The sequence below is a fragment of the Bidens hawaiensis genome, unplaced genomic scaffold (assembly GCF_021521415.1).
Source record: "Bidens hawaiensis isolate Kalapana, Puna unplaced genomic scaffold, B.hawaiensis_p1.1 tig00010809_1, whole genome shotgun sequence".
Taxonomy (NCBI): domain Eukaryota; kingdom Viridiplantae; phylum Streptophyta; class Magnoliopsida; order Asterales; family Asteraceae; genus Bidens; species Bidens hawaiensis.
The window spans coordinates 344,756-416,844 of NW_027491831.1; the positions used below are offsets into that span (position 1 = coordinate 344,756).

A 72,089-nucleotide genomic window follows, 5' to 3' on the forward strand; every position below is an offset into this window, starting at 1 on the left:
ATAAGATTATTTTAATATAAATAAAATATAAACAAAGGGAGTAATCTGGATCATGTTATATTATTTTAATATAAATAAAATATTAGCAAAGGGTGCAATCTGAATAACATCGGAGACCAAAATGGCACCCAACGCTCCAGGGGTAGTGTTTGAAGCACCATGAACCTTTATCACGCTCACCACGCACGGTCTCATGGCTATATGTAAAAGGATTCAAGGATATTTTAGTACTAAATAATAAAATAATTGGTTCAATTCCACATGGCCTAATTAATGATTTGTAGTTCTTTTTGAACATCAATTCTTTCTACAACTGATAACTAATCTTTCACTTGCACTTGAAGCACTAGATTATGCATATCAATGATTTGTAATTACCAAAAAGGAAGGATTAATTGGTTTCTATGTAATTATTTTTATAACTTCAATTGTCACTCAAAACACCAAAAAACTTATCCAAAACACTAGAAATAGAATGGAGCTGTGCCCAACCAAACCACCAAAAATCCTAACAATATCAACAAAAACAAGACAAACAACACTAACAAAAAACAAACAGTTACATTTTAAAAGCGCCCCAACCCTCTCATTGTAACGAATCCTGTTTAGCCTTATGTTTGATCTTTATGAAACTTGAACTCTTTATCAGGTTTCATTTTCATTTAACTTAAATATTATATTCCCACTTGCCCACCATCTCTTTGTCTACAAAACATGCATTTGGCTTTGAAATCAGTCTCTTACCTCTCCATCTCTTAATTTGTAGTCCAACAATATCTACAAACATGATTCGTGAGCTTAGACATGTCCTCTTATTTGTAGGGTTGATACAGATTACAACATTAATTGTAGCTGCCAGCGAACCACAAGTTCCTTGTTACTTCGTATTTGGAGACTCGTTTGTGGATGCCGGCAATTGCAATGCAAATAGGTTTTATAGAGCCAATTATCCACCTTACGGGATTGATTTTCCAGACGGTGCGACTGGTAGATATACCAACGCTCGAACCTTTGCGGACATCATTGGTCAGTTTCCTTTTATATTTAGATTCTACCCCTATATAAATATATTTTACAATATAGTATGTAAAGCTGAAGTTTATTAATGCATTTTAAACAATTAAGTGCATCTTTGTGATTTCAGGTGAACTTGTAGGCTTTCCTAAGTTCATTCCACCTTTTGTTAACCGAACTACAGAAGATATCAAAACAGGTGTTAACTACGCTTGTGGTATGGATGGAATCTATCCCCACTGGGGTAATTTGGTAATCACAAGCCTGTTGATTATCTTTTGAACAAATATTTTCTTCTGATGTTTATGTTTGTATGTTTTACACTTTTGTATTATTTCAAGTTGTTGGGAAGGACCAGCCTCGGGACTCAAGTAGGCGAACATGAAAGAGATATTACAAGACTTCCAGATTTGCAAATTAACAACACCACACGTACCTATGAACAAGAATACTTGAAAAAGTGCATTTACTTGGTAAATATAGGAACCTATGACTTAATGTATCATGTTTTCGGTTTCAGAACATCGGTAGCCGTAGATTCGTATGGCAGAGACCTAGAGGTAAACAAACTTTCACATTTACTTTGCTTATGTCACTCTAAATAATTTCATGATCTGTAATTAATCTTTTATTGAGAGTTGTAATTGTGAAATTAAGACACTCTTTTCTTTTTGATAGAGGCTGTATTCTATGGGAGCTAGGAAGGTTGCTGTGTTTGGTCTGAGTAAAATAGGGTGCAGCCCCGAGTTTAGGAATAGAAACAACGGTAATTGCATAGAGCGGACTAATGAACAGGTTTCGGATTTTAATGATGAGCTTAAGAATAAAGTTGGTACCCTCAACTCTCGGTACTCGGATGCAAGATTCACTTTCATCAGCGTTGCTAATATATCACAGTCACAAGAAGGTAACACGCGAGTGCAAATCATAAATCAGTTTACATAGACTAACCAAGATTTGTTAGACTATGGTCCAAATTGCTAGAAATTAGGACTCGTAACCAAGTTGCTTTGACTCCAAGTAATATTCTAGCTGACAGCTAGTGGACTAAGAAATTTTTAATTAATAGGATAACTAACCAACTTGTTAATATTCAACCCTTCTACTGACCCAAGTTTCAGTTCGGTAATTACTCAACATATATCTTGTATGATATTTATTTAAATTGAACATTTGGATTTTACAGATGCACCGGTACCTGCTTATCCTTGTTGCGAAATAAATAGACAAGGAATGTGTGTTCCGAACTCATCCCCTTGTGTTGATCGGAGTTCGTCTTTTTTCTATGATGGTCTTCATCCCACTGAAATTATCAACAAGATTATAGCAACAAGGGCATACAATGCAGATGATGAAATGTATGCATACCCGTACAATATTAGTCGTTTGGCTCAGGATTAAAGTTAAACGACACGTCACATCCTTTTACGATTCTATGTATATGCGTTAAAAATAAGCTATTCCAATATGTGAAGATAATAAGATCTTAGATATAATGTGTGTATGTTTACATCCATTGATAATAAGAATAAATCATTGACCACTTTACTTCAATCTATTGCAACCGAGGTTTTTAGTTCTTTGTTTTGTTTTTTATTTTGGTGCTTTTGCGTCAGTTCACAAAAGTTGAAGATATAATTTAATTAGGCTAACAATTCGATTGAACAAATAAAAGAAGATTATGAAAAGAACGAATTATATGAGTTTACTAATTACGAAGAGGTCCATGTGGTATGTGTTTCAATATTGGATTGGCTTCTTAAGTATAATATTACTAATTGAGTCCTAATAGTTTATGTTAGTGTAACGTAAAAGGTCCCCAATATTATATGGAGTTAAGTTTGTTAATTTCTTAAGTTCTCCATGTGCCAAGCACATGTGAGGGCATGATGCCATGTCACCCGAGAATTTGAAATTACTTGTTGTTAATCAAAAGGCGCTTGGTTACTTAAACATGTGTTTGGACAAGAAAATTACTCAAAGTGTGAAGGAGGATTTGAAATTAATTGTCGTTAATCAAAAGGCGCTTGTTTACTTAACCATGTATTTGGACAAAAAAATTACTCAAAGTGTGAAGGAGTGTAATACAACTAAGGATCTTTGGGATGCACTTGTGGAGAAGATTGAAGGTAACCTTGATATGAGGGAAAGTAGAAAAGAGATGTTGAACGGGGAATTCAATATGTTCAACGACATTCAAGGTGAAAGCATTGAGTCGATTATTGACCGCTTCGAAGCTTTAAATACCAATATGAGAAGTGTTGGTATCATTTGTGAAGTCGGGGAAATCAACAAGAAATTGCTTAACTCAATTCCTTATACATGGAATGGAAATGTTACTACCTAAAAGAGAACGAGGAACATGTATGAGACTTTGCTCAATCATCAGATCATTCGAAATGGAAGATGCGTTTCGTATGAGGCAACCCTGTGAGTTCTCTCAATCAAGCTAGAGTGTTGACCGGGACCAAAGCGGGAACTTCTTTGTTGTCACAAGCTCGTCCAAGTGTTCACAATGCTAATGGCATCAAGAGAAGTAAGTCGGGAATTCAAGATGGGGAAATCAAGCACTCATTTCATCTACTAGCTTAAATGATTCATCCACTTAAAATGCTATCCAAAACATGGTGAATCAAGTCGTTAATCAAGCTTTGAATGCCCATGGTTTGGCAACTCCACTCAACAATACAAACCCGCAGAGCCCTCTAGTTGATGATTGCCACATCACTTTGTTTCATGACTTCATGGCCTATCATGAAGAACTATTGAAGGGAAATCTAATGCCAACAAATTTCACTCAAGGTGATCTTTCTTAAATTAATCAACATGATCTTGAAGAGATGGACATCTATTATCAAATGGCCATGGTTGTTCACAAGGCAACAAACTTCATCAAGAAGTATCGAAAAATCAACTTCAAAGGATGGACAAAAACAACAAGACCAAGTTTGATAAGGAGAAGCTTCGATGTTACAAATGCAATGAGCCATGACACTTTGCCAGAGAGTGTACAAATACAGCCGTAACAAAGCTCATGAATGAGTTAAAGATTGTTGATGATGGAGAGGTTAGTAAGAACTCGGGAACAAAGAATATTAATCAAGGTTCCTCAAGTGTCAGTGGAAGGGAAATGCTTATTTAGTTTAGTGAACCTAACTGGGAAGCTCAACTAAGTGAGTTGATGGTACCAATCAACTTTGCGTGGAAGGCATTTCTTTGAGGAGAACGCTCAAGTGGAAAATGGAGTGAAGAATGTTGTGGATGCAAAGAGAAGATTGTTGTTAGTGATGAATTGAAAAATGGTGATGGAAGCTCAAGTGGAACTAACCATGCTCAACATGTCATCCCTAAGGTAAGCTTACATTGATAAAGTAGAATCGTTTAGAACACATAATACTAAGTTATTATTCCATATTGATGACTTGTTATATTATAAAAATAAATTTTCTGAATCTAAGAAGTTGTTTAACGACAAGTCCAAGTCTTACAAAGTTATAATGGTTGAACTAAATGTCCAATTGCTTGATGCCACATCTAGTCTTGATTTCTATAATAATAGGGTAAATGAGCTTAACAAAGAGGTAAAAGAACTTAAATTGAAATTTCTTGTTAAAATATTTAGTGTTGATAAATTTAAAATTACCTCTTGAATAATTGGTGGGATTATTGAATCTCAATAGCAAAAGAGTAGGATTGGGTCAAAACATTATGCTATACCTCCACCATTTAATAACAATTCACACATTTTTCAAGATTTGAATGCAGTGATTATAGAGAAAACGAAATGATTTATGTCGTTGGTCGTTGTGATAGTTTTCAATTTCAAACCCGAAACTTGACCCGTTTTAAAATTTTGGATTATCATGAAATATCAATTTATATTTCATTTATGTATAAGGTGTTTTCTGCAATTTAACAAAATTAATATCTATTTACATAACTATTATATATGTAAACATATATATATATACACGCACACACACACTAGTTTATCTCCCGTATTACGACGTTGTTTTACATTATTCATTTTTAATATTTATATATTCAAATTTTGTTTGTTGTATGAAACTTAATAATATATTTAAAATTTGATGATGAAAGGGTTTAATAAATAAATGAGATGTTATAACCCAGTTTAAAAGCTATTTGATTTTGATGAGCCCATGATCCGCTTATTTTTTACTATAAAACTGTTTCTTCATTTTAAATAATATTTTTTTAAAATCGAATACTAATTTTTAGTATATCCCTTTTTTATAAGATTTTCATATCAAATATTTGGTGATATTAATTTTTAATTCAATGATATGTTATAACCCGTGTAAAGGCTATTTGAGTTTGGTGAGATCCATACTTGTGAATTCAAGTAAAATACATGATAATGTTTTACTTTATTCATTTACTTAACAAAGGTTAAGTAAAACTTATGGATAAAACACCGAAACTCAATTTCAAGATAACTTACCTTTTAAATCATCATTTTAATTACTTAAGTCTTATTTTACTTTAAACTCAAAACTTTGTTTATTTATTTTCACTTGTCTTTTATTTTACTTTAAGTTTTCCCAATTCATCCAACTTACTTTATAACCTTTAAATATAGTATTAGTCCGCAAACTCGTTGATGTGCTAAAAGTAGTTTAATTATTATTAACTAAAAATAAGCTAATCTAGACACTAAGTAATAATTTTAGACTCTTAACTTAACTAAAACTACTAACCGGCAAGTGAACCGGTCGACTCTAGTACAGCTTAATAAGTCCGGATATCGAACCCACGAGACTCTTTAAATTACGTAACTAGCTAAATTAGACTCAACTACACACACGACTATTAATTTATATTTATTAAGGGGGTTTATACTAATACTATTAATTAAACTAATATTAAAATCTAATTAATAAAAGACAAGAGAAAAACAAAAAGAATATTTTTTTATGAGTTTAAATCAGATGACGATGAAAAACCACACATGCTAGAATCTCCAAAGTTTCAGTTATCAATTAATTGGAAAATGCTTGTTATGGAACCTGGATCATAAAATAGTCACTTAAAAGAAAACCCGAACAAGACCCTCGACCCTTCTCAAGAAGACACCTATGGATTTCTTTTAAGTTCTTAAAAACGCCAATTTTAATATTAGACTTCCTTACGGTTATCTAAATAATTATGATATAGCACCTTTATAGTGAAATCTTATCTTACAGCGCGGAAATCAAAGGTAATTTGACGAACTTAATTGACTCGCTAAACAATATTTATTAATCAAACCTAGACGTACTCCTTACGAAAAACTAAATCTAGCAATCTCAATCAACAAAGATCTAGCAATAACCTATCACCTTACAGCTTTCTAGGTTAACAGCACACTTTTATTTGTTTGACTAATAATATTATTCCTATGATCTTATTCGAATTCAATCATAAACTAGTCAAAAACACACAGTAGATGACCTAACAAAATCCTATCATATGAAACAATCACCAAGAATTTTGTGGAATAATAAAACTAGAACAACCAAAACCAAGTACACATACGCATCAATCAAATAAACCAAACAATTTACTGAATCATAAAACCATAACGAAAAGCAAATTCCAAATAAAATAAAACTTCAAACAATGGTTCATCACAAGCCTAGGTAGTCTAAGGGTTTAGCCAATAACCATACTCAAGAACAAAATAAAATAAAATTGTTCAAATAATAAATTCATGATGAAAATAATAGATTCGAACCAATAATAATGATGTTTGGTTGAGTAGGTGTTGAACCCAAACGTTCTTTGCTCGAAACCAGATGTCTTCTCTCATTGCGACTTACGAAACCCTCTGTTGCCTATTCTTCTTCGTGCGTTGACCAGGCCTCAAGGGCAACCCCTTTGTCGAACTCCTCCCTTCTCTCTGTTTAATCATAATATTTTTATTCATATATATGGTGGCCACATGAATTGTAAATTGAGTTCAAGTGATAGGCCTCATAATATTTATATTCATATATACAGCCCATTAATCTTCACTCTCAATTAAGCTTGCAATGGCACGGGTCTATGATGCCTTCTAAGAACTTTGAATATTTGACCAATCTTCACTTTGTCATGTTTTCACTTAAACCTCATAATTTAACATAAAAATAATCGATGTTAATATAATATCTTACTGACATATACTTATGTGATGGTTTGAATTAAAGCTCAACAAAATAAGTAATCTGGTAGCCCAAGTGTTTGATATCACAAATTGTTCGAACAACTTTTATTTTAGTTTGTGTTATTTATTTTTTCATTCTTATAATTTAATTTAAATTCACATTAATACAAAATATGTCATTTTAGCTCGTTGTCTTAAAATTAGTAAACATATTTCGTTTCAGCTCGTTGCCTTATGAAACCTTTAAAATTCAAATGTAAGCCAAATAAAAGTAATATTCAATAAAAACATAGCTCAATTATTTAATAGTGTAGGAAATATTTATATAATAATATGTATATATTTGACCTTATCACTCGTCGTGCCCTTTCCCAAGCTATCTTTTGGACAAGTTCATCTTCAAGCCACTTAATCCAAGTGAGTAAATTTCATCCGCCGTTTTCAATTTTATACTTGGGGGGGGGGGGGGGGGGGACAATGCATACGTATTAAAAACAAGAATGATTTAAGATACTAGATCCTCAAACCACAAACTCTAGGGTGTATGATAGTTTGAATAATTGCCTTATTGTGTGTTATATGCCTCATATCTTTACGTGCACAAGTGTTTATTTTGATGTTGTTGTGGAGCCTCAATAAGTATGATCATACGCACCATGACTACTTTAGCCTTGTGCTATAATAAGGCCTCATTATCTGAGTAGGTATACCTACAAGAAAGGATCCTCATTTATTTATGATTTATATACCGCAATTGTTGCTTTTATTTATGGTTTCATATACGAGTTGTGAATTTTGCCTCATATTATATATACTCAAAACTATGAAATTGCACACCAACATTCGTGTTGACAAGATATATTTTTATGCATTGTTAAAGGTTTGATTATTGGTTGATTGAAATTTGAAGACGTGATTTTATTTTAAGACCATTTAGGTTATTAGAAGAATGAACAATTTTTTTCTTGTACGTTTTGAGTTATTTTGTATGGACAAGGTGTTTTACTTTTGATGATTGAATGAAATGAATGAGTTGTTTAAATATTGTCACTTTAATAGTGTCTTGTGTTCTTAAGCAATTCGTCGTGCCTCGGCATGTTCTGTCGCCTTTGATCGGGGTGTGACACAAACTGACTTCAGAAGGGTGTTATAGTCACATTTGCGAACCTAGATCTAAAAGAAATTAGATTTTAATCCATGTTTAAAAAATTTGTAAATGTTATGTTCAAGATACAATTCGCATTATCAATTGGAATCCAAATTGCATCCGCAATTGATATTCAATTCTCAAATTATCCTATTCACGAATACATAATTTTCGCAATCGCAAATGAATAGTGCCAATTCGCATCCTAGAACCAATTTGCAAATGAACAATACTACATTGCGAATGCGAATCCTTTTCATTGCGATTCCAAATTTTTGAAATGTTATTTTTTTTAATTTTTAATCTTATTTTAATTAATTTCTTAATAAGTATGTATTTGCTTGAAGATGACTCATAATATATATGCTCCCTTCGAAATCCCTACAAATCCACACCACAAACTATTCATCTCAATGATAAGGGGATTAAGAGAATGTCCACATGCCTATGCTATTAGTGCCAATCCAACCCACCTGGTGGGTTGAAGAATTCTAGGCATACTCAAAGAATAATACTGACAAGAAAGGAGAGCCAATGATTACAAAAAAAGTTTTAGACAAAAGGATCACCAAAATTTAAGATGATGATAGGGAGAACTGCATATCAAAAACTCTCCAAATTCATTAACCAAGAGGTTCAATAAGGACGATGTTGTGCCCACTGTTAACACAGTGGGATATGATACTCAGTTAGGAACGTTTGACAAGAAGTACTTGCCACCCTACTCGAAGTATATGGTGCACATCGTTGCCCAATGTCTAACTGATCTAAAAGGAGGTTTCGATAGCCTTCGACTAGACTAGGTCAGAATTATGGCATGTTTGATTGAAAACGTGGATTACAGCTATTCAAGATTTCTTTTCAATATTATGCATACACAGTCTAGTCAGAAGGAGAAGTGGTTTTTAAATCCCAAATTCGTGCAACTATTTCTAGATGACAAGATTCCCAGACCTGTATATGAAATTGAAGTTGTTGAAGATGGTGAAAACATTGCTCCAACAGAACCGCATCATGTTGAGGTTTTCAAGGATTGGATATTTGATTCAGTGCTAAGACCAGGCAGCATAACGAGCTACACGTATTCTCACTCCAAACCACGGCGTAAGTTTGGAAGATTTATAGGAATCGAACCTCCAAGGTAGGAATATGAGCCAGAAAATGTTGATGAACCAGCTCAGACAGATTCAGAAGATACCTAGTCAGAAGCAAGTGAGTCTCTGATGGTCGCTAAGCAAACAAAGGCAAAGAGAAAACCTCCTAACACCTAAGCATCCCCTCAAAATAATAAAGAAGGAAGACCCTTCTTCTAGGCATACAAAAAATAAAGTTCAACGTGAAGACAAAGAAAATATCTTAGGTCTCACAGGCATCTGAAACCTCATCTCCCTCTCAAACATCACATCCTCCCCAAACCTCTATCATACTTCCTGATCCTCACACTGCTTCTCCCGAATCGATGAAGTAGATAAAATCCAGCAAAACCAAACCAAACCCACTTTTTCTGATTTACCATTTGCCACACCTCCAATCTCACCTTTTAGACACTTATCACCAACCTCACCTATAAGACGACTTACCTCTCCACCAACATCCACTCATCCACAAACCCGTACCATTACTCCACCCAACCAAACCACTCCTCAGATACTCAGACCATAAACCCAGCTTACCCAGACCACAACACCATTTATCCAAACCACTACACAATTCACCATAACCACCTCCCAGCCTACCATAACTGCCTCCTAGCCTACCCTAACTATTATTCAACCTGGCCAAACCATCACCCTACATATCCAAACCATTAAACTACCTATCCAAATCACAACCCAACCAACCCTGTCTGACACTTCACATCAATCCACCCACTTAAAAATCCGTAACCCAAAACCTTTGTATGTGAGCCCTATAATCAAGTTTTCACGCATTACAGATCCATTGATTAAAAGAATAACGCCTCCTGACGAATCAAACACAAAGAGGTATGAGCGTGAGTTGAAAATGATACATCATGCCAAGACTCAGAAACAAAAGATAGAGAGCCTATAAACTAAAAGGAAGTCTGACAAGGCAAGAATCGCTCAGCTTGAAACTCAAGTGGAAATTCTGTTGCGTCGACCAGCTGGGAACTAATGATAACAAGAAAGACTTGATGACTCATGCCGATGAAAATGAGAGTATGCAATTCTTGGAGAATGCTCATAGCAGATTTTGGATTATCAAAATTTGGCTTGTGATGATCAAAATTTGGATTGTGACATTCAAAATACCATTATTGATGATTTGAAAACATAAATTGAAAATCTCAAGTAATCTAATTTAAATAAAAAAAAATATCAACAAGGATATATGCTGGAGAAACATAAGGCTGCAAGTGAGCTTATCAAGATTGGTGGTGGCGATGTGAAGGAGTTGAAGAAGAAGCTAAGTTGTTCAGAAGTTGGGAGAGCATCATTGGTAACAGTTCCTCAGATGATGATGAGGGAGATTGGCACAACCATTCAACAAAAGGTTGTGACACGAGAAGATGGTGGTGGTAGATGAAGAAGATGATGAGGATGATGGTGATGATGATGATGATGATGATGATGATGATGATGGGGGTGGTGGTGGTGGCGGCGGTGGCGGTGGTGGTAATAAAGGCGGTGATAGTTCAAAAAAGGGTGTTGATTATGAATCTGAAGCGTAGAGATGGAATGAAGAGTTGGAAGTTGAGAAGCGTCTTGAAGAAGAAAGACTAATGGAGCAAAACATTGATGAACAATTTAAAGGGATAAATGATGAGATGTCTTTAGGTCCACATCTCGTATCACTGGCATCAATAAGTCAATGCATGAAGTTGACCCATGAAATTGGTGAAGACATTATTGGCAGTGCTGGCCCAACACAAATTCTTGATGAGTCTAAAGGTGGTGGTCAAGTTGTTGATTCTTTTGCTCCAATTGATTTCATTAGGTTTACAAAGAGAAAGTGGATCTCTATAAAGAACCATGGAGCTTCAGATATAGAATTGATCCACTTCATGATGCAAGCACTATTATCTTCAAGAAATGGTGTTGTGCACATGGGACTTGGGCCATCAGAAAAAATAATGGAGATATCACTTACTTACAGCATGGTGAACTGCACAATATTTGTGAGATCGACATATATCACTTCTCAAGACTTGACTGTGAAATCGATTCAGGATCCTGTCTAGCCGACTGGGAATGATAAGATAAGAAAGGATGCCAAGGCTAATAACAAGTTTGTTGGGTTTGAGGTCAACAAAGGGAAGAAGTATAAGCATCCTACTACTATCCATAAGCATACTATGATACGAAGAAAGTACTTGAAGCACAAAATGCCTGGTAGTGGGCTTATTGTGTATCATATTAATGGTTTTGAACAAACTCCATAGATGACTTCACGCTTTAGGGTTTCGATAACTTCATAGGTGAAGCCATTGTGCATTGTGGTGGTGAGAAAGAGTTTTGTTTCTTTGATGAGCATGAACTTCTTTGCTTTGGTGAACAAGATATTATGAAGCTCTACCACTCGCCGATGTGAGATCTGTAAGATGAAGCAAATGTTACACCAACATTGTCAAAGCATTCAACAAGATTGTCCATTTCATCGTCGAGAATCGGTTGTTTGAGGAAGATGTCTCGTATGACTACGAGGATAATTGATGGGTTATAGACGAGAGTTGCTATCTATACATGAGCGTAAAGGTAGATTGTTAGGCCTTATTTTGTTATAATATTATGCAACGTTTGTGTATTAGATATCTCGTTATTGTAATATTATTATAGCTCTCGTTTAACTCACTGTATTGGGTTTGAGGCCATTTGTTTTGTAAAGTCCGTTGGGAAAGCTCACTTAGGCCCATATTAATTGAAAATTAAGAGAGCATGGGTTCCTCTATAAGGGTCACTGTTCACCCATGCTCCACTAGCCATCTTTTACAACCTTCATCCTTGCATCCTTTTGTTCTTACTTTTTTTACAAACGATCCTAGATCCGAGTGTTATTAGTGATTTCCACTCACTATCAACATGGATTGATCTAAAACAAGTTATGAGATCCATCCGGGAACCTAAAAAAACATCGAAATATTCATTTTAACCAATGAATTTGTCTAAATACCATTGATATTTTTAAATATCATTTGAATTTTATTGTTATTAATAAATAAACTATTCTTTATTTTGCCACAAACTTCCACATGACACACCCATGCATTGCGGCATAGTAGATTCAATATGCTACAACAGAATCTCTTAAAGGCCGCAATTTAACTTGAGATTCCAACTTGGTAGTTGTTGGTGTGTAAATCAAATATATAATACCTATTAAATCATCAAAGTTCCGGCCATTGTGAAACCTTCCTGTAGCCCGGAGCTGAAATCAAGTCGTGAGGAAGGTAAATGGGCAAAGGTAACTAAACGATTATCGTTGACATTATCGACTAAAGGCCCGGATATGAAATATGGCTATACAAATGTATGCGCTAGCATGCTTGGATTGAATCCGTAGCTTAAACTTAACTTTCTGTTTTCATTTCATTAATAATACATAAATACATTTATCAAAACAATCACAGTACACAAATAATCAAACACAATTGCGCGCGAAGGTATACATACTAAAGTAGTTGATATTAGAGATCTCAAACCAATATTTTGCCATCTCAAAAAATTCTTGTATTCTGACCCGTAGGTATGGCGAAACGCAGTAAGTTTAAAGCCGAGCCAGTTGACGGATATCCATCGGATAAGCATCGGATGATGACTGAGCATTGTAAGATCTCCTGCCAACGATTACATTCGCAGCTTCAGTAGGGTGAAAGGCGTCCCAAAATAGATGTTGATCTCTGTTTCGGCAAGGTGTTTGAGCAGGAAGACAAGTGATTTGCCCGTTATTCTTTCCCACTCCGCAACATCCGGCATTTGTCACTGTGAAACCTGCACATTTCATTGATCAGAACAATGTTAGTATCTTGAAAAATGTGAGGGTTTCAACAGTAAGCACAAGTTTTTTTTTTGGGAGCTTTACTCAATATGATTTTATCTACAGATTTGGTAAACCATACTGATACAACTGCTACAACTTTTCTTGTTCAGTACTGATTGGTTCATTAAATCTATAGCAATCAAGTTTTTTTTATTGAAGTGGTCAAAATATATATTTTTTAACGGTTAACGAATCTTTCAAATTAAACGGAGATACTGGTTGAATTCATTACATTGGGATACACTCGTCTTCTGATCCGGAAAAAACCCAGTCTAAGGCCAACACCCGTGAACACTCGTCCGAAAACACGACAGTGCCGTAAGATAAAACTCGTCCAGTTCAAGGATCCAACTAATAAACACCACCTACTTGTCTAGTCTCCCATCATCACCTAGTGCCGCTGAAAACTAAATGATGAGGCCATGAATCAAACAAGCGTCACATGAATCCGTGTCTCTTCCACACCACTCCACCATCGAATATCTAGAAACTATTGTTTATCCCTTTTGTCAATAATCTTTTAGCTCTCCCAATGATATCAGACAAGCATAGCGGATTAAAATTTATGCGTGGTTGATCTTGCACTACTAAAAAGGCATTTTTATAATATAATCTGATTTACTTATAAAACAATTTATATAACATTTTCGTGAGCTAAAAAAAAAACAGCAAACACATAATCTTGGTTTAATAACAAAAGTCAAACCTCGAATCATCATCACCGACTTGTATTTATGGCTAAATATCCAGCCCATATATGTTACCGTTGACTTGTTCAACTATGACAACAAATTAATGGACATTAATGCGTTTGACTTCAAAGATTACCAACATCGATTATAACATAAAGTTAAGAAAAGGATAATAAAACGATAAAGAATTAAGGAGACCCACCCAACAACATGTTGGAGGAAGAAACTCACGAAAAATAGCCAAAGAATATTAGGCTAGCTGTAATGAGCGAAAATTGTGGGCGATTTGGACGAAATTTGGAGGGAACAAACCCCCCCAGGTTATAAAGGGGCGAGAAGGGGGAGGGGCGATGAATATTTCTCGCATGTGCATGTTTGAATAATATTATTATTATATTCTTTTGTGTGTGATATATATATATATATATATATATATATATATATATATATATATATATATATATATATAATTGATTTATTTTGAGAACCACTTTGAGTTTTAAGAACACGAAAGAACTCAGCGTAACAATTTTTTTTTAAATTTTTTTTGCACGCGTGTACTACGTAAGTGTAAGTAACGTAAAAATATTACAGTATTTTTTACACACCGAATCGACTTATTACATAGGTGTAACTAACATTTAAACTTGTGTAATCATCAAAAATCTTTATTCTCTCTTCTACTTCATTTTTTAATCAGATTTATTTTCAACCACATATTTCATACTCATTTAATTAAATATGCGATCCATGTTAAGCTTTTAAAGTTCTTACAACTCATTAAGGTTCTCAAAATATCTCTCCCATATATATATATGTGTGTGTGTGTGTGTGTGTGTGAGTGTGTGTACATATATATATTAGGCTACAACACCACTATGTACACCCCTAAAACAAAACCCACCATTTGCTAAACGAGGGTCACATGATACAAAACGCCTCATTTTGTAACTCCTCCACTATACGTAGCCTTAAAACATTGGTCTGCATTTTCTTGAAACTTGTGCTTCATGGATGAAGTGTGACACTCTAACGAAACACATAATCTTACACAACAAAATAGAAAAAAAAAACAAAAAGATTTCACATACGGACACATTGGTTTGAAGTCCCATAGTGAAGGTGAATGGCTGATTAGCCAGTGGGACTCTGTCAAAAACCATGATGTTATTATTCAATTTACAAAGGCATTACCACCTTATTGAATTATAATCCTGATTCATTAAAGATAAATCAAGGGGTGGCTAGGTCGATTTTAAGGAGATGATAAGAAGATAAAATCAAATCTATTATTATTTAAGTTTTATTTATTTAAAGTTTATGTTTGTCTTTTATTGGTTTCTCACTTCTAGTCAAATTGTGTTTGTTAGGTTTATAAATAGTTTTTGAGTTTTGAAGTTAATAATAAGTTGAAGGTTAAAAAAAACAAATTTGTTTCTTCCGTCCGAGTTCCGATTAAAAAATCATCACATTCTGTTTATTTTAACTTGGAGACACAAGCTATCAAACTCCATTTCCTTGATCATTATTTCTTGTTTTTTCCACCGATTTCCATTCCATGTTCAAGTTTCAAGAACACATTATAAATCCAATTAATTTCTCCAACAATTGGTATCAAGAGCGTAGGCGATCTACGATCTTTGAGAACAACAAGAACGGTGTGGGGCGAATAACAACATCTGACCGATAGGAACAATTCTGCCATAAGGAGTATGACTCACGTTTTCTGATCAATCAACGAACACGGTGACTATGGGAGACACGGTACCAGGCGCGAACCAAGTAGTGCAAGTAAGGGAACCAAGTTCAACTTTGTTACAATGTCCGAAGTTAACAAAAACAAACTACAACATGTGGATTGTAATTAAGGAATCGATCCTTGATGCTCAAGGATTATGTGAAGTGGTGTCCGGAGACGCCCTAGAAGAGAGAAAAACAAGATTGTAAGGGCTATTATTTTTCAAGCCTTACCGGAAAACGTGTTGATACAAGTTGCAAGAACCCGTGATGCTCAGGAGATTTGGGAATCACTATGGGTTAGATTTCTCGGAGCTGATGGTGTGCAACAAGCTCTCTTACGATCATTAAAGCGAGATTTTAATCAATTGAAGATGGGAGAAAAAGAATCTATTGAAGACTTTGCCGAGAAGATAACGGAATACGCCTCGCAATTTGATTGTTTGGGTAGTCCAATGGAAGAACCTGAACTCGTGAAAAAACTACTCGATAGTGTCCCGGACAGTGTTATTGCTATTGTAGCAGCTATCGAACAATGAGCCGATCTTAACACTATGGTTTTTCAAGATTGTATAACACGGTTAAAGGATTTTGAAGAGTGAAACTAAGGCAAGGAAGCATCGGCCAAGATGGGAAAGCTATTGTATGCCAAAAAAGATAATCAATGAAGAAGGGACACCGATCATGAACGAAGAAATTATGCTCGGGGTCGTGGCTCCTTGGGTTATAACCAACGAGGTCGTGGAAGATGCCGTGGGTGGTGGTTCGAGTAGAGAACGAGGTCGGTTTAATCAAAACTATGACTGATGTGCGTAAAGTGGTATATAAAATTTTAGCAAATAATGACCAAGCATAACGAGTAATAAAAAACTAGAGTACCCTAAACCAAACCACTAGCAACAGGCAAGTGAACCTATCGGGTGTAGAATAGCTAAGGGAAGACCGGGAATATCGAACCCTAGAGACACTAATTTAAATAACGATACTAGTTCTAAATGCTAATTTAAAGTAATACATAAGAAAATATATATTTTTGGATTTTTATTTATTTTATTTTAAAAGCTAATAATTAATTATAGTAAATACTTAAATAAATAAAAGTAAACTAGAAAATTAAATTACCGAATAAAAACTTTAGCAAATTCAAATATGGGAGCAAGAGTTATCTTGGCAAGGAATCCAAATTGTGACGACTCGGACTTTTATCGGTTATGGGAAAATGTTATGGGAACCGGGAATCTAAAGATATGAAAATCTAGGAAACTTAATGGATCCTTAATCACTCTCAAGGTGTCACCAAAAAAAGAAATCTTAGAGATCATATAAAAACACCGGCTTATTAGTTCACCTGTCAGTTCACCAATTATGATTAATTACCCTATAAAACAGCTAACCCGTCGGTTTCACTATCTCAATGCACCAAAGTACACGGGGTGGTTTTGAACAGTTTAAAGGACACGGGTAAACAGTTAAATTAAGGCAAAAACAGGCAAACCTCCTGTCAAATAATTTAACATAAAACCCTAACAACGCAGACAAACCCGACAACTTATCACCCACCGGATATCTAAATAGGTAAGAATATAAACTTCTAAAATTATGCCAAAAATCTGTTTCTATAGTAAATGAGCTCAATAAACCATAAACAAGTTGCAAACACACAGTAAACAACCCTAACATGCAACCTATAATCAAAAGACTATCAATCAAGTAACATGTGAAACATTTATTCAGACACAAATCAAAAGTAAATACGCATGAGACACATCCAATAAAACTAATCAAAACTTTTAATTAATCAAAATCCTATAAACAAAACCCGAAAACCGACAATTCCAAAGCAATCAACAAAACATCATCACAAGCCTAGATAACTAAAAAAGTTTAGCCAACAATCATACTCAAAACAATAAAATATACAAGTTTAACAATTGAGTTCATAACAGAATAATATGATCAAAACCAAATAATAATGATTGAAGGTTAAAGAAAAACAACCCTTTCTTTCTCTCTCTCTCTCTCTCTCTCTCTCTGTCTCTCGTGACTCCAAAGTCAAACAATAATAGTAATGTTGTTGTTGCTCTGCTTTATGCCTCTGTTGTCCACCCAAACAAACAATAATAGTAATAATATTCTTTGACTTATGGATCCCTCTCCACACGAGTTTGTTCTTGACCACTTGCTCCAAAAAACCCCACGTATTTTATAATAATATTATTAGTTATATGCTGCGCTCCATCTTGCGGCTCATGTAATTCTCTATTAATAACCCTTGTAGCCGACATCAGTTAATTGTTCTTCAAGTTTTCAAGCCCACAACTTTAATTACCTCTTTTTCTTGACTTTTAAGTGACCGGCCCATCAACCAATATTCAACTCCATAAGTAACCCACTTCGTTTTTAGCACATTAAATCTCTTTTCTATTTAATTCCCTGTTAACCATTTAAAGAATAATAAAAAGTGAATTAATTATTAGGAGATCACAATTAAAATATTCTTTCTTTGGAACTTCACGCCATTCCTCAACAATGAAAGAATTAATTCATTTTAATGACCATTAAATACTTTCAAACAATCTCTTTATATTTATTCAATATTTATTGTCAGATTGTTAAATTCATAATTAGTTTTAATGATGTATAAAATAAATTTACCGATAACTAGTCAATATTGTTGAGTTTATTTACTTCTTTTAAATCCTAGTCTCTTAAAATGCTAAAAACCCACATATGAACCAACTAATAATATTATTCAATAAAAACTTGGCTCAAAAGTATTTAAAAGTGTAGGAAATATGTATAATAATATGTATATAATTTAGACCACATCAAATATTCCCACACTTAAACTTTTCTCGTCCTCGAAAAATATATAATGCAATTGAATCATAATTCAAAGTCGTTATTCAAAACATATAGGTTATCTTTTTAGCTTAGATAAACGCAAAAACCGCGATTGCCGATATTGTTGTCCACTTAAACCCAGCCACCAGCCTATCATGCCCCCAATTGCATTAAGCGTTTTAGGTCCAAAAATCAAGGCTACACCTACCCCGTCTCAGACAAAGAGAGCTAGAAGAACTAGAGTCGAAGCAAACTGGCTCGACAAATCACCATAAGCCAAGGACTCGTTGATGGTACTAATTAGATGCACTCGGTGAAATTTGATGGATGAATAGTCATGTGGAGGTCGTACGAGCTATTCCTAAATATTATTGGACTTTGTCCTATAAATTCCTAATTTGATATTTATTGACTAAGAACCTTCGAGCCCCAATAATGTATCGTCAGAGTCACTATCCCTTTGGTAACACGTAAACTCTAAGTCCCGTCTAGTATGTGCATCTTTGGCCTATTTTACTAACTTTAAAGAATGTTTCTTTGGCATTTATAATACATAACTTTCTTCACAAGCATTTTACTTTTCTTGAACAACTTTTGAGAGTACACAAACATAACTTTCAATACATACTTTTCTTTTTCTTTCTTTCTTTTTTTTTTGCTTTTTTTTTTCTCTCGTTTTTTTTTCTTCTTTTTTTTATATCTCCCTAAATATATAACTATTTTCTAAGCTCGTAAAAATATGGACATGTTGTGGTGTGCTGGTTTGAGTGCATCTAAGTATAACCATCTCAAAGTTTTTAGATTATGGTAATCCTCCCTAAGCATCGAAATTCGGTTTCACCGTTTTTCAAATTATTAAATATATAAAATCTGCTAGAGAGAACTATCAAAGCTAGTTGGGCCTACCGACACATCCCAAATTAAGTGCGCCATCTTTTATTTAATCTCATATATAATAGTAGTTTTAAAAGATCAACCTTGAACAATAATATCATTTTCCATTATGCGCAAAATAAATTTTCGGGACATTTTTTTTTGTTTTTCAAATTTTTTTATATGACTTTTTTTTTCGTTTTCTTTATTTTTAATTTTTTTTATAAAAAACTAAAAACGTCAGTTTCCCATCCCCACACTTAAATTTCGTATTGTCCTCAATGGGAGACAAGAAAAACACAAAAATAAAGTAGAAATAAAATAAAACAAAGCATAAAGAAAATGGAACAGACTCCCCTGGTAATATGGCAATGATGTGCGTATGTCATGTTCCAACAAAACGACCGTATAGCATTTCATTCGCGGTCGCAGCTTTTGGGTACCCTTTACAATCAAATAAGCTCAGAACCCCCCTGGTCCGAATGGAGATTGAGCACGAACGAAAGTATCAAAACCTGCAAATAAAGCTCAAAGCACCCAAAGCAGACATCAAACAGACTCTAAAAACTTAAACATACTCAAAATATAAAAATTAAGGGAAAATAAATAAAAAGTATACAAACTCTACAATCGGGTATTTCCCGAGACCTATCCCTATCAAGCAATCAAAGTAGGGACGTCGAGGAGAAATACATCTTCCTCTACCGAATCAGCCGGCCCACCGATATAATGCTTTAACCTATGGCCGTTCACCTTCCACGCTCTCCCCTCATGATCCACTAACTCAACAGCACCGTGCGGGAATGCAGCTTTCACCGTGTATGGACCAACCCATCTCGATCTAAGCTTACCTGGAAATAACTACACACGGGAATTATAAACCAACACACGATCCCCACATTTGAACTCTTTCACTTTCCTCAACTTTAGATCGTGCAACGCCTTCATACGCTCCTTATAACTCCATGATCTCGCATACGCCTCACTCAACTCCTCTACCTCATGAATTTGGAGATACCGGTTTTTCGCAGCTTGGGTCAGGTTAAGATTAACGGCTCTCAACGCCCAATATGCTCTATGCTCTAACTCAACCAGTAGATGACATGCTTTCCCGTAAACCATCCTAAAGGGTGTGGTCCCAATAGGCGTTTTAAAATATGTACGGAAAGCCCAAAGTGCGTCATCCAACTTGTCGGACCAGTCCTTTCGGTACTTGCCGACAGTTTTCTCTAGAATTCGCTTCACGCCTCGGTTTGCATTCTCCACTTGCCCGCTCGTCTGTGGATGCTAGGCGGTGGACAATCGATGGGTGACCCCATATCGTGCCAACACCTTCTCCATCTGGGTATTACAGAAATGTGTGCCCTTATCACTGATCAAGGCCTTGGGAGTACCAAACCGACAGAACAACCTCTTCAAGAATCCCACTACAACTCGGCCGTCATTAGTGGGCAAGGCTTGAGCCTCAACCCACTTGGAAACGTAATCGATAGCCACGAGAATGTATCAGTTCCCTCGAGAAGAAGGGAACGGACCCATGAAATTAATGCCCCAAACGTCGAAAACCTCACAAACCTAAATAGGGTTTTGGGGCATCTCATTACGGGATGAGATGTTACCAGTGCGCTGACATGCGTCACACTGTCTGACAAAATCGTGTGAGTCTTTGAAAATCGATAGCCAATAAAAGCCGGAATCTAAAGCTTTCCTAGCGGTGGAAGACGAACCATGGTGACCTCCAGTTAAACCCTCATGACAATGCCTAAGAATCTCACGACCCTCTTCCCTACTCACACACCTCCTCAACACTCGATCGGCGCCTACATGAAACAAATATGGCGAATCCCATATGTAGTGGCTGGCGTCTGCGAAAAACTTCCTCCTCTGCTGATAACTCATGCCCTTAACCACTACTCCTTCGGCCAGATAATTCGCAATGTCGGAGAACCATGGCAGACCCTTCTCTTTAGCACTCACGTATAAAACTGGCTCTCTCTCAAATCTCACCCTCACCATCATCAACAACTTGTGGGGGAATTTATCCCTGATGGCATCCTCTCTAATCTCCTCTCTCTTCGGATCCTCCAGACGTGATAAGTGATCTGCAGCTACATTCCCCGCTCCCTTTTTATCTCTAATCTAAATATCGAACTCGGAAAGCAAGAGAATCCATCGTATCAGGTGAGGCCTGGCATCTTTCTTGGTGAACAGGTATCGCAATGCCGCATGATCAGTATAAACGATGGTTTTGGACAACACAGGATAAGAACGAAATTTGTCTAACGCGAAAACCACTGCTAGAAGCTCCTTCTCAGTAGTCGTGTAATTCTCCTGAGCGTCATTGAGGGTCTTACTCGCGTAATAGATAGGATGGAAGTGCTTGTCCTTCCGCTGTCCTAAAACAGCCCCGACTGCAAAATCACTAGCGTCGCACATGAGCTCGAATGGTAAGCTCCAGTCGGGTGCTACTATGATAGGGGTGTTAACCAACTGCCCCTTAAGAAACACAAACGCTTTCAGACAATTAGCATCAAAGTCGAATGCGATGTCCTTCTCTAGAAGGCGAGTCATGGGTCGGGTGATCTTAGAAAAATCTCTAATGAACCTACGATAAAAACCCGCATGCCCGAGAAAACTACGAACGGATTTCACACTAGTCGGTGGAGGAAGTCTACTGATGGTGTCGATTTTAGCTCTGTCAACCTCAATACCGTCTCGCGAAATCTTGTTCCCGAGCACAATGCCTTCAGTCACCATGAAGTGGCACTTCTCTCAGTTCAACATCAACTTCGTCTCTATGCACCGCTTCATCATCCTCTCAAGATTATAAAGACATTGATAGAATGAGTCCCCATATACCGAAAAATCATCCATGAAAACCTCTATGGAACTCTCGATCATGTCCTGGAATATCGCTACCATGCAACGCTGGAAAGTAGTCGGAGCATTACATAACCCGAAAGGCATACGTTTGTACGCGAAGGTACCGTATGGGAATGTAAAAGTGGTCTTTTCCTGATCCTCATGTTCGACCGGGATCTGTAAATAACCTGAAAATCCATCAAGAAAACAGTAAAACTGTCGCCCCGAAAGACGTTCTAACATCTGATCGACTAACGGAAGAGGAAAGTGGTCTTTCCTAGTAGCATCATTAAGCCTCCTATAGTATATGCATACCCGCCAACCTGTGACTGTCCTAGTCGGAATAAGCTCGTTACGTTCGTTAGTGACAACTGTCATCCCTCCCTTTTTAGGGAAAACCTGAACGGGACTCACCTATGAAGAATCTGAGATGGGATAGATCAAGCCAGCGTCGAGGAGTTTGACAACCTCCTTTTTGACCACCTCCGACATGTTAGGGTTGAGCCTCCTCTGAGGCTGGATTACAGGCTTGTACTCATCCTCCATGAGTATCCTGTGTATGCAAAAGTTCAGGCTGATGCCCTGAATGTCCATGAGTTTCCACGCAATAGCCTGTTTGTGTGCCTTAAGCACATCAACCAACCTTGACTTCTCATCATCCGTCAACTGAGAAGAAATGATAACGGGCAAATCGGCATCACCGTCCAAGAAAGCATACTCCAAATGAGGAGGTAGCTCTTTAAGCTCGAGAGATGGTGGTGCCTCAATAGATTGTCTCTCCTTCGGTCCCTCGGTGCTATCGGCAACTGTGAACACCTCGGGGTATTAAGGAGGTGAGCTGACAAGAATGCTCAGGTCGTGCTCCGGAGGAACATCAACCTCATCCTCCTGATTGAGCAAATATGCTCCAGAGATGTAGTCAAGACATCGTTCAAACTGAGATATGAATGTGTCAAGAAAGTAAACGGAATCGTCGTGACTACTATAGTTCCTCATTGATTTGACGACATCGAAGGTGACGTTCTCCTCCCCTACACGAAGTGTATTTTGCCGTCGAAGACGTCAATAAGCGCTTTAGTAGTACGCAAGAAGGGTCGTCCGAAAATGAGTGGGACCTGATCGTCAGCCTCCATGTCAAGAATAACAAAATCCACGGGAAAAACGAATTTATCGACTTTAACGAGTATGTTTTCCACGATTCCCCGCGATATTTGACCGAACGGTCAGCCAAGGATAAACTCATGCGCGTCGGGACCGGCTCGCCAAGGTATAGCTTTTTATAGAGAGAATATGGCATAAGATTAATGCTAGCACCTAAATCGGCCTACACGTAGCTCTCAGTCGAGCTTCCAAACAAACACGGAATCGTGAAGTGTCCCAGGTCTATTAATTTCTCTGGCAGCTTGTTCTGGACTACCGCAGAGCATCCTTCATTCAAACATACTGTTGAAAGCCCCTCCAGCTTCTTCTTATTCGAAAGAAGATCTTTTAAGAATTTGGCATATTTAGGCATATGCTGGAGTGCCTCGACAAACAGAAGATTGATTTTAGCTGTTTAAACATGTCCATGAAATGTCCATATTCCTGCGCATACTTCTGCCGTAGAAGACGGGCAGGATACGGAACTCTAGTAAGATCGACTTCGGGACTCTTCTTATCTTCAATCTTCTTCTCAACTATTTTCTCTGCAGGAGACTCACCGTTTGACGCGGTACTTGCTGGGACTCGCCTCTCGTGCGTCCTCACAGGAGTCTCCATCTCTATCTCCTCGTCCGCCGGTTCCTCATCATCTGCCACGCGACTGCTCTCGATCACCTCTGCCACTACGGGTAGTCACCGCCTTCAATTGTGCCTTAGGGTTAAGCTCTGTGCTGCCCTGAAACGCTCCGACCTATTTATTAGGTAGCATATGCTTCATCATCTCATCCACCTTTCGAGACATCTCCAAAAATGACGACTGCTGGTTCTTCAACAGGGTGTCGTGCTCAGCCAGTCTCTGCTGTGTGTTAGTATCTCTGTCACTAAGGTGAGAAAGCATGGTAGATTGCTTAGTTAGAAGCTCCTTAAGATCCGGATCCATACCGTTACTCTTCCCCGCACTCGAATTTCCTGATGCATCTGGGTCACTAACCTGCTCCTGCCTCTGTTGAAAACCCTGAGCATTAACTCCTGACCTCCAACCATAGTTGGAGTTATTTCTCCATCCTGAGTTACCGTAGGCATTCGCTCCCCGACTCTGATTACACAAGTAGTCCACCTTCTCCTGTTGATCGACCGGACAATCAACTGTATCGTGCCCTCCACGACAGATTTCGCATTTCTGAGCGATCTTCTTCAACTCTCGGATATCTTTCTGCATTGCCTCTAAGGCAGCCGCGATGGTAGTATCATTCGAGACTGATAAATGCCTCGAGCGGAAGAGGTGGTGGTTTTAGAAGTACCTTGGGCGGACGGCTCCTGCTGCTCGGCTAGGGCGAAACTCTCAAACAACGACTCACACTCATCTATATCCAACTTCTCTAACATGTTTCCTCCAGCTGACGTATTGAATCTCTTCTGCATCTCAAATGTTAGCCCGTTATAGAATTTCTCGACTACAGCCCATTCGAGTAGACCATGCTGGGGGCATCTACTAAGAAGATTATAGAATCTTTCCCAAGCCAATGAGTATGGCTCATCAGGGTCCATGCGAAAGGAACAGATCTGATCACGAAGTCACGAGGCTTTAGATGGCGGAAAGTACTTCTTAAGGAATTCAGCTTGAAGATTATCCCAGGTAGTGATGGACCCAGGGGGAAGGTTTTCCAACCACGATGAAGCACGACCCTCTAGAAAAAATGGAAAAAGATGAAGGTAGATAGTAGCACGAGTGACGTTGGCAATATTGAAAGTGTCGCAAATACGAGTGAATTTATTCAGATGGCCAGGCGCGTCCTCGTCTTCATGTCCGTGAAATGGGGCAGAATTAGTGATGGAATTCATGACGTTGGTCGGAATCTTCGAGTTATTAGCATCAGGCATCGCCGGACGTGTGATAGCAGACCGTCTCCCCATAACTCCCTCATTCTCCTTTGAGTGAACCGTACGCCTAGGGGGGTTATCGTCACCCATATCTAAAGTGGAATCGGAAACGTGTACCTTGCTTTTGCAGAGAGTACGTGCAATCTCTCGAAACTGCCTACGGCGCTCACGAAAATCTCTCTTGGGTTCGACTGAAGCAGTGAACTCTGGTGGTCCTAGTGAACGTGTACATCGCATACGCTGAAAAACAAGTATAAGAGTAAGGACCCAAGCTTATCCCTAGAGCACACAAATTACAGTCAAGGCACAGATAGCAATCAAGAGCAATTAAATAATAAAAAAAAATAAAACTAATTAACTAAAACTAAAACTAAAAACAACTAAAAGCAAATAGAGACTAGTTCGCCATTACCAAGTGTCCCCGGCAACGGCGCCAAAAACTTGATGTGCGTAAAGTGGTATATAAAATTTTAGCAAATAATGACCAAGCACAACGAGTAATAAAAACTTAGAGTACCCTAAACCAAACCACTAGTAACAGGCAAGTGAACCTATCGGGTGTAGAATAGCTATGGGAAGACCGGGAATATCAAACCCTAGAGACATTAATTTAAACTAGTAAATATGCCCGTGCATTGCGGCGGAGATTCAATAAGGATTCAGTTCGTATGAGTAAGGCTCGCGATGAAAATTCGATGGCATCAGGACGGTTTGTGAGAGTACCGTAGTTTTCTATAGGTTAATGCAACATATGCTAGTGTATGTTGAGTAAAAACAAGAATAATAAGACAAAGAGGGTGATAAGTCTTTAGCGTCAACACGTGACAAGTTGCAAGGTGAGCATACACTTGACTAAGTTTTAATTAGTAACAAATATTATAAAAAAATTAATGAAAAAAAACATAAAATCTACAAACAAAGGCAAACAAAATGAATAAAACACTAACTTAACTATAACATAAATAAACAATACGATAATATCTTCTACCATTACATAGTATACAAACAAAAAGAAAAGAATATTTTAGAGATCATAAGCAAGCACTTAGAGGCTTATAAGATGTCAAGGGATATACAGCCCCATTAACATAGTTTAATTGTGATTGTTCTATTGTTTGTAGGTTAAAATTTAAGGAACGAACATGGGCACGCTCAGTTTGTTTACATGTCTATTAATATGTATAGAATGATACCAGCCTTTGGCGATGAGAGATCGGAAAGTGTTTGATGACCCGGAAATGTTTGTTCCGGACCGGTTTACCGGGGAGAGAGGTAAAGAGTTGTTGACTTATTTGAGCCGGTCAAACGGGCCACAATCTGAGCAGTGTGCTGCAAAAGAGTATGTTACCCTTACTACTTCGTTGTTTCTGGCACATTTGTTTTTGAGGTATGATTCAGTTACTATAATAGGTGCTTCATTTTATGCTGTTGAGAAACCAAAACCGAACCTGAAGCCATGAGTATCCTTAACAGTCATATGTTTATACAACATTTTTAAGTATTGTGAATAACATAACATCTTATAAAGCATGTGTTTAGTGTTTTATTTTATGAATAAAGTGACATGTCTTGAACCCTAACATATGATGTATATTTATTTGATTAAAGAAATCCATTGTAACGACTCATGGAACCCATTTATCTAAAGGAGTCAAGTGAGTTGTAAAAAGACTGATGTTATATACATATATATATATACATATATATATACATATATATATACATATATATAAGATACTATTTATTCTAAACTTTAACGTGTTAAAAAGTATGTTTTTATATTTGCATGTTTAAGAGTTTTTTAAACATGTTAATATTTTAATTTTAGATAAGAAAAGTGTTAGAATTTAAAGTTAAGTGTATTATTTTTTAATTTTTCGTATAACAGTTAACTTTTAAAAATGAAATTGATTTTCTCCTTTGAACCTTTTTATTTACTCTTAATTTTCTACAATATTTTATTTTATTTGTCATCCTCCAATGATTCCATTCACATATCTAATCTCTAATCTCGAGCTAAATATATAAACCCAAGTGACTTACGAGTGCCGTGAGTCGGCATAAAATAAAACTATTGTGCTTATAATATTGATCTAATGGGAACTTAACAAAGTTATTTAGAGTAAGTCACACTAACCCTTCAGGTCAACCAAATGGAACTCATATGAATATTACGTTGACCATCAATTAGTCAAGTCAATTCAAACTAATATTTTGGCAATGAGTATTAGAAAAATTAAGCACTTGAATCAAAGTTGAAGGCTGCATTGAATCATAGTGATCTCTATCTAGTGGGATTGACATTATTAATATTATTGCATCCAAACAATATTCGATTATAACATTAACAATGTTGTTAATTAGATGAGCTTGTTCACTTGTGTGCAATGCTATCTAACATTACCTGATAGTATATCAGTAACTTATGATGAGAGAACATGAGTGCACGTGCAATGAACCGATTCTAACTTCCAGCAGTAACTCAAGATGAGAGAACGCTTATCTGGGCACGTATGTAGTTCAGGAAACGTATCACAGACTTCTTGAACCGCAGGTGCTGTTAGAGCCAGTATCCAATCGATGTTGAGGCTCGTGAGACCTTCTTCAAGTTTGCTTCTTACTCTGTTGTCGGCCAACGCATGCATTGCCGGATCGGTGATCTTTCGATAGCCGTATAGACTAAGTGACCGAATATGTAAGCAATTGTTAGCCAAAGCTATCACACTCTTATCTGCATAATTTAAAGTATATATAAGCTTAATCGCAACTACTTTTTCATACTTTTTGAAATCATGTATGACGTCCATTGTATATTATTTATACAATAAAAACCTGTTATAGAATAACTCAAGTCAATGGCGCGGAGATTAGGGCACCCGTAAGCTAAGCTCATGACACCAGCACTACCGACTTCCTTACACCAACCGAGATTTATCGACTCGTGTTGTTGGTCGTTGGATCCAATAGCCTGTAACCACCACCACAACCGAAAAATGGTCAAATAATAATATTCCGAATGCACCTTTGTAATATTATTATACTACTACCTTGAGGGACTTATTGGTTGCGGCCCTAAAGCACCAACGAAGGTTCAAGATCTTCAAGTTTCAACAATAAGTAGTGAGAAACTCGAGAGCAGAGTCAGTAAAAGCTGGGCAATGACTGATGTTGAGGTTAGTGAGTTTTGGACATCCGCGGGCCAAAGCGTAAATATGTTATTCAAAAAACAACATCACCTAAGTTAACCTCACCCTAAGTTCCGAAATATAAGCACACAAAATATGTTATTCAAACTCTGGGTCATATAGAATGATATATTATTCATAAAACTGTATAAAAGAGCCACTTATAACAAGAGAATACCTACCGGAGCGGGTATGAAGTGCAGGAAACGAGTCGCAGAGAGCTTGAACAGCGGGTGGTGTTAGAGCCGTGCATTGGTTGATATTAAGGTTCATGAGGCCTTCTTCCTCGTACCTGGTTTTAACCGATCCCCATAATACTTCATGTTTGTTTTTCACTCGGCTGTGAGCCAACGCATACATTGTCCGATCCGTGATGTTTTGATAGTAGTATAAACGGAGAAACCGAAGATGTAAGTAATTGTTTGCTAAAGCTATCACACTCTCATCTGCATGATTCAAAGTACAACCATAATCACTTCTCAAAACCAATAATAACATCGAATTTTAAACATCACAGTGCATGGATCAGTATTGGGTTCAAACTACAACAAAAACCAAATTTTCAGATTTTGGGTTTTGAAACTGTTTGGTTTCGGTTTGGGTTCAAACCGAATTTCTGATATTTGAGTTTTTGAAAACCGGTTTCATTTTTTCCAGTTTGGATTCAGTTTTATTATTTGGGCTTATAATTTTTTAGGCTAAAAAGAAAAAATGGCTCAAAATAATTAATTGATTATTATGAATCTGGGCCAAAACAATAAGCAAATACTATTTATTAAAATTATCTTTTAAATTACATAACATTCAAAATTAAAAATAAAAATCCATAAACATGGTTCGGTTTGAACTACATGTGAAATCGAAACCACACCGAAAATCCATAAACGGCAGTTTTTTCGAAACAGATAACCAAACCGTCGTTTTTTTCAAGGTTTGGTTACTTAAGTTTAGTTATTTTATTTTATTTTATTTTTTTTGTGAATATAGCTTTCATTTTGACTTGTTATCTGTCCTGTGTAGTTAAACCCATTTCAAAAAAGACAAATCATTGTATATACAAGGTCCTAGCACAGCCTAAACATATTGACCCAAAGTCCCGAACCCATTTTGGTTTATCATCAGACCCGTCTAGTTAACCGTTTCAAAAACGATAAATTAAAGGATATACAGGGTCCCACCCAACCAAACCCATACTGTAGTAAATGTCTAAAAGGTTACTTGTTTATACCCTAACCCGTTTTGACTTGTTATCTGACCCGTTTCAAAACCCACAAATCAATGGTCACAGAGTATGTATCAAATCCATAATAAAATTCAGCCAGAAAATCTTGAAGATCATATGCAGAACCACACAAACCATATGCAGAACCACAACAAACAAACTTACTTTAAAAATGATTTGGTATAGTTTTATTAAGTTTATCATCATAACTAACAACTTGGCATATTCCTATTTGGTATAACTAACATTAAAATAGAGAAGTCCCGTTAACACTAAGCATAGACCATACCTGCTTGGTAGAAAGATCCAAACTTAATCTTTTGACATATTTGAAGGTTTCCCTTTTAGCTAAATTTCTTTTTGGCCCAGTTGACCAGTTGCGCATTTGTGCTACCATTAACCATAAACCCTTGAAAAACAGTTCGCTTCTGAACAATCAATCCAATCAGTTCATGATCAATTAGACTTAATATGGCATGTAATTTTACCATGTATTCAAAAATTGAAAATTTGGCTCACTGTTACATCCAGTTACCAGCGGATTAAGGACCTCAGTTTAAACACCTGACATATAAAAAACAAAAACACGATTAACGGACTAAAAGCCAAAACCAAGTAGCCCTAAAAATGCAATTAACCAATGAAAATAAGGAAAAAACCAATTCAATGCTAATAGTTTATGAGAGGGTGGAAGTAAGCTAAAGAACAATCATTGTGCCCTTGGTCGAACCCTAACAACTTAATTGAACGATTACTTCACAAAATGACCAAAACAAAAAACAAAATTGGTAAGAAGTTGACGGATTTACCTGCCATAGATAACTGCTGAAGGTAATCAGGAACCAAATTTATAATACAGAAGTCAGAAGTGCAATCGTGTAGTGGTGCTTCATGAAGCCAGTGAAAGCATTCAACGACATGTTAATGGACGAACCAATAACTGGGAGGTTTAAAAGGGCACGTTAAACCGTCCATTGATGATTATGTATTGAATGATTGTAACGGATGGTTTTAATGACTGTATTGAAGGCGCCAGATTGTTGCATTGAACTCGCCGGATTGTGAATGCACGTTTAATTTAGAGCGTCTCATGAGAGAGAGAAGGTAGAGGGTGAAGGTATGCCTTTATGTTTTATAATGTATCATAGATAACTATACTAGTTCTAAAAGCTAATTTAAAGTAATAATTAAGAAAATATATATTTTTGGATTTTTATTTATTTTAGTTTAAAAGCTATTAATTAATTATACTAAATACTTAAATAAATTAAAGTAAACTAGAAAATTAAATTACCGAATAAAAACTTTAGCAAATTCAAATATGGGAGCAAGAGTTATCTAGGCAAGGAATCCAAATTGTGACGACTCGGGCTTTTATCGGTTACGGGAAAATGTTATGGGAACCGGGAATCTAAAGATATGAAAATCTAGGAAACTTAATGGATCCTTAATCACTCTCAAGGTGTCACCAAAAAAAGAAATCTTAGAGATCATGTAAAAACACCGGCTTATTAGTTCACCTGTCAGCTAACCAATTATGATTAATTACCCTATAAAACAGCTAATCCGTCGGTTTCACTATCTCAATGCACCAAAGTACACGGGGTGGTTTTGAACAGTTTAAAGGACACGGGTAAACAGTGAAATTAAGGCAAAAACAGACAAACCTCCTGTCAGATAATTTAACCTAAAACCCTAACAACGCAGACAAACCCGACAACTTATCACCCGTCGGATATCTAAGTAGGTAAGAATATAAACTTCTAAAATTATGCCAAAAATTAGTTTCTATGGTAAATGAGCTCAATAAACCATAAACAAGTTGCAAACACACAGTAAACAACCCTAACATGCAACCTATAATCAAAAGACTTTCAATCAAGTAACATGTGAAACATTCATTCAGACACAAATCAAAAGTAAATATGCATGAGACACATCCAATAAAACTAATCAAAACTTTTAATTAATCAAAATCCCATAAACAAAACCCGAAAACCGACAATTCCAAAGCAATCAACAAAACATCATCACAAGCCTAGATAACTAAAAAGGTTTAGCCAACAATCATACTCAAAATAATAAAATATACAAGTTTAACAATTGAGTTCATAATAGAATAATATGATCAAAACCAAATAATAATGATTGAAGGTAAAAGAAAAACAACCCTTTCTTTCTTTCTCTCTGTCTCTCGTGACTCCAAAGTCAAACAATAATAGTAATGTTGTTGTTGCTCTGCTTTATACCTCTGCTGTCCACCCAAACAAACAATAATAGTAGTTCTTTGACTTATGGATCCCTCTCCACACGAATTTGTTCTTGACCACTTGCTCCAAAAACCCCCACGTATTTTATAATAATAATATTAGTAATATGCTGCACTCCATCTTGCGGCTCATGTAATTCTCTATTAATAACCCTCATAGCCGACATCAGTTAATTGTTCTTCAAGTTTTCAAGCCCACAACTTTAATTAGCTCTTTTTCTTGACTTTTAAGTGATCGGCCCATCAACCAATATTCAACTCCATAAGTAACCCACTTCGTTTTTTAGCATATTAAATCTCTTTTCTATTTAATTCCCTGTTAACCATTTAAAGAATAATAAAAAGTGAATTAATTATCAGGAGATCACAATTATAATATTATTTCTTTGGAACTTCACGTCATTCCTCAACAATGAATGAATTAATTCATTTTAATGACCATTAAATACTTTCAAACAATCTCTTTATATTTATTCAATATTTATTGTCAAATTGTTAAATTCATAATTAGTTTTAATGATGTATAAAATAAATGAACCGATAACTAGTCAATATTGTTGAGTTTATTTACTTCTTTTAAATCATAGTCTCTTAAAATGCTAAAAACCCACATATGAACCAACTAATAATATTATTCAATAAAAACTTGGCTCAAAAGTATTTAAAAGTGTAGGAAATATGTATAATAATATGTATATAATTTAGATCACATCAATGACAACCGAAGAGACAATAACCAACCAAACACGAACAACCAAGGCAGAGATGGCAATCAAGGTAGAGATAAAAGCGGTGTTTGGTGATATAATTGTAATGTTTTGGGCCACTTTGCGTGGGAAGGTCATAGATAGCCGACTCAAGAAGCGAATCTGAACCAAGCCGAAGATAAGCCGCCAACTCTTATGATGGAATCGATTAAAGTTGTTAAAGAACATTTTATGTTAAACGAGGAGAAGGTTCATCCAATATGTTATGCAAAAGACTCGGTAGGCGATTCAATTTGGAATTTGGATAATGAGGCGTCTCAAGTGACCGGATGTGAAGCCCACTTTTCCCAATTTGATAATCGAGTGAGCGCTTTGGTGAAATCTTGAGATGGGTCCATAGTGAATACCAAAGGAGAGGTCCATTATTTTCGATTGCAAGAATGGTGAGCATCGGGTTATGAATGACGTTTATTACATACCCGACTTATGTAGCAACATATTGAGCATAAGTCAGTTAACCGAAGAAGGGTGTTAGGTTTGGATAGAAAGCGACCACTTTTGGCTATACGAGGAAGGAGATCGCTTGCTAATGAGAGTCCCGAGAAGTCCAAACCATGTTTGCAAAGAGCGAGCCCAAAATTGGAACCCCGGTATGTCTTTTAGCTTCAATAAAAGACCAAGGATGGCTATGGCACGCTAGACTTGGTCATGTTAATTTTGAAAAAAAAAAATTATATGAAGTCTAAAAATATGGTACATGGTGATATTCAAACATTGAACGGTGAGCATGTTTACAATACATGTATGCTAGGCAAACACAGTAAAAATCCATTTCCTAAATCCATCATGTTTCGTGCCACGAGACCATTAAAGTTGGTCCACACCGATTTATGTGGACCAATCTCACCTTCTACTTTAGGAGGAAACCGGTGTTTTGTGCTTAATGTAGATTATCATACAAGGTACATGTGGGTTTATACCATTAAAAAAATAAGAATGATGCTTTGTGTATTTTCAAAAAGGTTATACAGGAAGTGGAGTTAGAGCATTCGTTAAAAGTTAAAGCTCGAAGAAGTGATCGAGGTGGCGAGTTTCTCAACAAACTTTTCACCGAATATTGTGATCAAGAAGGAATAAAAATAATGTTTACGGCTCCTTACTCTCCTCAACAAAATGGTGTAGCCGAAAGGCGAAACCAAACGGTCCTAAATGCAACAAGAAGTATAATGAAAGCTATGGACCTTCCGCAATATTTATGGGGAGAAACGTTGAGACACTGGGTTTACATGTTGAATCGGGCACCAACTAAAGCATTGAAGACGGTAACCCACTATGAAGCATTGAAGGGACGAAAGCCTAATATAAAACACTTACAAGTGTTTGGGTGCTTAACGTACATGAAGATACCCACCATCAACCTACAAAAGTTAAATGACCAATGCATGGAGGTTGTACATCTTGGAACCAAACCGGGATAAAAAGCTTATAGATTGTATGACCCGACTCAAAAACGTATTTATGTGACCCAGATGTCCGTTTCAAACAACTCGTTTCAGGTCAGAACCGGACCCGAATGGGTTGAATTTATAATCCGAGTCGGTCTAACAAGAAGTTCAACAAGAAATTCTAGTTGAAAATGAAGACCCAACAGACCTTAACGTGTTTGAATTTGAAGACCAACTGGAAGAAAATCCCGAACCTGAGCTGCGAAGAACTAGTCATAACCTTCTACCTTTGAAGAGGCAAAGAATTCTAAAAAATGACAAGAAGCAATGAGATCCGAATTAGTCTCAATCGAACAAAACAATACGTGGGACTTATGTAACCTACCAGTGTGTTATAAGGCGATCGGTTTGAAATGGGTGTTTAAAACCAAACGTGATGTCGATGGGTCAATAACAAAGTACAAAGCAAGAATAGTCGCGAATGGGTACGTGCAACAGAACGAGGTAGACTTTGATGAGGTTTTAGCCCCTGAAGAAACACGTATCTAATCCGTAAGGAGTTAGATCAATGAGTCCACAGGATACGGGTCGGGTAAGGAACAATAATATAATAGAATCGTCTCACCCAATTCCGATGACGGAAACCTGCATTTTTTTTAAACAACCACGATGAGCTCGCTACAGGAATGAAAATAGGGGGAGTCTTCCCGTAACCACCCTCCGGCGTGAGAATAAGTAAAATTCCCGAGAGAGAAAGTACTTTAAGTAATTGATGAAATAGGTGAAGTGTGAATGAATACCTTGTTGTGATGACAAAAGTATTTATAGCCGAATGGTAAGGGAGTATTATTGGTACAGCTGTCCCTTTCTAGAAGATTCTTTTTGCAACAACCTGGACACATGTCTGCATGTGATAGGACGGGTTATCTGGCCATGTGCACAGTTATAACAACATTTCCAGCTGTCCTTCTCTGATTGGTTGTTACTTCACGTGCTTTCCAAAGGAAAGATCTTCGTGTAAATCTTCTAGAAGGAAGTTAGTTACAACTGACTTGCTGACGTCACCCTCTAGTTATTTCCGCGCTTGGAAAGAATATCTTGCGGATGACTTCTGAGGATGTCTTGATCGACCCGCAAGCGGTCTCATGGAACTTATTCTTAATCTTCCTCTGACTTTGTGTTATGCGGGTGATGGGTATGTTCCGCGGATGACTTCTAAAGGAGTCCTGATTAATCTGCGGATGAAACGTTTATGGGTATTTGCGTCTTTTCATTACCCTACCTCTGTAAGCTCCCCAAGTCCATTGTTTCTTCCGCGTGAAGTTTTTATGCGGGTGAAATTTTGGACTTAAGATCTTTTTATGGGGATTTTTGATTTTGTGCGTGCTTTGTGGAGATATTTATTTTTGAAGATAAATGTAAAAATGGACGATGTGACAGTTTGCATACGTTGTATGGTGACGTGACGTCTGTGCCGGCTGTCAACTGTACGTTACTGTACCATCGTTTTCGCTTTTTTGGTTTTCCTGCGTGACGTGGCATATTTCTACTAGGTCGTTCATTTCTCTCTCCACTGTCCCACTCTCATTGCTCGGTGTTTTTCTTTCTCTTCTGAAATAATGGACAGTGACAAAGAGGCTACGTCGTCTCCAAACGTAGAAATGATAGAGATAAATTGGAAGGATTCGGAGTTCGAGAAACTCGTTACGACGTACGACATAGCACCAGAGTGGGAACCAGAGGTCCCCGCTGCTGGATCCACCGCTATTAAGCCTCCTGCCGGTAATATGGCCGTTTATGCCGAGTTCTTTACGTATGGAAATCTTCGGTTTCCGATAACCAAGTTCCTAGGCAACGTCTTTACCAACCATGGAATAAATCTGTCTCAGGTTCACCCCTTTGGCCTAATGCGAATTCGTCACTTCGAATTTGTTTGTAGGGCCAGCGACATTGTGCCTACAGTTGACAAATTTTCATATTTTTACAAGATGAACGACCGTGGTAGATGGTTTAATGGCGAAGAGGGTTGTAGGCATTAAACCTCAACGCAGTGCTTATGAATGGAGGACAAAATTTTTCTGTTACGGGAAGACGTGGTCCCAATAACCATTGTACGTCGTCCTCCTAATGAAAAGCTTGTGGATATGTATATTGTAGCTTTTGAGGGCCAGACATGGTTCAAAAGGCTGATCCAGAAGTCGACGCCTATGCGAGAAATCATTGAGGAAACGCAGGTGTGGGCTGGTATGAGCCGCTTGTGTCCCTATCCTGATCTGGAACCCTTTTTTAGTATGCAGATGAAAGTAAGTTTTTCCTATCTTCTACATTTCTTGTCATTTATTTTTACTTATTATCTTTTTTGTATTGTCCTAGGTGAGGGGTCAATGCTTGATGCTCTGTTGGAAAAGACAGTGGGGTGCGTGCAGAGGCGTTTCCGTGATCCAAAACCCCTGCCTATTATTGACAAGACACAAGAACACTTTCTATTCTCCAAAACATTGCCCTCCGAACCTGTGGTGTCGGAGGCAATCTTTCAGATAGGTTCGTTTCCTTTGATCCGCGTTGTTCGAATGCTTTGACCTCGGACGGGGTGATCATGTTACTGTCTCCGAGTGACAAATTATCACCCCGCGAGGAGCAAGATTCTGATGATATGTCTGACACATCGGCTGTTATGCGTGCTCTGGCTGATCCTGAGCGGAAAGGGAAACAACTTCCTTCAAAGTCTGGTGAGGCAGAAGGTAGCCAATCCGGGGCTGAGGAGGAACCATCGAAGAAGAAATGGGCAACAGGGCCCAAAAAGTTTAAGAAGGTCCGTTTAGAGGACATGGTGAAAGAGGCTGCGATGTAATCGCCAACAAGTAAGCCATTGCTTGTGAAATATCTGACTATTATCGTTTGTTTTTTCTTATCTTGATATATTATATTTCATCCGTAGAAGACGCAGTTGCACCTGATCAAGGTGTAACGATTCAAGACCCACCATCTCCTCCGCATACGATTGTTATTCCCGATGACACGTCTGGTTCTAAAGGGAAGGAACCAGTCCAAGACGTTGGGGGATCGAAGATGCAGGAGTCTCCACAAGCATCCCCATTGTCTCTTCTGCATTCTCCTCTACATTCACCGCCACACTATTCTCGTTCCTTGCCTCTGCACTAGACAGGAGGTGGAGGAACGTCTCAGTCATCTGATTTTAGGCGATTTGTTCGCCCTTCCGACGCCGATTATTATATGGGATGGCTAATCCCGGGGACGACGACAACCTGCACATACCCTATTGGACTTTGGTCAAAGGATCATGGTTCACGAAGGCGGAAGTTTGTGCTGAATTTCTCAGCCACGGGATTCCACCTGCAGAACATGCATTCTAGTGTGGTCGTTCACGCCACGATCTTGCCCGCAGTTACAACTTTGTCATGGCCAACACTATGGCGTGCGGGCAAGAGATTTTTATGGAATGTCTCTCCATGGGGGAGAAATGGGGTGAGATGTCCCGATAAACAGAGAAGGCTAAGAAGGTTGCTGAAGACTTGTAAGGTGGAAGCTGAAAGATGCTGAGATCGCTCTCCTATCCAAGAAAGACAGACAAGCGACAGCTGCACACGCATGGGAAGACTTGTGCAAAAAACAGAATGTCATCCTTTCCGCTGCCCGTGATGAGAGCAAGCACAAGAAGGAAGACCTGGCAAAGGCCTTGGAGGCTAACTCTAATTTGGAGAATCAAATTACCAACCAATGTAATTTAATTCAAACATATGATGAGGAAGCCAGGCTGCGGAAGGAGCAGGCTGAGGAGATGGATAAGAGATAGGAAGATCTCAAGGTCGCGAACGTCGAGCTTGCAAAAACTCATAAAGAGTTAGAGCAGCGTACGGAGAAGCTACATGCGGACAACATGTATCTTGCTGATGGGTACAGGGAGATGGAGAAGTTGGCAAAAAGGCTGAAAAGGAGAGGCAATGGTTAATGACTGAGGGTCTTGCGCATGTATTACGTGTTCTCCTTAAAGAATTTGTTATCTTGTTATTGTTGAAATGTATTTATCTTGGTGTTATCACTTGATAGGTCATTGACTACGTTAAGGACGAGCAAGAGTTAGGTGACTGCCTTGCTGCTTTGCTCAATGCCTCTACACAAACCAGCCACAAGATTGGTTTTGAGGAGGGCGTTGAGTATGTAAAGTCCCAACGTCCACTTGAAGTGCACCCTCTTCGTGGCCTAAACGTGGGGGGGATTACCGTAAGAAGATGAAGGCTTATAATAACCTAACTTTCCCTCTTCAAGGTATGATCCCAGAATTTTCCGTGGATAACAATGGAGTTCAGCGCTTAAAGGAATTTCTGAGTGGGCCCTCAGATGACGTTTCTACTCCTCCAGCATCTCTCTAACTCGATACTCCTCCTGCCCAAGATCAAGAGGATCTCGCTACTCAAGATCCAGTAGTGTAGGATTATGTAATTGTGTTTTTGAGGAAGATATCTTGTAATCATCACTTCTCTGTAATCCTCTTTTAATCTATATAAGAAGTGTTATAAATAATATAAGTGTTAGTTTTAGGATCTTCTTATACGTCAATAAAGGATTGTGTAACCAACTATCATGTCTTTAAGTTTAATGACACGCGGGTCACTTCTGGCACACATGCCAGGAATATAAGTTAAATGACACGTAGGTCACTCGGCCAGGAATATAAGTTTAATGATACGCGGGTCACTTCTGGAAAGCATACCAGGAATATAAGTTTAATGACATGCGGGTCACTTCTGGCACGCAGACCAAGAATATAAGTTTAATGACACGCGGGTCACTTCTGACACGTAGACCAGGAATATAAGTTTAATGGCACACTGGTCACTTCTGGCACGTAAACCAGGAATATAGCCAGTTTGTACATGAGGCATATTACGGTTAAACGATAACTTGGATAAGAACGTCACGCAGGCCAATTTACAATAAATTATTCAAGATAAAGCAATACGCACATTTTTTGTCTACTGGTGGCACGCAGGCCAAAAATAAAAACAATCTTGCAATTTTCAATTGCAGCACTTTTTTAATTGGGCAATGTTTCAAGTTCTTGGGATTTCAGTCCCATCCAGTTTCTCTAACTTGTAGGCGCCTTTCGTTAATACTTCCTTAACTCGATATGACCCTTCCCAATTTGGAGCTAATTTGCCCAAAGGTTCTTATCCCGACACATCATTATTGTGGAAGACGAAATCTCCCGCATAGAAATTGCACATCTGGACCCTTGAATCATAATATTTTGCAACTGTCGTTTGTAGTTGTGTTCATGGATAAGTGCCAATTCTCACGTTTCCTTAATAAGTCAAGGTTCAGACGTAATTCTTCCTCGTTGTTATTAATGGACAACATTCTTGCGAATGGTACCCCAATCTCGACGGGGATCATGGCTTCAGTGCCATAAGTCAAACTGAAGGGTGTTTTTGAATTACCCTAAGGCATAATGATGCTTACTTGTTAGACATCAACAGTTATTACTCTCATCAAATTGCTTTGCGTTTGATGAATAAAGCCTCGGAAAACGATTCATCACTTAGACATCGTCGTCTCGGCATATCAACTTTAAGAATTTGAACAAACTTGTCAAAGGTGAACACATAAAGGATTTACTTGTTAAATCCTTTTCAAGTATAAAAAAATGTATTCATGTTCAACATGCAAACAACATAAACTCTCTCACAAGCCGAAAACGTTCAATTCTACAGATTCCATTCTCCAGCTTTTGCATATGGATCTGTTTTGTCCTTTTCATCCTTTGGCACTAGGTCGAAAAGCCTGTTGTCTTGTTACTGGTGATTTTTCTCGTTTCACGTGGACTTTTCTGTTATAATCCAAGGATGAAACTCCTAAATTCTTAATCAAATTCATGACTCTCATTAAGAATCATACAAGCAAGAAGGTCAAGGGGATTCGGAGTGGCAATGGGTCTGAGTTTTGCAACAAGACTTTGAATGAGTTTTGCAACTCAAAGGGGATAGAATGTCAGTACAGTGCTGCATACACTCCATTAGAAAATGGTGTGGCAGAAAGACGAAACCCTACACTAATTGAAGTAGCGCGAACAATGTTGTCAAACTCCAAGTTGTCGATCTTCTTGGGGCGAAGCAATCACTACTGCATGTTTCGTGAAAAACCATCAAATGCTCAACAAGCGTTTAAAAAACTTCATATGAAGTCTACCACAAAACCAAACCTCAAGTCAACTATTTCAAAACGTTTAGATACCCATGCACTCTTTTTCATGCTTATGCAAGTTCAGGATCTAAATTTGATGAAAAGAATATAAATGTATATCGTGTCTACAAATATAAAGCTGAGGTTTCTGTAAAATCTTACATTGTTGACTGGTAGAAGAAGAATCAAACATATGCTCAAACCATACCTGATTATCTGATTAGCTATTTGACTATGACTACTTGTTCAATCAGTTTCATGTTTTTCCTAACATCTCATTTACATCCGTTACTACTCTATCCACAATTACCACTACTTCTCTCACTGGGTCACTTGTATTTGAGTTGGGGCGTGCTACAATTTTTGTAGAGACACCAATACATCCTCCATTTGTTGCAGTTAATCCTCCGCCTCAGGCCGCATATATTACTTATGAAGTTCTGATTGATGATAATTCAGATACTTCATACTTTTTGGTTGATAATAATAATCCAACTCCTAAAGTGTCTGCAGTTGATTATGAGGACTTGGGGTGTGCTAAAATTTTTACAGAACACCAATACCTCCTCCAAGGTTTCTCTCAATGATAAGGACTTAATTATGATGAAGAATATGCCCTTGCTGCTAGAATTGATGCGATTCGGCTCTTTTTGGCTTACGCTTCATACATAGACTTTTAGGTTTATCAATGGATGTCAAGATTGCTTTCTTGTATGGCAAGATCAAAGAAGAGATTCATGTCAAGTAACCACCAGGTTTTGAGGATCTAGATCATCACAACTATGTCTATCAGCTTGAAAAAGACCTATATGGCCTCCACTAGGCTCCTTGAGATTAGTATGCAACTCTCATTGAGGATTTTATAGAGAAAGGCTACAAAGGGGCGTCATAGATCAAACTTTGTTTGTCAAAAAGGTAGCGGATGATTTACATTTTATCCAAATCTACGTTGACGATATTATCTCTGGGTCCATGAATGATGATATGTGTAGAGAGTTCTCCAAGGTCATGCAGAGTTGGTTTGAAATGAGTTCCCACGGAGAAATGACTTTCTTCAGGGGTATACAAGTTGAACAAAAGAAGGATGGAATCTTGATTCATCATGAAAAGTATGTTCACGACATTGTTCATAAGATTTGAATCAAGACCGCAAACTCATTTCCTACACCAATTGCTACAAGATCCGTGTTAGCTCCAAATCCATTAGGAAAGCTAGTTGATCAACACATTTATAGGTCTACGATTGGCTCCTTAATGTATCTCACAACAAGCAGCCAAACATCATGTTCTTGTCTGTCAGTGTGCCGGATATCAGCCTGATCCAAAGAAATCTCACTTAACCTCTGTCAAACGTATATTTTGGTATCTAAAGGGAAGACCTCGTTTGGGGTTGTGGTATCATAATAATTCCCCCTTGGGGTTGCGTGCCTACAACGACAGTGATTATGCAATTCTGACCGGAAGTCAACTTTAGGAGGCTGGCAATTCCTTGGTGATTGCATAATCTTTTGGCAATGCAAGAAGATGACTTTGTCCACATGGATTGCTGAAGCTAAATACGTCACCGCATCTAACTATTGTTTCCAAGTCATTAGGATCTAGAATCCGTTGCTGGATTACCATTTGAACTTATTTGTTTAACACTCATATTAACTTTGATAATGATGTATCCGTGTGTATTGTGAAAAACCCCGTCGTCAAAGACAAATCATATTGATCTTTGAATGCATTTCATTCGAGATTGCTATGATCGTAAACTTGACAACATTGAAAGACTCCATACTGATTACAACTTTGCAGATATTTTCACAGAAGCTTTCGTTGACCGATTCGAATATCTAGTTGAATCACTTTGTGAATATATATATATATATATATATATATATTCTTACATGTCACAAATTTAGGGGGCAAAATGAGTTCGTTAACTAGAAAAAAGATTTTAACTTTGTTTTCTTATTATAAAAACCCTAGAAATGCTTCAAAAAGAAAGTTCTTGGATTTAGAGGGAGTATCAGACTTTAATTCTTTAAGAAATTGATCCGACCGTTGGAATATTATGATAGTATATTGTCTGAATGCTCCTAGTTCATGGATAAATAGGCTAAAAAGAGCAATAATTTCATAATTTGATGTGCTCGATTGGGTTTTCATGTTAAGTAAGAACTAATGTGATACAAACTAAAATCAACTAGATTTAGTGGTCTTACTCTTTGAAAGGTTGTGCATGTCTCAAAATATATATTTCCGAATGATAGGAAGAAATGTGATTATCCGGTCATACACAAGTTTTCTTGTAATCGATCACCATGAAAACCAAACGTTTACTGCTTTTGTTCTCAAATGTTGAAAATTCAAAAGAAAACTGCAAAAGTGATTAAATGTTTAAAGATCAACACAAGTTGTTGACAAAATCCAAATATAAAGGGTATATTAGAACTACTTGAGAGGGGGGGGGGGTAGTAAATATGACAACTTTAAACACCTTTAATGAGAGGCATGTAAGGCCGAACTACAGCGCAAGTAAGTCCATGGTTCAATCTTTAATTTTTGCAAAAGTTTGCAAGCCTCTTAAAATATTATTTAAATTTATTGCTCTACAAATTTTTGACCAGACACTACAGGGTTGAAGTCAATTTGGGGTGATTTGAAGAAACCATAATAAGCCTTGAAAATAGAGTGAGGCATCATTATTCTAATAAGTGGGGAATACACATAATTTATGCATAATTATAACTTAATCAATATCATAAGGTTCTTGAAATACATATTAAGTTTAAAGTGGTTCAATATATCAGCAATCAATCTGACTTAGTGTTGAAATAACAGCTAAAAAAGATATGTTGTGAATGGCATTTCAATCAATATGATCCCGTGTTGCGATTTACGGTGATGAGAGTAGAACAAAGCCTTCTTTCTAAGTTCGTGGATACCTTCCTCATCATAATGCGTTTTGAACGCTTAATGATAGTGGATGAGATGAGAACTCCATAGTTAAGCGTGCTCAGGTGGGAGTAGAATCAGGATAGGTGACCTCCTGAGAAGTCTGTGACACTCGTCAATTTCAGGTTAACTTCGTTAATTCAAACTCCGTCAATTCAAACTTAAGATCACTTGATCTATAACGCACATCTCATTACATTTAAACTAGGGTTCTAAATGACGCTTGATAATCACTACACATGTAGTCTTTCGGGATTGCACCGAAACGCAAACGAGTTGATTCAAACCATTGGTGAACAAACGACAAACATCAAAACAATAATTATTTGATAATTATGTGTTAGGTTTATGTATTATTTGATATTTATATGTAGAACATTAACTCAAGATACAAAAGTCTATTTTATGCTAGAAATTTAATAACTAGAAGTAGAGGGGTCATTGTTTAATATGATTATTATTAAATAATATTAACAAAAACCCTAACCTCCCTCCCTCTCTCCTCATACGATCGCCCCCCCCTCCCTCACACCTCCCTTGCGACGGCAGCCACCACCACCACCATATCACTTCCGTTTGACCTCGTTTTTCATAATCGGAGCACCCCGCACTTGTTTCTAGTCATCCCTCACCTTCCTCTTGCTCGTTTCTGCGTTTTTAAGGTATAAACATAAACCCTAATTTTCGAAAATCATGTGTTAAGTGTTCATATGCTTTGTTTGGATTAGATGATGCTTGATTATGCTTCGGTTGTTGATTTAAATGATCATGTGTGATTTTGTACGGTGAAAGATTGTTATATCATGGATTTTTCGTAAACCCTAGAGGGTTTACTACTGATTTTTATGGATTACAATGTTTATTGCATGTTTGGGGATGTGTTGTATGCCTAGGATGCATGCTAGACGAATTTGTGTGCCTGCTGATTTTTGACAGCAGAGATAGTTAAACTTGAACGAGGTGTAACTTGTTAAATATGAAACCAAACTGGACTATTTATGAGTCTAAAAGGTTGTACTCTGAGTCTAGTTTTCAGAAAACCCAACCACGCCTGATTTGGAGGTGTTTTGGTTGCTCAAACGATTTAAATGTGATCAAAGGTCAAAACTGGTACTGGACAGATTGTTAAGTTTATGTTTAGACGACTGTAACTGAATGTTAATGTGGTAATTGGTCGAAATTATTAACACTACAGTGTACTAGGTTGAGTCTAGTTTCTATAAAGTCCAAGTTTTTAATTTTTGGACGTGTAAAAGTTAACTTTTATTATTTTACAAAACTGAAGTGCAAGTCTGAATTGTGAGGTCTGCTGTTAGGCTGTTTTGTAATTATCATATCTCATAAACTACAAGACCAAATGGGTTAGTTCCACTTCTGGAAGTTAACATATTGAGTTAAGAATCTAACCCAATTTGTCTTGAATTTATTGAAATTACCATTTAATAGGAATAACAAATATCATTCTGTTGCGCATGATTTTGACTGCTGTGAGTTACTGTAATGTTTTGGTCTTTGTGAGAAAACTAGGTGGAATAAAAATACAATAAAAATAGTTCTGGAAACCTAACTCATGTGTGCTTTTGTGACGATATTTGGTGAATTAATTGATATGTTATGATCTGTTGGATAGAGTAATCTTTCAAGTAGAAATCTGTCTTGATAAAACTAGCTGCTGAACTATGTAAAAATACATGAAACGTGCTTGTTGTTAGATAATTGCTATGTTTTTGACTAAATTGCCCTTGTGGGGAATAATTTACTAGTAATGTACAATAATTAGTATTTGATACTTAAGTAGTTGTATACATATGTAACGTGTCACCAATGTGTTTGTCGAGTCACACGTAATTCACAAACGAAACACGAAACGTATCTCATGCATAGGTATTATGTGCCGAGTCTAGAGACTCAATAATAGTTCCAACACTTAGAAAATCTCATTCTTGTTTTAGAGCGCTAGTGAGGATTTTCTGTGACGCGCATCTCTCGGTTGACTTGTTTTTGAATTCTTCGCAAACAGTGAGTTTCATGTTCCCCTTTTAACTCTTTTAAACGCTTTTTATTTGGGAGAGATAACAAACTCCAAAACGCTTTAGATGTTGTTATTAATTACATATCACTTGTAAGGCTAAGTGGCAAACGAACCAACTAAAGTCCTTCATAACATCGAACCGTTTAGTATTTGTATAATAGCGAGTCACTGTTGAGTAGTACTACTGGGTTTGACAAACCCCACCCAACTCTAAACGGTCGAGTGGGTGTAATCTTGGCTAACACATTTTCTATGGTCGTGGTAGACATGGTGACAAGGAAATTGATAAACAGTCAGCTTCGGTGTCGAACACTTAGTAATACTTGTTTTATAGGCTAGCTACCTATCGATATATAATTGACATAACATTATCTGGTAACGCAAACGCAAACGCAAAACGTAAACGCAAACGCAAACACTTTATTTATATAAACCTGTGAACTCACCAACCCTGTGTTGACACTTTTAGTATGTTATTCTCAGGTAGCCGAGGCGGGCGCGCGGTATAGGATCATGCATTCGTTAAACACCATCATTTTAAAAACTTGTTTTGAACTTTTATTTATTTGGTTTTAAGTCGTCTTGTGTGACGCAACACTTGGTTATGATTTACGCTTCCGCACTTATTTAAACTTAAGGTTTTGTGATTTGAAAACTTTGGACATCATGTTTGATTATAACTAATGATCCCGATCCTGTTAGTTCACACTCTCTGATGGTAAAGCTCCGTTAGTGGATTTTGAGGGTGTGACAAAGTCTCCACCAACGCAACCAAAAGCAAATCTGTGAGGCGATGGTGGTACATCACGGCCAAAGTGGACAATATTATTGTGCGGCGATAGCTTGGGTGTTGCAGATGGTATCAGAGCTAGATCCGAACTAGTGGTGTCAGGTACTTCGAGGATTTTGGACCCCTAAGGGGTTGGATCGGGACATATGACGTCGTCTGGGATGGACAACGAAGCCTTATTTATAAGGAGGTAGATACCTTCCTCATCTGTAAGGCCCCGTTACCGGTAGCCCTACATTTGTTGTTGGATTTACTCATAAACGCAGTTCTAAATATCAGAGTTAATTAAAACATTCGTGGAACATTAAAACATTCAATAAACATTACATATAAATCCATAACTTTGTCATAATAAAACATATTGTCTTTCCATTCAATTATAAATACTAAAGCGTCTTTAAGTCTTCAGATGCCAGACTCTTATTCTTCTGCCATGTGTCCTCATCAAGCGAGTTGCCTCAACCTATTTGCCTGTGTGCATACTAAAAGTCAGCTACGCTGAGTGAGTTCTAATTAAACACATAACTTACTTTACATACACATACGCGTGCCCGTAGGTACACATTACATACTTAACCTGTCCATCAATCTTTCATACACATACATATCTAACCTTACGTTATAAAGAGCATTCGCCCTACATACCTCGGATATTATTAGGGTCCGGTACCCTCCATCCTCGGATATTATCAGGGTCCGGTGCCCTCCATCCTCGGATATTATTAGGGTCCGGTACCCTTCATCCTCGAATATTACTAGGGTCCGGTACCCTTTCTTCCATACCTTTTTAACATACTCTTCTATATACATAATCGTAAGTTTCATACATACATAATTCATTCTTCATCTTACAACATACATATAACATCAACCATTTCCTGGCAATACATGCAATTCCGAAGATCGTTCATGTATCGACAAGAAACCATTCATACATTTCACATAATACATATATGGCATACACTTGTCACTTAGGATAAGTGTATTAACTAATCACATCGAGTATGCACATAGCCCCGAAAACGTAACAAGGAATGGGACTAGAAACTCACCTGAATTCGGTTGCGTTTGCCGTTAATAGTTATTCCCTTCTTTAGTTGTGCGCGACTAACTGTATAAAAATTACTCGTATCAATTATCTATCACTAGCCATATCACGTTTCTATTCTAATTATAACCCTCAACGAACGGGGGTCTGGGGGCAGTGCCCCTGGCAGCGGGGTCTAGGGGCGGCAGCCCCTAGCAGGGTCCAAGGGGCAGTTCAAGGGCTTCTTTGTAATTAAATCATTCTTTTCAAGTTCAGGGACCATTCTGTCATTATGTTAAACTTCTAATTCGTTACATTATTCTTAACGAATCGGGCTGTCATACGAACTGGTTCTTGTAACGAATTGACCCCTTAACGAACTGGTTGTTTAAACGAATCAGTTCCTGTAGCGAACTGGATAATCTAATTTGTTATCTCCTTTAACGAACTGGCTAATACGAATCAAGGGGTAATTCGTTACCCCTTTCCCTAACGAATCAGAGGCAAACTAGAGCTAGTTCGTTGTACTCTCAACTAACGAATCACCCTTCAATTCGCTAAGTTACCATAGCGAACTAGGGTTAGGTCAGAATGTCAGGGAACATTCCCTGACATATTCATTATCCTCGTACACTTTTCCGGCGCCGCCTTTCCGGCTCCGTCATTGCCGGAAAGCCGCCGGAAAAACGTGAACTCACCGGAAAAACGAGTTTTAACTCGTTTTTCACCATTTTTCACCCCGTTCGATCCAGATCTGAGCAAGGGTGATCCCTAAGCTCATCATAGGTTCGGTTTATACCCGATTCCACCCGGATCTCGTGATTTAAACGGTTAAACGGTGTCGGCTCGTCGTTTCGCAACTATATCTAACGGTTTTAGCTCATACAATATTAAACTATCATTACCTCGGGTCGGTGCTCGGTTTCCTTCTTGATTTCGGCTAGGGATAAGGAAGAACTAGAGAGAAATCTTAAGTGTGTGTTTTGGTGGTGTATAGAATATGTGTGAATGAGGATTAAATGGTGATTAATGGTTTATATAATTATGGATCATGGGCTTAAGCCCATGGTCTTTCCTTCTTTCTTTCCTAACCCAAGTCCATAACCCATATTCATTTAGCCCATCTCGCATTCTATTTATCTAAACCGATAACGACCCACTATAAAATAACGAAATTTATTTTATTAATATAACCGAAAGTAGGATGTTACATCATCATAGCGTGTTTGGAGAGCTTAATGATAGCGGATGAGAGGAGAACTCTACAGTTAATCGTGCTCATGTGGGAGTAGTACCAGGATGGTGACCTCCTAGGAAGTCTCCACCTGCGCAACCAAAAGCAAATTCGTGAGATGATGGTGATACGTCCCGACCATAGAGGACAATATTATGGTGCGGAAGTAACTGGGTTGTTAAACTTTCTAACATTAAACTATTTCTCTCTCTCACTCTCTCTCTCTCTCTCACACACACACACACAAATGTGTAAGTATTCTTCATTATATATTAGGAACTCCAAAAAGTTTTTTTTTCTTTATTAATATTTTTTACTATAAAGTTTTCTTTACTTGTATTTCTTTAAAGTTGGCATTTGGTTGTTAAGATCGTTCATGCAAAGCTTGTCAAAAGTTTGGAATCAAAATGAAATTCTTAATGACTTGAGTGATTGGAGTGGATCTTTTCGGGATCGACTTGAGATGTATTAAAATTGAGGGTTGTTTTGAAAATTTTCAAACATATCGAGAGTTGTTTACCATATTATGCGATGGTCAAACCCTATAAAAGAAAAACTCAAATTTCCTTTTAACTTTTTCCTCACACTGTCTTTCTCTACTCTCAAACTCTCTCAAAACTCTCTCAAAACTCTCTCAAATCTTTCAACTTTCAAGCCTTTATACCGGTGTTGAATCAAATATTGTACATTCTTTCTTTTTATTCATCAATCCTTCATCCATAAATCAAGGTACGACACTTCGTGTGATGCCCTACACCGAACCTTAGGCAATCAAATTCGGGTTTCTAGAGTTATTGTTTGCCTAATTATTGATAGGGTTTTAATTTTGCTAGTATGGTGATGCTCCATGCCTGTTTAATTTGATTTTAAACATGTTTTGATATGATTTCTAAATTCTAGAGTTTGTGAATTGCTAATCTGGAAATTTTCCAGCTCAAGATAAATTCGCATTTGCAATTGATATCCAATTCTCAAATGATCCTTTTCGCAAATACATCATTTTCTCAATCGCAAATGAGCATTGCCAATTCGCATTCTAGAATCAATTTGCATATGAACAATACTACATTGCGAATGCGAATCCCTTTCATTGTGATTGCAAATTTTTTAAATATGGTTTTTTTAGTTTTTAATCTTACTTTTATATTTTTATTTACGTCTTATTTTCTTGAAGATGACTCATAATATATATGCTCCCTTCGTAATCCCTACAAATCCACACCACAAATAATTCATCTCAATGATAAAGGGATTAAGAGAATATCCACCGGCCTATGCTATTAGTGCCAATCCAACCATTCACAATCCAACCATTCACACCTGGTGGATTGAAGAATTCTAGGCGTACTCAAAGAAGAATACTGACAAGAAAGGAGAGCCAATGGTTACACAAAAAAGTTCGGACAAAAGGATTACTAAAACTGAATATGATGTGAGGGAGTATTGCAGATCAAATACTCTTCAAATTCATTGACCAGGAGGTTCAATAAGGAGGATGTTGTGCCCACTGTTAACACAATGGGATATGATATACTCACTTAGGAACGTTTGACAAGAAATACTTTCCACCCTAGTGATCTGAAAGGAGGTTTCAATAGACTTCGACTAGAAGAGGACGGAATTATGGCATGTTTGATTGAAAAGGTGGATTACAACTATTCACGATTTCTTTTCAATATTATGTATACACATTCTGGTCAGAAGGAAAAGAGGTTTTTAAATCTAAGATTCTTGTAACTATTTCTATATGATAAGTTTCCCGATGTTCCCAGACCCGTATATAAAATTGAAGGTGTTGAAGATGGTGAAAAAGTTGCTCCAACAGAACCGCATCATGTTGGGGTTTAAAGGATTGGATATTTGATTCGCTGCTAAAACCAAGCAGCAAAAGGAGTAACAAGTATTCTCACTCCAAACCTTGGCGTAAGTTTGGAAATTTTATATAAATCGGACCTCCAAGTGAGGAATATGAGCCAGAAAATGTTGAAGCTCCCTAGTTAGAAGCAAGTGAGTCTCCGATGGTCACTAAGCAAACAAAGGCAAACAAGAAAGCTCCTAACACTCCTCTTGTCAGTGTGTCTCTCTCAACTTCAAGTGACCCATCTAAGCAGCCCCTCAAGAGAATAAAGAAGGTAGGCCCTTCTTCAAGGCATACAAAATAAAGTTCAACGTGAAGACAAAGAAAATATCTTACGTCTCACAGACATCTGAAACCTCATCTCCCCCTCAAACATCACATCATCCCCAAACCTCTGCCATACTTCCTAATCCTCACACTGCTTCTCCTGAATCGATGAAGCAGATAAAACCCAGCAAAACCAAACCAAACCAAGCCCAAATTTTCTGATTTACCATTTGCCACACCTCCAATCTCACCTTTTAGACACTCATCACCAACCTCACCTATAAGACGACTTACCTCTCCACCAACATCCACACATCGACAAACCCGTACCATTACTCCACCCAGCCAAACCACTCCTCACATACTCGGACCATTAACCAGCCTACCCAGAACACTACACCACTTATCCAAACCACTACACCAATCACCCGTACCACTACACAACTCACTATAACCACCTCCCAGCCTACCATAATCGCCTCCTAGGCTACCATAACAATTGAATAGCCTACCCTAACTATTATTCAACCTGACCAAACCATCACCCTACATATCCAACCCATTAAAACCTATCCAAACCACAACCCAACACAACCTACCCTATCCGACACTCCACATTAATCCACCCACTTAGAAATCCGTAACCCAAAACTTTTGTATATGAGCCCTATAATCTAGTTTCCACACACTACAGATCCATTGATGAAAAGGATAGCGCCTCTTGACGAATCAAACACAAAGAAGTATGAGCGTGATTGAAAATGATACATCATGCCAAGACTCAGAAACAAACTAATAAAGAGTCTATAAGCTAAAACAAGGCAAGAATTGCTCAACTTGAAACTCAAGTGGAAATTATGTTGCGCCAGACCGGTAGTTGGCAACTAATGATAACAAGAAAGACTTGATGACTCATGCTGATGAAATTGAGAATATTCAATTCTTGGAGAATGCTCATCGTAGATTTTGGATGATCATAATTTGGCTTGTGACCTTTAGAAGACCATTATTGATGATTTGAAAACAAAATTTTAAAAGCTCAAGTAATCTAATTCAAATCAAAAAATATCAACAAGGATATATGCTTGAGAAACACAAGCCTGCAAGTGAACTTATCAAGATTGGTGGTGGCGATATGAAGGAGTTGAAGAAGAAGCTAAGTAAGCTGTTCAGAAGTTGGGAGAGCATCAGCGATAACAGTTCCTCGGATGATGATGATGATGATGACGATGACGACGACGATGATGATGATGATAAGGGTGTTGGTCCTTCTGGCAAAACCATTCAACAAAAGGTTGTGATAGAAGAAGAAGAAGAAGGTGGTGGCAATAATGAATAGGATGATGAGGATGATGGTGATGATGAGGAGAAAGATGATGATGATGGTCCTTCTGGCACAACCATTCAACAAAAGGTTCTGATAGAAGAAGAAGGTGGTGGCAATGATGAAGAGGATGATGGGGATGATGGTGATGATGAGGAGGAAGATGATGATGATGGTGGTGGTGGTGGTGGAGGAGGATGAGGTGGTGGTAATAAAGACGGTGATAGTTCAAAACGGGTGCTGATGGTGAATCTGAAGCATAGAGATGGGATGAAGAGTTGGAAGCTAAGAAGCGTCTTGAAGAAGAAAGACTCATGGAGCAAAACGTTGATGAACAATTTAAACGGATATATGATGAGATGTCTTTAGGTCCACTTTCTCGTATCACCGGCAGCAATGAGTCAATGTACAAAGTTGACTATGCAATCGGTGAAAACATTATTGGCAGTGCTGGCCTAACACAAATTCTTGATGAGTCTAAAGGTGGTGGTGGTAAAGTGGTTGATTCTTCTGCTCCAATTGATTTCATTAGGTTTACAAAGAGAAAGTGGATCTCTATAAAGAACCATGGAGTTTTAGATATAGAATAGATCCACTTCATGATGCAAGCATTATTACCTTCAAGAAATGGTGTCGTGCACATGGGACTTGGGCCATCAGAAAACATAATGGAGATATCACTTACATCATGGCGAACTGCACAATATTCGTGAGATCGACATACATCACTTCTCAAGACTTGACTGTGAAATCAATTCAGGGTCTGGTTTAGTCGACTGGGAATGATAAGATATGAAAGGAGGCCAAGGTTGATAACAAGTTTGTCGGGTTTGAGGTCAACAAAGGAAAGAAGTATAAGCATCCGACTATTATCGATAAGCATACCAAGATACAAAGAAGGGACTTGAAGCACAAAATGCATGCTGGTGGGCTTATTTGTATCACTAATGCTTTTGAACCAACTCCTTAGCTGACTTTAAGCTTTAGGGTTTCGATAACTTCACAGGTGAAGTCGTAGTGCATTGTGGTGGTGAGAAAGAGTTTCGTTTCATTGATGAGCATGAACTTCTTTGTTTCGGCGAACAAGATATTATGAAGCTCTACCACTCACTGATGTGAGATCTGTAAGATGAAGAAAGATGCTACACCAACATTGTCAAAGCATTCAACAAGTTTTCCATTGCATCGTCGAGAATCGGTTGTTGAGGAAGATGTCTCGTATGACTACGAGGCCGATTGATGGGTTATAGACGAGAGTTGCTATCTATATAGGAGCCTAATGGTAGATTGTTAGGCCTTATTTTGTTATTATATTATGTTACGCTTATGCATTAGATATCTCGTTATTGTAATATTATTGTAGCTCTCGCTTAACTCATTGTATTGGGTCTGAGGCTATTTGTTTCGTAAATTCCCGTGGGCAAGCCCACTTGGGTCCATATTAATTCCAGGTTTCATCTTTCTAATATCTAGAATTTATGGGCCCAAGTGGGCTCAATATTGTTATAATATTGAAGATGATATATTCATGGGTAAAAACTAAAACAACCATAACCTATGGTTTGTGTTATTCAGTAATCTTCTTCAGATTTAGAAGGGTATTCGATTGCAAGTTGTATAACTAAATTAATGAGTATTCTCTTTTGGGAAAGGTCTCATTTCTTAGGTAATTAAGAAACGAAACGAACTTTGCATCATTTGATAATGGAATGTGAGTTTGTAGCAATTTCAACAATTGGTAAAGAGGCTGAGTAACTTGTATTATGAAATTCCATTATGGACTAAACTGATATCATCATTATCTATCAGGTTTGATAGGGCTGGCTAAAGATTATAGCCAGGTGTATAACGGAAAGTCTAGACGGTTGTGTGCTATACATAGCATGATTTATGAGCTCATCGTGCACGGTGTGATATCTGTTGAGTATGTAAAATCTAAGTATAATTTCACTGATTGTCTAACTGTAAGTTAGGAAGAGAACTCGTGAATAAATCAGTCATGGGGATGGGTTTAAAGTCCACACTTAAATATCCTGTGTCAAGACACCCAATTCCCATCTAATACAACGTTAGATGCTGAATTCAATGCGGAAAGCTTGTCATAGAGATATTGGAACACAATATCATAAACATCCTAAGGTTTGTGTTCGGACAGCGAGATAAAGTAGGTTGAAGTATAGCTTCTTAATAGTTCATTGATAAATTGCATTGCGGGTGCGAGAATAATGAACTGCCTATAAGAATATGAAGTTTAGCTGCTTCAAGAAGCTTTGGACTTGAGCTTTGATATATTCTTTGAAGGATTAGGACACAGGCTAGTAAAATATTGTGTCGAGTGGAATTTGGATTTATAAACGTATGTGTATTTTGCCTTGAAGTATTCAAACGGATAGCAAGGGTTCAATCCATGGGACACCCCGATATTCGAATATTTTGATCGTGTAATTTACTAAAATGAAAATTCAATCCGTAGGACATTTTCATTTATGCATACGTTTGCGTTTCTGTGATAATGGTTAAGTTATCATGGATATAACTAAAATAGGGGAGGATTGTTGGTTATTTTAGTGTTATTGGATTAACTTGTCGATGGAGGAAATAACGTTAGAGATTAAACGAGTTAGGTGACGCGGGAGTGCAGGCTTGTTTAACAATAATGTTATTTGGGCTTTGTTATTTGGTTTTATACTTAGGCTTAAGTATAATGATAACTGGGCTTATGATTAATTATTTGGGCTCATGTGAGATATGGAAATTGGTTTATATGCCGATGTTTTCATTCTCTAAAAACCTCTCCATCAATCGACACACATAGAACAGAGAGATGACGATTACTTCTTATCTTGTTCTTCATCGCATTCACAGAATCATCAAAATTCAATTCCAACTACAGAAAATCTCTGTCTTATCTAATAAATCATTGCGTGTAACCCGCAAATAGGTTTATCTGAAAGTGATTCACGATTCAGAGATTAATCCAGTAAATTGTTCAATAAACCAAGATTGAAATCATGATTACAGGTTTGCATCATTAATCGAATTCATCCTCAAGGTACGCATATATACAACATTATCGACTAAAGGCCCGGATATGAAACATGGCTATACAAATTTATGCGCTAGCATGCATGGATTGAATCCGTACACTTAAGCTTAAACTTAGCTTGCTGTTTTCATTTCATTAATAATACAAAAATACATTTATCAAAACAATCACAGTAGACACAAATAATCAAACACAATTGCGCGCGAAGGTATACATACCAAAGAAGTTGATATAAGGGATCTCAAACCAATATTTTGCCGTCTCAAAAAACTCTTGTAATCTGACTCGTAGGTATGGCGAAACGCGGTAAGTTTAAAGCTGAGCCAGTTGACGGATATCCATCGGATAAGCATCAGATGATGACTGAGCATTGTAAGATCTCCTACCAACGATTACATTAGCGGCTTCAGTAGGGTGAAAAGCTTCCCAAAATAGATGTTGATCTCTGTTTCGGCAAGGTGTTTGAGCAGGAAGACAAGTGATTTGCCCGTTGTTCTTTCCCACTCCGCAACATCCGGCATTTGTCACTGTGAAACCTGCACATTTCATTGATCAGAACAATGTTAATATCTTGAAACATGTTCCTTCGAATCACAAACTATTGATCTAAGTATATACCGTAGGATTGACGATTATTGATCAAGTCTTGGAAAATGTCGTAATTGTTGATGTAGATGAATTTTGCATCGGGTAGGTCCCTGTTGAAGTTATCGACAAGAGATATAAGTTTGTTGTTGAACAATTTGTTCGCGGAGTTGATTTTCTCAACACATGTAGATCCATCGTTACTATTTTGAGCCAACGCGTTTGGACTACACCCGGTCTGCCCAATGCCATTTAACACGAGTTTCCTAGCTCCATAGTTATACAGGACCTGAAAGTACCAAAATTCATTTTTGTTGGTAATAAAAAAAATGGCCGAGTTTATTATCTATATCTATCATAGTTATTATTATTTAATGTAATTTTTGCGTACATTTGTATCTTAGTCTACAGCTTGAATATTTTGATTGTTATTGTGGATTTACCAATATCTCATTATCTTGTAATTGGGTTACACATCTATTTTAAAAAACAGTGAATATCAAAATATGAAAACACTAAATTTATCAATATTCGAAAACATAACTCATACAGTCATACCATGAAAGTATGAATGTTACTTTTACTCTTATTAGCTGAGAATATTGTTGAATGAGAACTGAAGCATACTGCTCCGGTGTATATTGTCTGCTAGTTCGGTAGAAAGTAGGCATGAAGTAGTTGTTGAGATAATCGTTGCTTCCCAATCCAACCGAGTATATACATTGTCTAAGATAATTCGCTGCTGAAGTTTGGTTTCCGAGTATATTCACCACTTGTGACACTGTATTTTTGTAGTTATTCACCTGCCCACCGAAGCTAATTCGTGCACCCTATAAATCAATGCTTGCATTATAAGTGTTTAGTGATGCTAATTAAACTAAAATTAACAGTTAATAATGTCCAGGAACAGAATTGTAGAACTTTAGATAACATGTACCAATTGTTGTCCAGTTTCTTCTCTGATTCCTGCCGCTGCCGATGCATAATTTACGCCGTTAAGTATCGCACGACCCCTAGCATTTGAATAGGGTGGAATATAACCATTGAATCCCAGAAGCTCAGCTAAAGATGAAGAAATTGGTAGCTTCGTAAGACTTATATATGAGCACGTTAAACATGAACATGCATGATTATAAGTAGAAAATAAAAGGGTACTAATTTCACACCATCAAACGACCGTTAACAATTAATTTTAGCAACTTAAGGGGGGAGAGGTTAAAAAATTTTTTTGTCAAACTTAATTTTGGCAATTTGGAGTCAAACTTTGAAAAAAAAATGTCAGAATAGTCGTGCGACCAATACATGAATGGGTGTTCTTACTATAGATGGTCCAACTTGAATTTTTTTCTCAAAAACCTCTATCAGAACGGTCATTTGAAATAGTGTGAGAGTAATATATATGTACATGCATGATTTCATACGTAACAAAGTAAAGTGATGAAACTTACCAACAGTATCGACAACAGTTTTGCCATTGCTAAACCTTCCTGTCGGGCCATTCGGGAAATCAATACCGTATGGCAAGTAATTGGCTTTTGCCAATGACACGATACGGTTATTGTTTCCGTTATCGACCAAAGAATCGCCAAAAATGAAGTAACACGGAACTTGAGGGACACCATTAACTTCAAACGACACCATTGTTAGTGTAATGATTATTGATATTATCACAACAAACCATCTTTTTTACTCACGTGTCATTTCTACAAATGCTGCAAAAAGTGAATGCAAGCAAGAGGGGTTGTCTAGCAAAAGTGTGGGATGATATTGATATCCCAATGACTTGGTTGGTGTGTATTTATACACACAAAAGCACATGTGTTGTGTGTGTTATTGTGTGTTTATGATGGAGAGATATCAAGTGGCAGATGACTATTTGTCCATATTAAGTTTTACGGTTGGAAAGTTGGACGGGTGCATTAAATTTACGCGGAATAAATGTGTGGGTTTCAACAGTAAGAACAAGTTTTTTTTGGGAGCTTTACTCAATATGATTTTATCTAGAGATTTGGAAAACCATATTGATACAACTGCTACAATTTTTCTTGTTGAGTACTGATTGGTTCATTAAATTCTATAGCAATCAAGTTTTTTTTATTTTTTTTAGTTATAATATTTAATAAATTTCCTATAAAACGATTACAATAAAGTGGCAGACAAACGGGCAACAAGTTGCGCCGCAACCCCCTTTTGAATAGGAAAGCCAATCCTGCTAAAAACGAAGCTTTGGGACCTAGAAGCTGAAGAGGTCTCCTGTACGACGCGCTGAACCCTACTAAAAAATTTCACAGCCTCTGGAGCAAAAAAAAAACAAATGTATCAAAGGCAAATGGTAGAAAGTCATGTTGATTATCTAAACAAGCTTTCTCGTGTTTAACAACTTTGTCCGATTCATCCTTCAACGCAGCCTGACCCACAACAAACTCACGGTCCTTGAGCCCAACAAGAGGAGACACTCCTGTAAGATCCACACCAGCGTGTTTCCCTCTGTCCACCCAAACACAAGAATATCAGCTGGTCGTAAAGTATACCTCCCTCCAAGAGGATCCGTGAGAAAGTTAACAAGAGCCTCCTTTTTAGCAGAAATCCCTGCCCGTTTAAGAACATCACACAGAACATCCCTAACCAAATCTTGTCTGTATTTAAAGCCAGACAATTCTTTGCAATGCACCGCATGGTCACCAAAAGAATCCAAACAGACCTTGCGCCAAACTGGGGAAGGTTCATCAGTCGGGAACATAGGGATCATTAACCGGTACTTAAGGATAGCCCGATACTCCAAACCCGACATACGTTGGCCTAATCCTTCAATGGGGATGGCCGTTAGAAAATCCTAAGCCCGAGGAGCCCGAAGGCATTCAAACACCGCCTTTTGGCGAGGGGATAGATCAAACTTCACTTCTAAACTCTTGATAATTCCACTAAATAAGGCACTCGCCATAACATGTTGGGCTTTGGGGGGGGGGGGGTGTCCTTATTAGAGAACCCGCTAAGATCAAAATCTGGAAGTGAAGTACGTAAACGATCCATCGCACACCCATAATTAGAGTCCAACCCATAAATATCACAACCCGAAGAATATGGTCTTGCTAACACCACGACTGTGCTCTCGAAGATTTTTTTAACGGTCAAAATATTTATTTTTTATTGAAATGGTCAAAATATATATTTTTAACGGGTAACGAATCTTTCAAATGAAACGGAGATACTGGTTGAATTCATCACATTGGGATACACTCGTCTTTTGATCCGGAGAAAACCCCGTCTAAGGCCAACACCCGTGAACACTCTTCCGAAAACACGACAGTGCTGTAAGATAAAACTCGTCCAGTTTAAGGATTCAACTAATAAACACCACCTACTTGTCTAGTCTCCCATCATCACCTAGTGCCGCTGAAAACTAAATGATGGGGCCATGAATCAAACATGTGTCACCTGAATCCGTGTCTCTTCATACCACTCCACCATCGGATATCTAGAAACTATTGTTATCCATTTTGTCAATTAATCTTTTAGCTCTCCCAATGATATCCGACAAGCATAGCAGATTGAAATTGGTTGATCTTGCACTACTAAAAGGACATTTTTATAATATAATCTGATTTACTGATAATACAATCTATATAACATTTTTGTGAGCTAAAAAAATAACAGCAAACACATCATCTTGGTTTAATAAGAAAAGTCAAACCTCGAATCATCATCACCGACTTGTATTTATGGCTAAATATCCAGCCCATATATGTTACCGTTGACTTGTTCAACTATGCAACCAATTAATGGGCATTAATGCGTTTGACTTCATAGATTACCAACATCGATTATAACATAAAGTTATAAAGAAAAGGATAATAAAACGAAAAAGAATTAAGAAGACCCACCCATTAACATGCTGAAGAAGAAAACTCACGAAAAATAGCCAAAAAAAAATATTAGGGAAGGAGTAATGAGCGAGAATTATGGGCGATTTTGGACGAAATTTGGAGGGAACACCCCCACCCTCCCAGCTGATAAAGGGGGGCGAGAAGGGGGGAGGGGCAATGAATATTTCTCGCGTGTGCATGCTTAAATAATATTATTATTATATTCTTTTGTGTGCGATGTATATATATAGGATTAATTTATTTTGAGAATCACTTTGAGTTTTAAGAACTCAAACGAACTCAACGTAACATTTTTTTTACACGTATGTAATACGTAAGTGTAAGTAACGTAAAAAAGTTACAATATTTTTTTACACACATAATCGACTTATTACACAGATGTAACTAACATTTAAATTTGTGTAATCATCAAAAATCTTTATTCTCTCTTCTGATTCATTTTTAACATATTTCATACTCATTTAATTAAATGTGTAGTCCATGTTAAGTTTTTAAAGTTCTTACAACTCATCAAAGTTCTCAAAATATCTCTCCCCTATATATATATGTGTGTGTGTGTGTGTACATATATATATTGGGCTACAACACCACTACGTACACCCCTGAAACGAAAACCTACCATTTGCTGAATGGGTGTCACATGATACAAAACGCCTCATTTTGTAGCTCCTCCACTATACGTAGCCTTAAATCACTGGTCTGCATTTTCTTGGAACTTGTGCTTCATGGATGAAGTGTGACACTCTAACGAAACACATAATTTTACACAACAAAATAGAAAAAAAAACAAAAAGATTTCACATACGGACACATTGGTTTGAAGTCCCATAGTTAAGGTGAATGGCCGATTGGCCATTGGGACTCTGTCAAAAACAATGATGTTAGTATTCAACTTACAAAGGCATTACCAACTTATTGATAATTATAATCCTGATTCGTTAAAGATAAACTGACGGGTGGCTAGGTCGATCTCAAGGGGAGCATAAGGAGAAGATCAAATCAAATCTATAATTATTTAAGTTTTATTTATTTAAATTTTATGTTTGTCTTTTATTAGTTTCCCACTTCTAGTCAAATTGTGTTTGTTAGGTTTATAAATAGTTTTTGAGTATTGAAGTTAATAATAAGTTGAAGGTTAAAAAAACAAATTTGTTCCTTCCGTCCGAGTTCCGATTAAAAAATCCTCGCATTCTGTTTATTTTAACTTGGAGCCACAAGTTATCAAACTCTATTTCCTTGATCATTATTTCTTGTTTTTTCCACCGATGAAGCCATAACAATTTACCCTCCGACGATTTCCATTCCATGTTCAAGTTTCAAGAACACATTATAAATCCAATTAATTTCTTCAACAATTGGTATCAAGAGCGTAGGCGATCTACGATCTTTGAGAAGAACAAGAACGGTGTGGGGCGAATAACAACATCTGACTGATAAGAACAATTCTGCAATAAGGAGTATGATTCACGTTTTTTCAGATCAATCAACGAACACGGTGACTATGGGAGACACGGTACCGGGCGCGAACCAAGTTGTGCAAGTAAGGGAACCAAGTTCAACTTCGTTACAATGTCCGAAGTTAACAAAAATAAACTACAACACGTGGGTTGCAATTAAGGAATCGATCCTTGATGTTCAAGGATTATGAGAGGTGGTGTCCGGAAACGCCCTAGACGAGAGAAAAAACAAGATGGTAAGGGCTATTATTTTTCAAGCCTTACCGGAACACGTGTTGATACAAGTTGCAAGAACTCGTGATGCTCAGGAGATTTGGGAATCACTACAAGTTAGATTTCTCGGAGCTGATAGTGTGCAACAAGCTCTCTTACGATCATTAAAACGAGATTTTAATCAATTGAAGATGTGAGAAAAAGAATCTACTGAAGACTTTGCCGGGAAGATAACGGAATACGCCTCGCAAGATAGTTTGGGTAGTCAAATGGAAGAACCTGAACTCGTGAAAAACTGCTCGATAGTGTCATGGACAGTGTTATTGCTATTGTGAACAATGGGCCGATCTTAACACTATGGTAATTTAAGATTGTATAGCAAGGTTAAAGGATTTGAAGAGTGAAACTAAGGCAAGGAAGCATCGGCCGAGATGGGAAAGTTATTGTGTGCCAAAAATGATAATCAAGGAAGAATGGACACCGATCATGACCGAAAAAAGAATGCTCGGGTTCGTCGCTCCTTGGGTTATAACCAACAGGGCCGTGGAAGATGCCGTGGTGGTGGTTCGAGTAGAAAACGAGGTCGGTTTAATCAAAACTATGACAGCCGAAGAGACAATAACCAACCAAACACGAACAACCAAGGTAGAGATGGCAATCAAGGTAGAGATAAAAGCGGTGTTCGGTGATATAATTATAATGTTTTGGGCCACTTTGCGTAGGAAGGTCCGAGACAACCGACTCAAGTAGCGAATCTGAACCAAGCCGAAGCTAATCCGCCAACTCTTATGATGGCATCGATTGAAGTTGATAAAGAACAAGTTATGTTAAACGAGGAGAATGTTCATCCAATCTGTTATGCAAAAGACTCGGTAAGCAATTCAATTTGGAATTTGGATAATGAGGCATCTCTTGTGACCGGATGTGAAGCCCACTTTGCCTAAATTGATTATCGAGTGATCGGTTTGGTGTAATCTTGAGATGGGTCCAAAGTGAATCCCAAAGGAGAGGTTCCATTATTTTCGATCGCAAGAATGGTGAGCAGCGGGTTATGAATGACGTTTATTTCATACCCGACTTATGTAGCAACATACTAAGCATCAGTTAGTTAACCGAAGAAGGGTGTTAGGTTTGGATAGCAAGCGACCACTTGCGGCTATACGAGGAAGGAGATCGCTTGCTAATGAGAGTCCCGAGAAGTTCAAACCGTGTTTGCAAATATCAAGCTCAAAATTGGAACCCCGGTATGTCTTTTATCTTCAATAAAAGACCAAGGATGGCTATGGCATGCTAGACTTGGTCATGTTTTATTTTGAAAAAAAATATATATGAAGTCTAAAATATGGTACATGGTGATATTCAAACATTGCATGTTGAGCCTGTTTACAATGCATGTATGCTAGGCAAACACAGTAGAAATCCATTTCCTAAATCCATCATGTTTCGTGTCACAAGACCATTAGAGTTGGTCCACACCGATTTATGTGGACCAATCTCACCTTCTACTTTAGAAGGAAACCGGTGTTTTGTGCTTATTGTAGATGATCATACAAGGTACATGTGGGTTTATACCATTACAAATAAGAATGATGCTTTGTGTATTTTCAAAAAGGTTATATAGGAAGTGGAGTTAGAGCATTCGTTAAAAGTTAAAGCTCAAAGAAGTGATCGAGGTGGCGAGTTTCTCAACAAACTTTTCACCGAATATTGTGATCAAGAAGGAATAAAAAGAATGTTAATGGCTCCTTACTCTCCTCAACAAAATGGTGTAGTCAAAAGGCGAAACCAAACGGTCCTAAATGCAACAAGAAGTATAATGAAAGCTATGGACCTTCCGCAATATTTATGGGGAGAAACGTTGAGACACTCAGTTTACGTGTTGAATCGGGCACCAACTGAACCATTGAAGACGGTAGCCCACTATGAAGCATTAAAGGGCCGAAAGCCCAATATAAAACACTTACGAGTGTTTGGGTGCTTAACGTACATGAAGATACCTACCATCAACCTACAAAGTTAAATGACCAATGCATGGAGGTTATACATCTCGAAACCGAACTGGGATCAAAAGTTTATAGATTTTATGACCCGGCTCAAAAACGTATTTATGTGACCGGGATGTCCGTTTCGAAGAAAGTCAAAAGTCTGACTGGTCTCGACATAACGACTCGTTTCAAGTCAGAACCGGACCCGAATGGGTTGAATTTATAACTGAGTCAGTCTAAGAAGAAGTTCAACAAGAAATTCTAATTGAAAATGAAGACCCAACAGACCTTAACATGCCTGAATTTAAAGACCAACCGGAAGAAAATCCCGAACCTGAGCTGCGAAGAACTAGTCATCAATCGGTCCCTCCGAAAAGATTTGAAGATTATGTAATGTTTAGTGAAGGAGTATGTCCACTCCTAGATAAATAACCATCTACCTTTGAAGAGGCAAACAATTCTAAAAAATGACAAGAAGCAATGAGATCCGAATTAGTCTCAATCGAACAAAACAATACGTGGGAGTTATGTAACCTACCAGTGGGTTACAAGGCGATCGGTTTGAAATGGGTGTTTAAAACCAAACGTGATGTAGATGGGTCAATAACGATGTACAAAGCAAGAATAGTCGCGAATGGGTACGTGCAAGAGAACGAGGTAGACTTTGATCAGGTTTTTGCCCCTGAAGAAACACGGATCTATTCCGTAAGGAGTTAGATCAATGAGTCCACAAGATATAGGTCGGGTGATGAACAATAATATAATAGAATCGTCTCATCCAAAGTCTGATGACGGAAACCTACAAGACAACCACCGTGAACTCGCTACGGGAATGACAAGAGGGGGAGTCTTCCCGTAACCACCCTCCGACGTGAGAATAAGTACAATTCTATAGAGAGAAAGTACTTTAAGTAATTGATGAAATCAGTGAAGTGTGAATGAATACCTTATGGTGATGAAGAAGGCATTTATAGCCGAAGGGTAAGGAAATATTATTGGTATAGCTGTCCCTTTCTAGAAGATGCTTTTCGTAACAACCTGGACATGTGTCTGCATGTGATAGGATAGATTATTTGGCCATGTGCACAGTTATAACAACCTTTCTAGCTGTCCTTCTCTGATTGGTTGTTACTTCACGTGCTTTCCAAAGGAAAGATCTTCGTGTAAATTTTCTAGAAGGAAGTTAGTTACAACTGACTTGCTGGCGTCACCCTCTAGCTAGTTATTTCCGCGATTCGAAAGAATATCTAGCGGATAACTTCCGAGAACGTCCTGATCGACACGCAAGCGGTCTCTGGAACTTATTCTTAATCTTCCTCTGACATTGAGTTATGCGGGTGATGGGTATGTTCCGCCGATGAATTCTAAAGGAGTCCAGATTAATCGGCGGATGATCCGTTTATGGATATTTGGGTCTTCTCATTACCCTACCTATGTAAGTCCCCCAAGTTCATTGTTTCTTCCGCATGAAGTTTTTATGCGGTTGATATATGGACTTATGATCTTTTTATGGGGATTTTTGAATTTGTGCGTGCTTTGTGGAGATATTTATTTTTGAAGATAAACGTAAAAAAGGGACGATGTGACAGTTGTCATGCGCTGTATAGTGACGTGACGTCTAAGCTGGCTGTCAACTGTACGTTACTGTACCATCCTTTTCGCTTTTTCGGTTTTCCCGCGTGATGTGGCGTATTTCTTTTGGGTCGTTCGTTTCTACCCACTGTCCCACTCCCATCGCATTAACTGCGATGGGTATAAATAGGACTCTAGAGTTTCAATCGAACCTTTATCGCCCTTAAATCTTCATCTTCTTCTTTAGTTCTTTCAAACCAGATATGATTTCCATCGTTCATCATTGCTCGGTGCTTTCCGTTTTCTTCTGAAATAATGGCTAGTGACAAAAAGGCTATGTCATCTCCAAACGTAGAAACGATAGAGATAAATTAGAAGGAGTCGGAGTTCGAGAAACTCGTTACGACATATAATATAGCACCAGAGTGGGAACCAGATTTCCCAGATGCCGGATCCACCGCCATTAAGCCTCCTGTAGGTAAGATGGCCGTTTATGCCGAGTTCTTTACGTATGGGAATCTTCGGTTTCCGATAACCAAGTTCCTAGGAAACGTCTTGACCAACCATGGGATACATCTGTCTCAGGTTCACGCCTTTGGCCTAATGAGAATTTGTCACTTCGAATTTGTTTGTAGGGCGAGCGATATTATGCCTACAGTTGACAAATTTTCAGTTTTTTACAAGATGAACGACTGTGATGGATTGTTAAATTGTGTCGCCGTGGCGAAGAGGGAACCTCCACGCAGTGCTTATGAATGGAGGACAAAATTTTTCTTTTATGGGACGACGTGGTCCTGATAACCGTGGTTCGTCGTCCTCCTAACAAAAAGCTTGTAGATATGAATATTGTAGCTTTTGAGGGCCAGACATGGTTCAAAAGGCTTATCCAGAAGTCGAAGCCCATGCGAGAAATCGTTGAGGAAGCACTGGTGTGGGCTGGTATGAGCCGCTTATGGCCCTATCCCGATCTGGAACCCTTTTTTTAGTATGCAGATGAAAGTAAGTTTTTCCTATCTTTCGCATTTGTTGTCATGAATTTTTACTTATTATCTTTTTTGTATTGTCCTAGGTGAGGGGTCAATGCTTGATGATCTGTTGGACAAGATAATGGGGTGTGTTCAGAGGCGTTTCCATGATTCAAAAGCCCCGCCTATTCTTGACAAGACACGAGAACACTTTCTATTCTCAAAACATTGCCCTCCGAACCTGTGGTTTCGGAGGCAATCTTTCAGATAGGTGCGTTTCCTTTGAACCCCGTCCTTCGAATGCTTTGACCTCGGATGGGGTGATCATGTTACTGTCTTTGATTGACAAATTATCACCCCGCGAGGAGCAAGATTCTGATGATATGTCTGACACATCGGCTGTTATGTGTGCTCTGGCAGATCCTAAGCGGAAAAGAAAACAACGTCCTTCCAAGTCTAGTGAGGCAAAAGGTAGCCAATCCGGGGCTGAGGAGGAACCGTCGAAGAAGAAACAGGCAACAGGGCCCAAAAAGTTTAAGAAGGTCCGTTTAGAGGACATGGTGAAAGAGGCTGCGATGTGATCGCCAACAAGTAAGCCATTGCTTGTGAAATTTCTGACTATTCTCGTTTGTTTTTTCTTATCTTGATATATTATATTTCATTCGTAGAAGCCGTAGTTGTACCTGATCAAGGTGTAACGATTCAAGACCCACCATCTCCTGCACAGACGATTGTTATTTCCGACGACACGTCAGGTTCAAAAGGGAAGGAACCAGTCCAAGATGTTTAGGGATCGAAGACGTAGGAGTCTCCACATGCTTCCCCGTTGTCTCCTCCGCATTCTCCTCTACATTCACCGCCATACTATTCTCGTTCCTCGCCTCTACACTAGACAGGTGGTGGAGGAATGTCTCAGTCGTCTGATTTTAGGCGATTTTTTCACCCTTCCGACGCCGATTATTATATGGGATGGCTAATCCCATGGAGAACGACCACCTGCACATACCCTGTCGGAATTTGGTCAAAGGATCACGGTTCACGAAGGCGGAAGTCTGTGCTGAATTTCTCAGCCACGGGATTCCGCTTGTAGAACATGCATTCCAGCGTGGTCGTTCACGCCATGATCTTGCCCGCAGCTACAACTTTGTCATGGCCAACACTATGGCGTGCGAGCAAGAGATTTTTAGGGAATGGCTCTCCATGGGGGAGAAATGGGGTGATATGTCCTAATAAACAAAGAAGGCTAAAAAGGTTTCTGAAGACTGTCGTCTGGAAGCTAACACTGTAAAGTGGAAGCTAAAAGACGCTGAGATCGCTCTCCAATCCGAGAAAGACAGACAAGCGACACCTGCACGCGCATGGGAAGACTCGTGCAAAAAGCAGAATGTCATCCTTGCCGCTGCCCTTGATGAGACCAAGCATAAGGAGGAAGACCTGGCGAAGGCCTTGGAGGCTAGCACTGCTTTGGAGAATCAAATTACCAACCAAGGTAATTTGATTCAAACATATGAGGATGAGGCCAGGCTGCGGAAGGAGCAGGCCGAGGAGATGGATAATAGATAGGAAGATCTTAAGTCTGCGAACCTCGAGCTTGCGAAAACTCATAAAGAGTTAGAGCAACGTACGAAAAAGCTATATGCGGACAACATGCTGCTTGATGATGGGTACCGTGAGATGGAGAAGTGGGCAAAAAGGCTGAAGAGGAGAGGCAATGGTTAATGACTGAGGGTCTTGCGCAGGTATTACGTCTTCTCCTTAAAGAATTAGTTATCTTGCTATTGTTGAAAGGTATTAATCTTGGTGTTATCACTTGACAAGTCATTGACTACATTAAGGATAGGAAAGAGTTGGGTGACTGCCTTGCTGCTTTGCTCAATGCCTCAACACAAACCGGCCACAAGATTGGTTTTGAGGAGGGCGTTGAGTATGTAAAGTCCCAACATCCACTTGAAGAGCACCCTCTTCATGGCCTAAACGTGGCGGGGGATTACGGTAAGAAGATGAAGGCTTATAATAACCTAACTTTCCCTCTTCAAGGTATGATCCCAGAATTTGCCGTGGATAATAATGGAGTTCAGCGCTTAAAAGAATTTCTGAGTGGGCCCTCAGATGACGTTGCTACTCCTCCAGCTTCTCCCTAACCCGATACTCCTCCTGCTCAAGATCAAGAGATCTCGCTACTCAAGATCCTGTAGTGTAGGATTATGTAATTGTGTTTTTGAGGAAGATATATTGTAATCATCACTTCTCTGTAATCCTCTTTTGATCTATATAAGAAGTGTTATAAATAATATAAGTGCTAGTTTTAGGATCTTCTTATACGTCAATAAAGGATTTCGTAACCAACTATCATGGCTTTAAGTTTAATGGCACGCGGGTCACTTCTGGCACACATGCCAGGAATATAAGTTTAATGACACACATGTCACTTAGGCCAGGAAAATAAGTTTAATGATACGCGGGTTACTTCTGGCAAGCATACCAGGAATATAAGTTCAATGACATACGGGCCACTTCTGGCATGCAGACCAGGAATATAAGTTTGATGAAACGCGGGTCACTTCTGACACGTAGACCAGGAATATAAGTTTAATGACACGTGGGTCACTTCAGACACGTAAGCCAGGAATATAGACAATTTGTACATGACGCATATTACGGTGAAACGAAACTTGGATAAGAATGGCACGCAGACCAATTTACAAGACATTATTCAACATAAAGCAATACGCACATTTTTTTGTCTACTGGTGGCACGCATGCCAAAAATAAAAACAATCTTGCAATTTTCAATTGCAGCACTTTTTAAATTGGGCAACGTTCCAAGTTCTTGGGATTTCAGTCCCATCCAGTTTATCTAACTTGTAGGAGCCTTTCGTTAATACTTCCTTAACTCAATATGGCCCTTCCCAAGTTGGAGCTAATTTGCCCAAAGGTTCTTATCCCGACACATCATTATTGCGGAAGACGAAATCTCCCGCATAGAAATTGCACATCTGGACTCTTGAATCATAATATTTTGCAACTGTCGTTTGTAGTTGTATTCATTAATAAGTGCCAATTCTCGCGTTTCCTCAAGAAGATCAAGGTTCAGACGTAATTCTTACTCGTTGTTATTAATGGACAACATTCTTGCGGATGGTACCCCAATCTCAGCGCGGATCATGGCTTCAGTTCCATAAGTCAAACTGAATGGTGTTTCTGAATTGTAACATCCCGGCCTCTCGTACCACCAATATTGTCCGCCTTGCCCCCGATGGGTTGCCCATCCGGAAACTCACGGCTTTGTTTTTGGTTGCCCAGGTAGAGATTTCCCAGGTGGTCACCCATCCTAGTACTACTTCCACCTAAGCGCGCTTAACCATGGAGTTTCCATGTGCTCCACAGCCAACTAAGACCAAAACGCGTTGGTGATGTTAAAAGGCAGGACATTACTTATGAACCAATGATCTTTCTTGTCCACAGCCGATGTGGGATTTGCCTAAGAGTGGGACGATGTTGTGTTTGCCAAGGGTATTACAAACAACCCCCCTTTGGACTCATCGTCTTCGATGAGGCGTGTCCCATCATCCCAAATGGCACAGGATTGGCTCCGATACCACCTGTAACATTCCCGACCTCTCGTACCACCAATATGGTCCGCTTTGCCCCCGATGGGTTGCCCATCCGGGAACTCACGGCTTTGTTTTTGGTTGCCCAGGTAGAGACTTCCTAGGTGGTCACCCATCCTAGTACTACTTCCACCTAAGCGCGCTTAACCGTAGAGTTTTCATGTGCTCCACAGCCAACTAAGCCCAAAACGCATTGGTGATGTTAAGAGGCAGTACATTACTTATGAACCAAGGATCTCTCTTGTCCACAACCGATGTGGGATTTTCCTAAGAGTGGGACGATGTTGTGTTTGCCAAGGGAGTTACATGAATTACTCTGAGGCATAATGATGCTTACTTGTTAGAGATGAACAGTTAGTACTCTCATCAAATTGCTTTGCGTTTGATGAATAAGGACTCGGAAAATGATTCATCACTTTGACATCGTCGTCTCGGCGTATCAACTTTAAGAATTTGAACAGACTTGTCAAAGGTGAACACATAAAGGGTTTTCTTTTTAAATCTTTTTCAAGTACAAAAAAATGTATTCATGTTCAACATGCAAACAACATAAACTCTCTCACAAGACGAAAACGTTCAAATCTGTATATTCCATTCTTCAGCTTTTGCATATGGATATGTTTTGTCCTTTTCATCCTTTGGCAATAGGTCGAAAAGCCTGTTGTCTTGTTACTGGTGATTTTTCTCATTTCACATGGACTTTTCTGTTAGAATCCAAGGATGAAACTCATAAATTATTAATTAAATTCATGACCCTCATTGACAATCATACAAGCTGTAACATCCCGAAATTTACAAAATAATATTAATTATATTATTTAATAATAGAGGGAAAGTTTACTCGGGTTATCGAAAAATAATTAAATAGAGTAGGAGGGTATGGGTCGTGCTAGTGTTGGTTAATGGATATGGGTTATGGACTTGGGTTATGAAAGAAGGAAGGAGAGTCCATGGGCTTGAGCCTATGATCCATAAATATATAAACCCTTAATATCCATTTAATTCTCATTAACGCATATTCCATACACCACCCAAAACACACACTTAAGATTTCTCTCTAGTTCTTCCTTATCTCTAGCCGAAATCAAGAAGGAAACCGAGCACCGACCCGAGGTAATGATAGTTTAATATTGTACGAGCCTAAAACGTTAGTTATAGTCGCGTAACGACGAGCCGACACCGTTAAACCGTTTAAATCACAAGATCCGGGTGGAATCGGGTATAAACCGGACCTAAGATGAGTTTAGGGATCACCCTAGCTCAAATCTGGATCAAACGGGACGAAAAACGATGAAAACGGTGGAAGAACGAGTGAGATCTCGTTTTTCCGGCGAAAACGCGGTTTTCCGGCGATGACGGCGCCGGAAAAGATAAAGGTGTCAGGGAATGTTTCCTTACCTAACCCTAGTTCGCTAAGGAAACTTAGAGAACTAGAGGGTGATTCTTTAGCTAGTTCGTTATGGGAGCTTAGCGAATCAGAAGGTGATTCGTTAGCTAGTTCGTTATGGGAGCTTAGCGAATCAGAGGGTGATTCGTTAGCTAGTTCGTTATGGGAGCTTAGCGAATCAGAGGGTGATTCGTTAGCTAGTTCGTTATGGGAGCTTAGCGAATCAGAGGGTGATTCGTTAGCTAGTTCGTTAGTGGAGCTTAGCGAATCAGAGGGTGATTCGTTAGCTAGTTCGTTATGGGAGCTTAACGAATCAGATGGTGATTCGTTAGCTAGTTTGTTATGGGAGCTTAGCGAATCAGAGGATGATTCTTTACCCATTTCGTTAAGGGCAAAGTAACGAACTAGGAGTTTAATATAAAGACAGAATGGTTCCTGGACTTAGAAAAGAATTATATAATTACATAACAGCCCTTGGAGTTTGTAAATTATGAAAGATACCTTTAAAAGGTTAACGAGTAACGATTAACAAACCGGGTAATGATTCAATGAAGTAAAATCGGCTTAGACACGTAAGACTAATTAAGTAGTAATGAGAATGGCTAGAGTAGTATTTGATATTCAATTATTAAACAGTTAGACGCGTACAGCTCGAGAAGGAATAACCAGTAGCAGAAGAAGTAACCAAGTTCAGGTGAGTTTCTAGCCCCACTTCCTTGTTATGTTTTCGGGGCTGTGTATATACTCGATGTGTTGTTAATACATGTATCCTAAGTGATAAGTGTATGCCATATGTGATATATGTGATAGATATGAATGATTGCTTGTCTTGTACGCGAAAAGTCTTCGGATATTGCGCGTACTATCAGGTTATAAATACAGGTATGAATATTATATATGGAAGATGTATGAACATTACAAATGAACACTTGTCGGGGCGTGAACGATCTTCGGATATTGCACGTATCGACAAGGGGTATGGTTGTTAAATGAATGATGTAAAGAACGCCTAGAGTGTTCTTATGCTATAATGTAATTATTGTATATGTGAAGTATGTGTATACAGGTACACTAATGGTATATGAGACCTACGTTCGACATAGTAAGTTAGGAGGCAAATCCCTCTATCTTCTGTTGGACATAGACTCGGCTGGTGATGGCGTAGCTAAGGACTGCGGGCCTTATACGTGATGTAGATGATAGATGTAGACGTAGATAGGGACGGTGGGCCTTATACGTGTTATAGGAGATAGACGCCAACGTAGATAAGGACTGCGGACCTTATACGTAATGTAGATAGGCGTCAGCACAGGAAAGGACTGTGGACTTTATACGTGCTATATTTGTGTTGTGGTAGCATAGGGGAGGACTGCGGACTTCGTATGTGCTATGGTTTAGGTTGCAACATAGGGAAGGACTGAGGACCTTCTACGTGTTGTCAATATAGGATGGTATAGGGAAGGACTGCGGACCTTGCACATACCATAACTGGTGAACATAGGTAAGGACTGCGGACCTTTTACGTGTTCACAACCTTGAGTATA

At 38.0% G+C, this 72,089-nt stretch overlaps 2 protein-coding genes and 1 long non-coding RNA gene across 5 annotated transcripts; 1 reads left to right on the plus strand and 2 right to left on the minus strand.

Moving 5' to 3' along the window:
• Positions 1-785: 785 nt before the first annotated feature.
• LOC143536453 (GDSL esterase/lipase At1g29670-like) lies at positions 786-2,415 on the plus strand. Its single transcript, XM_077030439.1, has 5 exons — positions 786-1,026; positions 1,145-1,266; positions 1,356-1,574; positions 1,693-1,921; positions 2,201-2,415. Exons 1-5 carry the CDS (start codon positions 786-788, stop codon positions 2,413-2,415), a joined length of 1,026 nt encoding a protein of 341 aa, XP_076886554.1.
• Positions 2,416-13,022: 10,607 nt separating this feature from the next.
• LOC143536435 (GDSL esterase/lipase At1g29670-like) lies at positions 13,023-57,185 on the minus strand. 2 transcript variants are annotated; one of them, XM_077030421.1, is made up of 5 exons: positions 56,920-57,185; positions 56,409-56,533; positions 56,056-56,301; positions 55,505-55,760; positions 13,023-13,258 (listed from the first exon to the last, which is right to left on the minus strand). In XM_077030421.1, exons 1-5 carry the CDS (start codon positions 57,110-57,112, stop codon positions 13,035-13,037), a joined length of 1,044 nt encoding a protein of 347 aa, XP_076886536.1. In that variant the 5' UTR covers positions 57,113-57,185; the 3' UTR covers positions 13,023-13,034. The 2 variants fall into 2 exon arrangements, with proteins under 2 accessions (XP_076886536.1, XP_076886535.1); XM_077030420.1 differs by lacking the exon at positions 13,023-13,258 and adding an exon at positions 55,108-55,422.
• LOC143536434 (uncharacterized) lies at positions 28,684-30,673 on the minus strand. 2 transcript variants are annotated; one of them, XR_013135888.1, is made up of 3 exons: positions 30,553-30,673; positions 30,033-30,307; positions 28,684-28,967 (listed from the first exon to the last, which is right to left on the minus strand). It is a non-coding gene; the product is annotated as an uncharacterized LOC143536434 (long non-coding RNA). The 2 variants fall into 2 exon arrangements; XR_013135887.1 differs by having other exon boundaries at positions 30,033-30,474; positions 30,553-30,662.
• Positions 57,186-72,089: the final 14,904 nt, after the last annotated feature.

Bases quoted from the DNA above. Each gene is read 5' to 3' on its own strand.
- LOC143536435 (XM_077030421.1), bottom strand. From the start codon at position 57,112: ATGGTGTCGTTTGAAGTTAATGGTGTCCCTCAAGTTCCGTGTTACTTC. The intron at 56,302-56,408 runs GTACATGTTATC...ATTGATTTATAG, and splicing joins AAGAAACTGGACAACAATTG to GGTGCACGAATTAGCTTCGG. The intron at 13,259-55,504 runs GTATATACTTAG...TGAAATGTGCAG, and splicing joins CAATAATCGTCAATCCTACG to GTTTCACAGTGACAAATGCC.
- LOC143536453 (XM_077030439.1), top strand. From the start codon at position 786: ATGATTCGTGAGCTTAGACATGTCCTCTTATTTGTAGGGTTGATACAG. The intron at 1,027-1,144 runs GTCAGTTTCCTT...TTGTGATTTCAG, and splicing joins AACCTTTGCGGACATCATTG to GTGAACTTGTAGGCTTTCCT. The intron at 1,575-1,692 runs GTAAACAAACTT...TCTTTTTGATAG, and splicing joins CGTATGGCAGAGACCTAGAG to AGGCTGTATTCTATGGGAGC.